This window comes from Arvicanthis niloticus, chromosome 6 (genome assembly GCF_011762505.2).
Source record: "Arvicanthis niloticus isolate mArvNil1 chromosome 6, mArvNil1.pat.X, whole genome shotgun sequence".
NCBI classification, from domain to species: Eukaryota; Metazoa; Chordata; class Mammalia; order Rodentia; family Muridae; genus Arvicanthis; species Arvicanthis niloticus.
In genome coordinates this window covers 17,762,443-17,833,296 of record NC_047663.1, presented here as the reverse complement: position 1 = coordinate 17,833,296, position 70,854 = coordinate 17,762,443, and the positions used below count along the sequence as shown (strand labels likewise).

The following is a 70,854-nucleotide window of genomic DNA, read 5'->3' as shown; positions in this document are numbered from 1 at the left end:
CCGACTTTAGCAGAAAGCGGCTAGATCAACTTTGCAGCCATCTGGAACCATATACCCTGACGAAAGATTTGGTTTTCAATAGCCTACAACAGCTGAAGCACACTCTGATATCCCACATATTTTGTGTTGCTGTTTACTGCCCCCAGCTGCAAGGTGCACGTGGTAGTCACGCCTGCAAGGCATTGCAGTTCACGTGTTGTCCACGTGCTATCTACACCATACATGCTTATAAGGCGCACGTGCTATCCACGCCTGCAAGGCATTGTGGTGCACATGCTGTCCACGCTATAGACGCCTGTAAGGCTTACGTCATATCAACACCTGCAAGGCACGTGGTATCCACGCGCCTACAAGGCACGTGGCAAAAGCCTATAAATAGCTCAGAATTCCCTTCAATAAACGAGACTTGATCAGAATCTCTGTCTTGTCTCCATTCTTCGCGTCTCTTCCCCTTTATCCCCACTCTCTCTCTCTCTCTCTCTCTCTCTCTCTCGCTAGACCCTGACCCTCGGACCGGAACGGGCAGTACGGGCTGCAACATTAGTCAAGGGAGAAAGAACAGAGCCTTTCATGGGACTGGCTCTCCAGGCGCTCATGGCTGCTGAAGAGGACTGAGCTAAGAGACCCAGAGAAAATTTTTGTTGTATTTGGTTAGAGGCATATTTCCTTCGACCTAGGAGTTTATCAAGTGTTTGGTGTTGCTGAATCATGGAGTTCAAGAAAGGATGCAAGGGAAATGGCCCAGAATAATGTTAAGGCACTTGCCACCAAATCTGATGACCTGAGTCCAATATCTGGGATCCACAGAGATGAGCCAGATGAGAAGATTCCCTCAAGTTGTCCTCTGACTTTCACATTTGTGCCATGACACATGTGCACCCACCCACCCACACTCCAGTGAATAAATGTTATTCAAAACCAAGAAAGGAACCAAGAGATTAATCTGGAATGGTGACCCTCATGATCTGGTACTCATGAAAGTAACTCCTGAATCCTGGGATTATAGGCAGTCCTGTTTTTGTAGTACTAGGGATTGTACCCACACCCACCATGGGAGCAAGCAAGGACTGTACAATTGAGCTACATTGCCAACCCTGAAAACCACTTTTAAACACGATCTCCTGAGCTACTACTGGAGATTCTGATCTGGTCCTCAGAGTGGAGCCTACCATCTAAGGCTCCAGTCACTGAGGGTCTGAGGGTCACATTCTAAGAACCTCTGTCTGGACGAGAAGTCTGGGTCAATTATCCGAGTACTTTTCATGGTTTGTGGAAGGTTTGTGCTTCACCTTGGTGGTTGGAGCATCTTTGAGGATATTTAAGCTCAAAAGAGATATGTAGAGAGAATATCTTATATTTGTATGGGTATGATACCTGTCAATAATAAGCCTGATAGCCTATGGCTTACAGGAAATAGGAGGCAGGACATCCCGGAGGCAGAAAGGATTCTGGGATAGAAGCAGGCGCGGAGTTGCGCCAGGGAAGATGTGACGTGACAGGTGCCTGGTACCTGAGCACTGGTAACCAGCCACGTGGCAGAGTGTAGATTAGAATAAATGGGTTAATTTAAGTCATGATTTAGAAAGAGATAAACCTGACTATATGGCCAAGTTATTTGTAAATATATTTTGAGCCTGAGTCTTATTTTTAGGAGCCTGGGGCTGGGAGGAAGAATGACCAAACTTATAAATAGCACCCGACATGGGGCATATAGAACCAAACTAACCTGAGATAACTTTCCAGATAGAGGCACCAATTCTCCCTGAAAACAAAACAGCTTTAAAGCTCTGTCTCTTTAAGAAAAAAATGCATTAAAACTTTTGCAGGGCAGTGGTGGCGCACGCCTTTAATCCCAGTACTTGGGAGGCAGAGGCAGGTGGATTTCTGAGTTCGGAGGCCAGCCTGGTCTACAGAGTGAGTTCCAGGACAGCCAGGACTATACAGAGAAACCCTGTCTCGAAAAAAAAAAAAAAAAAAAAAAAAAAAAAAAAAAAAAAAAAAAAAAAAAAAAAAAACCCAAAAAACAAACAAAAAAATTTTTTTAAAGAGAAGGCCCTGCTTTTAGAAAAGCTTCTTCTAAGGAGAGCCTAGCCCTGTAAAGAGCAGGTATCGATCAGGAACTCCTGCCAATCTGTCATGGGCCCAACAGCCCAATTCATGTCCACATAACTTAAGGTCTAAAGCTACGCACAAGCGGCATCCAGACTGCAGAGGTCCTGAATACTGCTGCGGAGAGAGGAGGTGGAAGCTGCGGAGCTCCAGGCACAGGGTCCGTGGAAAGGAGTATAAAAGCTCCAGCCCCATCCTGCTACCGGCCCACTACCTTCGTGGAGTGGACGGAGGCCAGAGGCTCCAGCCTAACCCAACATGGCAGAATACATGGGCTTGAGATTGTTGGTGGGCAGGAACCCCGAGATGGCAGGCCCCAGCTGCTCAGAGCAAAACTGCGCCCTGAGCTCCCACAACACATTTAAAGTCAGGGAGAAAGCCTCTGCTGATGGATAAAGCCCCTTGCAAAGAAATTGTCTGAAATTCAAAATGACATATTTTTTTAAAGGTATTATGTAGGTTTTGTCTTAATAATAATAATTAGGGATATCCTTAGTAATTTAAAAAATAAATACACAACAATCTTAAATTTATATAAAGAGAAAGGGGACTATAGATGTATTTATCCACATAAGGCATGTTTATAAATTCAATTTGAAAGATAATGCGTTTTCTGTTGCCAAAAAGCATTTTGCCCTAGGAAAGCTATATCCTGCTAGTCAATATGAGGGCCCAGAGCTAGGGTAGGACAGGGTTGTTTGTTTCTATTGCCCCAGGAGAAGAAAGACATCCAACTAAGGAATCCGGAGACCACTGGACAAGAGAAACATCTAAAGAATAATACTGTTACGCTTACTAACTGTATCACACATTAATTGTCAGCTTGGCAAGACAGAATGCAAATGCTTTCTCAGCACACAGAGACTGGACAATAAATGCTACAGCTAGCTTTCTGAAGACTAACCAATTTCCCAGTTTCCTTGGGTCCCCAAAAAGAAATTCTACATGCAAAATCAGCAGGAAGCAATTATAAGAAGACTACCATCCCAATCCCTTAAGTTGTGTTGGATGGTTTTGGTCATTTTATGAATTATAGATATATTGTCATTTAAAGGATGGTTACAAATCCTGATGGCCTTGGACAGGAAAGAACCAGAACAAGGAGCTCACACCAGGGATTTCTATCTTTCTTTTCCTTTTCTCTATTCTTCATTCTTAGATAAGGGAAGGGGGTTGAGAAGAAAAAGAAGGGAATATAGAATTATATAGAAATAATAAAATAGAAGGGAAGATTATTGACTCTATTCTCCAACTAAGAGCTATGCTATTCTCAAATAAGGTTATTTTTGTTTACAATGATATGGATTATTGCATATTGATCCAGATTTAAGGTTTCCATTGGTAGGATTCCTTGTATATTGATACAAAATAATTTAAGGTTAATTTTGTTACAACATAATGTACATATGATTCAACTCTTGTATAGGTATTATGCCTCTGTGACTCACTTGATTTTTTTTTTTTTTTTTTTTTTTTGGTTTTTCTTTTCGAGACAGGGTTTCTCTGTGTAGTCCTGGCTGTCCTGGAACTCACTCTGTAGACCAGGCTGGCCTCGAACTCAGAAATTCGCCTGCCTCTGCCTCCCAAGTGCTGGGATTAAAGGCATGCGCCACCACCGCCTGGCTTGTTTGTTTGTTTGTTTTGGTTTTGGTTTTGGTTTTTGTGACTCACTTGAAAATGCAAGATTTAGTCCCAGTCCTTTTAATAGCTGCTATTGCAAACTATTAGGGATGGTTAAGAAATACAAGTTAATGGTCAGATGATCAAACACAGGGTCATGTCAAATACTAATATAGATTTTCACAGGGCCTTTTGTTTTTTTTAAGATAGGACCTTTTGTATTTTTTAAGATAGTATCCTTGTGTTGGCACTGATCTTACTGTGCAAAAAATAATAACAACATCAAAGAAGAACTCACTGATTATGGTGCCAAGGATGACCTTGAACTTCCATTCTCCTGTGCATCTACCTCCTGAGTGGTGGGATTACAGGCATGCCCCACCAGACTCAGTTCAAACATACAGTGTGGGAGACCAAGCCCAGGACTTGGTATGGGCCAGGCAACCGCTCTACTACCTGCCTCTGCATCCCAAGTGCTGGGATTAAATTTGTGTGCTAACACTCCTGGCTCCCCCTCCCCTCTGTGTGTGTGTTGGGGTGTGTGTGTTTTTTTTCAGACAGGGTTTCTCTATGTAACTTCCCTGGCTGCCCTGGACTCGGTTTGTAGACCAGGCTGGCCTCAAAACTCACAGAGATCCTCCTGCCTCTACCTCCTGAGTGCTGGGATTAAAGGTGTGCACCACCATAACTAGCTCCTTTTGCCCAGTTTTAAGAGATGGCTTCTGGTTTGCAAAGATGGTTTAGTTCTGCACAAGTGTGAAAAGTGAAGTTTAAATCCCCAGCGCCCATGGTAGAGACAAGGCATGTCCAGAGTAGGCTAGCTAGCCTGTGACATTGGGTTCAAGTGACAGGCTAGCTCTGTAGAATAAAGTGGAGAGCAACTGAGGAAGACATCCAACATCAAATTTTGGTCTCTACATGCAGACAGACAGACAGACAGACAGACAGGCACACACACACACACACACACACACACACACACACACACACAATATATATTTGAACACTCAAGTACAAATACCACACATATATAATGTATGCAAAGTAAAATCGGCTGAAGTGGAAACTTGAGAGGTTTTTTTTTTTTTTTTTTTTTTTTTTTTTTGGTTTTTTTGAGACAGGGTTTCTCTGTGTAGCCCTGGCTGTCCTGGAACTCACCTGCCTCTGCCTCCCAAGTGCTGGGATTAAAGGCGTGTGCCACCACCGCCCGGTTTGAGAGATCTTTGGAAAGTCGGTTGGATGGTGTTTTGCTGGGGCAAATACGTGAAGGAACATTCAGCTAAAGTTGGATGCACCTGTGAAAGGCTACGGCAGCCTCATGAAGAAACGTTTTGATGAAGCAGACAGAGGAGAATGTTCTGCTATAGCAAACACGTAAAAGGACACATGATGGATTCTTTGCTAATGACATGCATGTGTTGGGCTACTTTACGTTGCATAGTTGAGCTACATTTATTAGGAAGCCATAGAGAGAAATGCATCAAAAAACTTCTGGTCATGTGTTGCAGTTTCTTGCTGCTTCTGCAGACTCCGAGCTGATGGGCTGATTGGATGCACGTGCTGAGGCAAAACCTGTGCTGAGGCAAGGCACGTGGAGGACACGTGATGTTTGGAGGGTATAAACAGGACTCCACGGCGTGACAGAGACACAGCTTGGCTTGCTGGTACAAACGCTTGTGTGGGTCTTGAATCTTTGCAGATCTTTGTTTCCCTGAGAGAGGCCCAGGCGAGAACTTCTGGTGTTCCTGTTGGTCCCTCCTGATGATTCTAGCTGAGGCTGAGGCCTGGCTGTCTCTTGCTAGGTCATGTCACCTCTGTTGCTAACCTGACTCTACCAAACTGGACCGTTGGTGTATCTGTGAGGTGTTTGCAAGTGGATTGAGCTGCCGCTGCCTGCTAACCTATGAACTGAACTGAACTGCCAGTTTCCAGACAACACAGATGGGAGTTGCTCCAAAGAATCTTTCTGAACAGATCCATTCCCCCCACCCCCACATCCTTTCTTTTCCACTAGCTCTAGTGGGTGGTGGGCTACAGGGAAGGTTAAAGCATTTAAGAACCATCACTAAAAATAGGATTTGAAAAAACTAGCCGGGCAGTAGTGGCGCATGCCTTTAATCCCAGCACTTGGGAGGCAGAGGCAGGCGGATTTCTGAGTTCGAGGCCAGCCTGGTCTACAGAGTGAGTTCCAGGACAGTCAGGACTACACAGAGAAACCGTGTCTCAAAAAACCAAAAAAAAAAAAAAAATTAAAGTTACAGCCTGGTGAGTGGTTGAGTGTACTTGCTGCTCTTTCTGTGTCAGGCAGCCTACAACCACCTGTAATTCCACCTCCAGGGACTCTGTCATTCTCATCTGGCCTCTGAAGGTGCCCACAGGTTTGTGGCATATGTAACAGACACAAAAATAATCTTGGTTTATTTTGTTAAAGATTTTTTCTTTCCTCCTTTCTTCAAAATTTAAATTATTTTTTACATGATATGAGTATTGGCCTTATTTGTAGAAAATTTGATATATTGATATTTATTAGAACATGCATCCCATTAATTGTATTTTATCTCCAGAATATTGATTCTTAAATATTTTTAAAATTTATTTTTATGATATATACACTAATGAATTGATTGCATGTATGTCTGTGTGAGGGTGTTGGATCCCTTGGAACAGGGATTACAGAGAGTTGTGAACTGCCATATGGGTGCTGGGAATTGAACTCATGTCTTCTGAAAGAGCAGCCAATGCTCTTAACTGCTGAGCCATCTCTCTAGCCCCTTTATTAAAGAGTTATTTTTATGTGTATATGTGCATGCTTGCACATGCAAGCATGTGTGTGTGTGTGTGTGCACGCACGTGCGCATGCTTGTACCTCATTAACGGCCATTAAGGCAAGAGAGGGCATCAGATTCCCTGGTACTGGAGTTACAGACAATTGTAGGCTGACACAGGGTGTTGGGTATAGAACCTGGGTCCTCTGCAAGAGCAGCAAGTGCTCTTCAACTGCCAAACCATCTGTCTGTCTGTCTGTCTGTCTGTCTGTCTATCTATCTATCTATCTATCTATCTGTCTATCTATCTATCTATCCATTCATCTATCCCAGGGTCTCACTATGTAGTTCTGGCTGGGCTAAAAACCACTATGTAGACCAAGCTGGCCTCAAACTCACAAAAATCTGTTAGTTTTTACCTCCGAAGTGCTGGGGTTGAAGGCATGCACCACCATAGCCTAGAATATTAATCTTTTATCTGTAATACACTGGTAAATATTTTCTTCCCAATTAGTCACTGTTTTTTTTTTTCCCCCCCATAAAATAACTGAAGGGTTGAGCACAGGGCTTACACAGGTCTGGACCAGGTCCTCTGAATATATAACTTTCAGTTTAGTATTTTTTAAGATTTATTTATTTTATGTATATGAATACACTGCTTTGTCTTCCGACACATCAGAAGAGGGCATTGAATCCCGTTACAGATGGTTGCGAGCCACCATGTGGTTGCTGGGGATTGAAGTCAGAACCTCTGCAAGAGCAGTCTCTCCAACCCCTAAATTTAGTATTTTCTTTGTTTGTTTGTTTTTGAGACAGGGTTTCTCTGTATAACCCTGACTGTCCTGGAACTCACTCTGTAGACCAGGCTGGCCTCGAACTCAGACATCTGCCTGCCTCTGCCTCCCAAGTGCTGGGATTAAAGGAGTGTGCCACCACTGCCCGGCTTTAATCTGGATCTTAAAGTGATAAAACACACCTTTAATCCAGACTTTTGAGCTGGAAAAACCCACCTCTAATTTGGGCTAAGGATTCTGCTGGAAGCCTATCTACAGACATGGGAGAAGGAATCTTTTGATCTTTGTCTGTTTGGTCTCACTAGCAAGTTCATTCTTTCACTAGCATTAGAGCCTACTTCTTCAGGATTCCAATATACTAAATTATATATGTAATATATACTATATAATATAGTATATTGAAATCCTGAAGTAGGCTCTATATTATAAATTACATCATATGGCATATATATATATATATATATTCATTCTGTAAGCTTTGTTACTCTTGATAATCCTAATACATAGTCTCTCCCAATTTAGGGAGTTTATGAGTGTGGTAGGAGAAGGTGACATGCCTGCTTTTTTCTTCTGGAGTCTTCCCTTTTTTCCCCTTCTTGGGATTGCTTCTGCTCCAGACACCACTTCCAATCACACATTTCTTGGTCCTTTCCCTGGAGCCCAGGCTTAAGGGAAATGATGGACAGTCTGTGCTCTGGTTTCTACCTTTGGGGTTTCCACTTTTTTTTTCCTGGAGACTCTGTTCTTTCTACAGGTTGTTTACTCCCTTCTGCTGTGTTCCATGGAACATCTGGTCCCTTGCCCCCCCACCCCCAACGGGTTATGGTGACATCATTATGCTGCTGAAAATGTTTTTCTTTACTGACAGGTGACTGAAGTCTCAGTGACTACTGTAATGTATAAGCCCTGTGTTGTGTTCATTATATTTGATTCTGGCTTTATTATGCATTGGCAATTTCATGCACATTATGTTCCAGTCACTTTGCCACCACACTTTCACTGAGCCCCCCTCTCAGTTCAGGTGAATGCTTTGTTTTGTCCTAGACTATGATTTATTTTAGAGTGTGAGATTCATAATCAAGCTACTATTATTCTCCACCCCTGGGTCTCAACATACTCTTCTTTCTTTTATAAAATATATATCTTTTAAAAACTATAGTGAGCTGGGTGGTAGCACTCACTCACCTTTAATCCCAGCAGAGGTAAGTAGATCTCTGTGAGTCTGAGGACATCCAAAGCTGTATGGAAAAACCCTGTCTCCAAAAATCAAAACCTCGTGTGTGCACGAGGACAAATTCCAGACACATTTCTCTCCTTTCACCATGAGGTCCTGGGGATTGAACTCAGGTTGTTAGTCTTGGGAACCGGTGATTTTAACCATTGAGACATCTCTCTGGCTCCTAACATGCTTTATTCTTTTCCTTCTTTCCTTCCTTCATTCCTTTCTTTTTTAAAAGACTGTAATTGGCTGTAGAGATGGCTTAGTGGTTAATTCTCAGAACCCACATGGCATCTCACAATTGTTCTCCAGATGCAGATTTGGTGTCCTGTATTGGCATACAAGGGCATCAAGAATGCATGTGGTGCCCATACATACATGTAAGCAAAGTACCCACTCACATAAAAATAAAAATTTAAGAATTACAGTTATTAGCTTATTATTTATTGTCTGTGTATATGTGTATGGGCTCACACATGGCTTAAGTGGGAATTTCTGGTTTCCTTGGAGACTAAGTTGTATCATGTGATGTTTTCCTGGAAGCTGTCTGGTGAAAGGGCATATGATGTTTTTCTGGAGTGGATGCTTGAGATGACACGTGATGTTTGGAAAGAGTGTCAAGTATAACTCAACAGACAGTGAGCGATATTCTGGCGTTGGTTTGCCTTGCTGGTCTTCACTGATGATGCTATTGCATTGGTTCACCTTGCCTTTTTCTGCTGTTCACTTGTCATGACTTTGTAGAGAGAAGTACACCAAAGAAACTCTGGTGGTGTTCTGGTTGCTTCTTGTAGCTTCAGTGGACTTCAGATCAGCGGAGCCTCGTGGTTTCTTCTGGATCAAGTCAGTGCTGCAGATCCGAGTAGACTGGATTCCAGACAATGAAGACTGGAATCACCCCAAGGAACTACTTCTAAACAGGTTTTTCGAGACAGGGTTTTTCTGTATAGCCTTGGCTATCCTGGAACTCACTCTGTAGACCAGGCTGGCCTCAAACTTAGAAATCCACCTGCATCTGCCTCCCAAGTGCTGGGATTAAAGGCATGTGCCATCACTGCCCGGCTTAAGAAGCCTTATTAAAGTAGGTTTTGAAAAATATAAGCCTACAGGAGAAAAACATCACATGACACAACTGAGTCTCCAAGGAAACCAGAAATTGCTGCCACTTCACATGGCAAAGAATTGCAGAATCTTGTCAGCCTTGATGGAAGGCTCTTTTTAACTGCCGAGCCATCTTTCTGGCATTCAATATGCTTCCTTTTTCCTTAATACAGATGCATTTCATGACTGAGTCATGATAAAAACTATCAAAATTTTCCAAGAGAAAGGCCAATAGTTATGACAGGCAATTGACGTAGAACTGACTGTTATGAACAGGCATTAGCCAAGAAAATACACTGTAATGTTAGTGGCTTTACAGGGCATCCAGTACAAAGAAAAATTAGGATAGGGTTCTGGAGAGAGGGCTCAGAAGTAAGAGCTCTTTCTGTTCTTGCAGAGGATCTGAGTCCACTTCCCAGTATCCATGTCAAGTGACTCACAACTGCCTGAATTCCAGCTCCAGGAGATCCAACATGCTCTTGAGTCTCCTGTGAGTACTGCACTCACATGGCATATACACACAGGCACATTAAAACACAAAAGGAAACTAAGAACTACTATCAAGTGTTGCTTCCTGTGTCAGAGATGTCCCAACTGACCACGTACTGAAAAACATTTAGCACATTATATTTGTTCTTTGCGTGGGGTGTCTTTAAGGTTAAAAAAAAATCCAGCTCTAAGTTCTAGATTGGGGGGGGGGGGTGTCACAAAACTATTTCTATAAAAGTGCCACTATAAATATCAGGCACGGAAGAGGATGGTCCAGATGGAGGTGACGGCAGAGGGATCTACAGTAACTCAAGGTAACCCGGCCTCCATTAGACCTTGTCTTAAAATAATAGCAAAAGCAAAATACAACTCTCACCACCAAAGCAAAAACAACTAAACCAAGCAGGGGCTAGAAAGAGCTCAGAGGTTAGGAGCACTGGCTGCTCTTGAGAAAAATGGGGTTGGGTTTCTAAGCGTTCACATGGCAGCTCACGACCATTTGTAATTCCAGTTCCAGGGGATCTGATTCCCTTTTTCTGAACTCTGATTCCCTTTTTCTGAACTCCAGAGGAACCAAGCATGCACCGGCTGCACAGACATACATGCAAGCAAAACACTCATACACATAAACTAATAAGAAAAAAAAATGTTGGGTGTGGAGAGAACGCCTTTAATCTCAGCACTTGGGAGGCAGAGGCAGGGAGATCCCTGAGTTCAAAGCCAGCCTGGTCTACAGAATGAGCTCTAAGACAACCAGTGCTACATAAAGAAACCCTGTCTCGGAAAAACATAAAAATTAAATTAAAAAATTTGAAATAAAAAAAAAAACGCTCAGACAACAAACACAGAAACTCACAATTCTCACAATAACCATTAAACTTAGTAGGCATACAGGTTGTGTGAAACCTTCACTACAGATGAAAACAGCCATTGGAAATGGGTAAACAAAATAATAAAACTGGTACAGTTGACAACTGCTCCAGATTGAATCCAGATCTAGGACAGTGTTTTAGGGGAATGTCTCATCAGTTGTCTGTATAATCTCCACTTGAATAATGCCAAGGGTATTTGCAATGCACTGTACTCTTACCAAGCACTACTGAAATGAATGAACATCTAAGATTGTCAGAAAAGTCCTGCCAAGTTGCTAACGACAGATTTTATCTTTTGCACCAATGAGAAAAAGGTTTGTAATTCATTAAAGTTAACTGCTCTAGATCACTCAGCCAGTGAAGGGTAAGACCTGCATTCTTATGCCTTCAGAAAATATGGGGTTTCAGGGCTAAGGCTGGAGATGGCTCAGCAGAGAGAAAGGCACTTGCTGCTGAGCCTGATGATCTGAATTCCGTCCATGGGACGTTCAAGGCTGAAGGGGATGACTCTTAAGACGCTGTTCTCTGGCCTCCATGTGTGCTGTGTGATGTACTTGTACAGGGGATGTACACCTGCAAAATAAATAAAAAATATGCTTCTAGATTAGGTAGTGTATCATTCCAGCCTCTGGGAGGCTGAAGTAAGAGAGAGAGTGAGTTTGAGGCCAGCCTGGGCTACACAGCAGATGCTATTTCAAAAAATCCCAAACAGAAAAAACAAAAATAGCAAACCAAAGAAAACACAGGGTTGTGCAGTCCTATAATCTAAGCTACTTGGGAGGCTGAGGAAGGAGGATCACAAGTTCAAGGCCAGTGGGCCACAAAAGCCCAAGGTCAACCTGGATAACTTAGAGAAAGCTGGTCTCAAACTCAAATTCAAAATACAGGGTTCTAACTTAGTAAAGAGAAGCAGGCAGATCTCTGCAAGTTAAAGGCTAGCCTGGGCTACACACAACAGCCAGGGCTATAAAATAGAAACCTTGTCTCAAAACCAGAGAAACCAACCAACCAACCAACCAACCAACCAACCAACCAACCAACCAACCAAAAGAAACCCCAAACCCTCACCAGCCCACAAACAAAACCAAACCAAGAATCATGGTTCCAGATGGTAGAGCACTTCTTTAACACACACAATGTCTATTCAATCCCCAGTATATGAGAACAACCACATCACAGGGCTGGGACTCAGTGGGGAAAAGGCTTCCTGCACAACAAGCTTGAGGACCTAAGTCTGAATCCCCAGCATCCAGGTAAGCACCTGTGATCCCAGCACTCCTACAGGCAGGCAGGAGGCTGAGACAAAAGTCCCAGCACCTCAGCCACCCTGGTGCATGAACCTGGATTTGGTTCCCAGAATCCATACCAGACAGCTCACAACTGCCTGGAAATGGGTGTCTAGGGTACCCAACACTCTCTGGCTTCTGAGGGCACATAAAATCATCTAGGTGCACGTGCAAACACACACTTTTTTTTTTTCTTGAGACAGAGCCTATGTAGCCCTGTATATTATGAAACTCTTGGCTGGCCTTGAACTCACAGACCTTACCTGTCTATTTCCAGAGTACTGGGCTAAAAGAGCTATGCCCTGCACAAATAAGTTTTAGGCTGTTGGGACAACATGGTGAGACCTGTCTTCAAGACAATAACTGATTCTTTTGAACAAGAGATTGTTCTTCACCAAACCATGTTTAGATGACAAGAAGTGACATGTTCCGGGGAAATCAACTCCCTTGGATCAGCTCAGTTCATGCTTCATCTACTTTCTGTGTTGTTCTCAAAGTCCTAAACGATCCCGATCCTTCCATTTCTCTTTCTCCAAGACAACCTGAATAAACAAGGTCTGCAAACTACTATAAAACTTAATTTTGTGTATTTTACTTTCTCCAGATCTTAATGTTCATGTATGTTTACAGACAGGTGTAGGAATGTTTTTGTTACCCTTGTTATTCAAATGCTGATTTCTCTGCACTCATGCTGTCTCAAGCCCACACAGCATTGTAATACTTATACAAAGAATCTCCTGCCTCAAGTCTGTGCAATCAATTCTTACCCTTTATTTTCTGCCTTGTCAATAAATGTTGATCACCCAATGGTTAGGCAGATTAGAGAATAGGGGTAGATGTCCGCCAGCCAGAGGAAGGAGAGGGGAAGACTCATATAGCAAAGAGGATGGAGGATTTGGAGCCGTGTGGAAGGGATTCAGAGAGAGAAATCATGGAAACACTCCAGAAGCCCAAAGAACCAGACCGATAGTAATGTGCAAGTGTCCTGGGATGGGGCTGGGAGGGAGCTAGATTAGTTTAGAAAGTAAAGGTAGATTATTGAACTGCTCAGCTATTGAGGTGCAGTTTTAAATAAATCTTGGTTTATCTGTGTGATTATTGGGGACTAACATAAGGCAAAGAAATACAACCGCCAGATTAATTCACTGTTTACCCTCACACTAGGAATAATTCACTTATAGACAGGGTACTCACTGTGTAGTTAAGGATGATCTCGGATTCTGATCTTCACGCCTCTAGTTCCTGAGTGCTGAGCTTCTAGGTATGTGCCATCATGACCAATTTGCTAAGGGACGCAGCCCAGCTCTTTGTATTATAGCCAGATGCCACAGCCTCTTTATCTATCTTTAGTAGTACTGAGATTGAACCACTCTATCCCTGAGCTTTATCTTCAACCTATATCGATCGATCTGTTTCCTTCTTCTCTTTCCTTCCATCTTTTTTTTTTTTTGGGTGTATGTGCATATGGACCTGTGTACTTGACTGTGGAGTCTAGAAGTCAACATAAGAATATATCTTTTTCAAGTACTTATCTTCTTTTTTGAGGTAGTATCTCTGAAACTGGAGCTCACTAACAGGATGGCCAGGAAACTTCAAGGACCCTCTCACCCCTGCTTCCCCATCCCCGCTTCCCAGCATTTTACATAATAACGCAGATCTAAGCTCAGCTCCAGCTTTACCAAGTAACCATCTCAACAATGTCCACCCCTCCCAAGTTTGAGACAAGTCTAATATGTACCCCAGGCTGCCTCTGAGCCACCACGACTAGCTTCAAAGGCTGAATTGTAACACAAGGCTGTGTCCCCTGAGGGAACCTCACAAATGACATCATTAAAGGATGAGCTGTTAACTAGTTGACCTTTGAAGTTACAGCTGCTGATAAGAGAGGTTCTGCAGTTTCAAAATAATATATTCTAAAAATTACCATTGTTTTTTGTCATAATATTTATTTTGAAATTCCAAATAATACTAAAAAGGGTATGAACTTTAATATATATTAAAAAGTGTAAGTAAAAATTAGAGAAACATTGCCCTAGGCTCTTGTAGAACATAAAATGTGATCTTTCATCACTATGCTGCTGTGACTCAGTATAAAAATGCAGATGACACAGCTTTTACAGACCCTTAACACCTTGATTATAAACTGCTTTCAAAAGTAATTTATTTGGATTTTCCATATCCTTTAATGAACTGTAAATATATTAACAGAAAAGACTTTCCCCCCAAAGACTATACAATTTCTGAAATAAGTCAGGAAAAAGCAAAAAGACGACACAAAAGTACATTGTTTCAATGCAAATAGAACACACATGGCACACTCACACTTGCATTTTCCCAGGTTTTCCCAAAGAAAATGGGCCATCATTGTTCTCAGTGAAGACCCATACTGTACTCTGGCTAATCAGAGACTTCGAAGCTGTTTTCTTCGAAAGAGTGTTTTTAATGAACTAAACACTGGTTATCACTGAGTTTTTAAGGTACAACAGCAGCATGGTTCAACTGTTACTTGCAGTTCTTGGATAAAATAAAAAATTGTAAGTAATGAAATACAGAAAAAGTTAAGAGACCCACCTTTCCTTATTTTGAGTACCATCTGTTCTCCTGAAAAAGTATTCATCTTGGTGCAGTAATAGCCATTTCCATGACGAAAAAATTTCCAATGCTCTAATATACTTTTGTGTGAATGTGTGTATTTGTATCCGTATACTTATGTATAGGTGTGAAAAAGACAACGAAGAACTTAGTATTCTTAAGTTCCTTCAAAGCAAGCTCTGAAATTTGAAACAAACAAGTTGCTTACCAAAATGTGTTTGTTTATTTGATCCCTATTCTGTGAAAAATTAAAAAAAAAAAAAAAAAAAAAAAAAAAAAAAAAAAAAAAAAAAAAAAGCAAAGACACAAAGGAAAAGAAAAAGAAACCCAAGAAACAGTTACTCTGTGGAAATAAGGCTTTTGTATCTAAATGCTGTTCAAAGCAGGTGTGAGGAAAACATGAAAGCAGGCCAAGTCTCTGAGTGCCTTCCAGCCACCGCCAAGAACACCCCCTATCCTTTGTCTCAAAATCAGCACCACAAAGTCCCTCTGGCACAGGACATAAATTCCCACTAAAACAAGATAATTACACTTCAGCAAATTATGCTCTGAGCTTAGCATTCTCTAGGTCTGCAACAGAACTCAGGGTAAAGCTTTCTAAGAAATGCTAGATCTGATAATGTAATGTATATATATGTATATAGCTGGCTTACAATTTGCCAATTAAAAAATAAAAGAAATAAAAATTAAACTTCACATAACTAATGAATAACAAAATGGAATATCTGTTAGAATTGAAGTGCTAGCCTATGGGAATTTTTTATGATAGTCCTTTATTCCCAACTTTCCTTTTCCACATAAATAATTCTTTTAAACGGCACACACACATAAATTTAGGCAGGAAATTATCTTAGATGTTTCCCTGGCACCTAATCCCTAATCCAAGACTTTGACTTTATAATGGTATCTAATTCACATCTGGATGAGAAGTAACTGACAGGAAACGACTGAGTCTACAGGATAAAACACATCTTTTGTAGTCCACCTTATTTTCACAGCTTGACTTACATATACAAGTAACCAGTGGGTGAGTTTTTCCTTCATCAAATATTCCAAAATAATAACTGTAGGCCTGTCACTCATAAGAAACTATAATTTGTTATATTCTGACATTGGCACTTAATAAAATGTTAACTAAAGTTTCTCTAAAATTTTCAATACATTACAATAAAGGAGATACACAATTTAAGACTGTTTAAATCTATTACTGTGAAATTCCAATAATTCCCATTTTATACGCATAATTAGATCTTTAAAATTGTGGCCAGTCCCCAAACACATGTAAACCCACATTATGATGAACTCAGGAGAAAAACTGTCTCTTTTATAGGAAACTTTTCCCTAGGTTAAAAATGTTCAGTATTTTAAACCCAATTAATTCCTCTCATGACAAGCTGTGGTGACTCACAGTACTGACAGCACGAGGCAGAGAGCTGAAAGGAACGGCACTTGACAGAGGTCACCACTCGTGCTCGCACTCCTGGGAAAGAGGCAGACTCACGGTCAGGTCCAGCTCCAACTGTACTAAGGCTTCTCTAGCATGATGTCGAAGGTCTCTCTTTAGTGTTCTCTCATACTGGTTCTTCTGGTAAACAGTGGTGAGTAAGGGCCTGGTGGGCTTCTCATCAGGGAACCACGCTACCATCTCTGAGTGTTGAGGGCGATCCCACAGAGCTCAAAGAGTAAAGCCAGCATCGTCAAGACCAATTGTAAAGTTTGCAATACCAAGACAACAATGATCAACACTTTGAAGCAAGATGAATAAATTAAAATTCTTGGTTAGACATTAAAGCATTCTTGCCAAGAATAAGTGTACACTGTATGGAGGGATATTTGACTCCTACATGAGTCCGAACAGGCCCACTGCATTTGCTTATAGGAGACACTCCAAGCTTAAGGTAAGCTATGTTCCTTGGCAATGAACTTTACTCTGTTATAGGCAATGTCTTTTATTGTTCCATCTGGCACTTGCTAACACCATTCTTGAAGAACCTAGAAATGAAGGTCAGTCATTCTGTTTATCAGGAATAGAACCAAATAAAAAACAATTTTGGAAAAATGACCAAGAAATTCTGGTTCATCACCATTTCCATATCTAACGGTTCCTTCAAGATAAAACATAACTCTTCCTTCCATGATAGATTTCCAACTGAGGAGATTAAAGAAAAAAAGAAAAGTTCCTCACCCCTCCCCCAAATTGTCATTCATACTGGTAAAAGAGCCAGTCTTGTTAGCAGCTAAGTATTGCACTGCCTTTCATTCTGTGTACAGTCAGGGTCCAATGAAAGTGGCACACTCGTGGTCTAGGTGATGAATGACGGCAATGGCGGCTCAAGAGTTGAGACTCAGTGTATGGAGGGACAGGAACATGTCAGCACTAGCCAGTCAGAGTCTGACTTCCACAAGTTAAAACTCATCACTTTCTGCCGCATGAAGTTGTGTGTCATCTGCATCTGTCATGCTGCTCTCCTGGGATTCATCTGTCCCCACTGTACAGATGGAACAAAAACATACGGTATAGGACAAATACAACTTTTTGGTTCACAAAAATAAGGAGAATTTCATTACATTCAGAGACCCCACAGACCATAAAATTCCAAATGTTATCTTAAAGAAGCATTTCAAGTCAGTCTCTCTCTCTCTCTCTCTCTCTCTCTCTCTCTCTCTCTCTCTCTCTCTCTCTCTCTCTCCTCCCTCCTTTCCTCTCTCTGTCTGGTTTTTAAAAATGGGGCTTTCTTATGTAGCCTGTCCTGGAACTCACTATGTAGACCACTGCTCTCTTGAACTCAGAGATCCATCTGCTTCTGCTCCCCAGTGCTGAAATTATGGGCATGCAATATTAATTCTAATGTCTCGCAGCATGCCTGGAAGTTAACTTGCTGTATTTTGAGGACAGCATCCCATGTAGCCCAAGCTGAAAATGAACTTCCTATGTAGCTGAGCGTGTCTTTCCACTGTTCCTCCCTGCACTCACCTCCCATGCTAGGATTACAGGCACAAGCAGCACTACATCTGGCCTATAAAGTCTGGGATCAGACCCAGGCCTTGTCCGTGCTCTATAGAGCTTTACTTACCACACAGCATTTCTAGCCTCCTGCTTTGTTTCCTATTAACTCTGTATTCCTACTCTAGGAGCTAGAAATAGCTCTCTGAGACATAAAAATAGATATAACAACAACATCAAAAAAGGCTAACATTTCTGCCAACTCCTAACCACTGACTTAACTTTGTGGACAGTCCCTGACAGTATAAAGAAATGTGAAATATAACCTTCAGTTTAAAAGAGCAGTACTGGTATTGAAAATTTTACTTATAAGATGTTCACTAAATTTTATGAACAAAAGCTAATCAGAATTTACCTCAGAAAATTTCCAATTCTCTTAGTATTAATCTATATAAATAGTAATAAGTATGCACTAATCACACATACAGATTTTTGGATTTGTCCAGGACTAAATAAAATGTAAGCAACTGCTACTACCGAGCTGAGGTTCAAAGTCACAGAGCACACCAAATTTATAAGTAATTACATTTAGAAGTAAGTAAAGAAAATGCCAGTTTGGCAAGTACAACAGCACTCACAGATCCTACACATGGTAGCTTTCTGAATGCTATATATCTTCTGTATGATACTCACTGATCTGTTCCTCTTGGGTTATTGGCTCCTCATCATCTGGAAGATAGCGCTTGTCAATTGCCTCTTTAATCTGATTATTGGCTCCTTTAGGATCTAAATCCATAGCCCAAGAGAAATTCATCAAGGCGAGATGAGTTTGACCCAACTTCTTGTAAACCTAAAAAACAGGAGCACTCAATTCTTCAACTGTAAAAATCTTAAAACATAAATTAGGCTTCTGATCCTTGAACCACAAGTCCATTCAGGTGGGAGGTTGTTTTTACCCAACACATGACTTCACATCTAAGTGTTCTTTATATAATCAGGTGTTGGAATCAGAATCCCTTGCCTTTATTCTTCAGGTAGGAGTTTCCAATAAACCTCACCAACTGGAGCACTGACAGTGGAAGGAAGGACTACAGAAGCTGCTTGAGTAACTTTCATTATACAGCCTTATGCATGCCTGGTTCATGATCTACTAATGAACTGCACAGGGTCTCATTATGTACCTCAGGCTGACCTTAAACTGAGAACTTATACAAGACATAGAGCCTGGATCCATGTCAAGGACAGCTGAAAACACAGGCATTTGAGACTGCCCTTAGATCCACAATTGGTCTTTTAAGACAAGATGTCCATGAATATACAGTCCAGGCTGGCCTTGATCTCAGACAGCCTGAGCTACATAGTGTACAGTTCATTAGTAGATCTGCCTTAGCATTTCAAGTGCTGGGATCACATGCATACACTACCACGCCCAGCTAGAACATCACCTTTTTAATTGCTACTGCTAAATCCATTTTTTTTTCCTCCCCAGGGCTCTTAGTTCAGTAATTTAGTTAAATTTGCTACATAGATGACTTTAATCCCATCACTAGGGAGACAGAGGCAGGTGGATTTCAGGGTTCCAGAACAGCTTAGTCTATAGAGCAAGTATTGTATATACAATACATATAAGTATTTTTCAAAATGTAATAGTTGTTGAGGTTGGAGAGACAGTCCAACAGTTAAACTGCTTGTTGCTCTTCCAGAAAATCTAAGTTTAATTCTTGGAACCTTTCTCTGTGCAGCCCTGTCTGTCCTGGAACTTGCTCTGTAGACCAGGCTATCCTAGAACCTGCTTCTGCCTCCCCAGTGCTAGGATTAAAGGCATGCACCACTGCTGCCTGGAAAAAGAAACAAACAAATCTTTAAAAAAAGGAAAGAAAAAGACTTTAGTATTTGTTACAAAGTTTTAGCATAACACCAAGGCCCCGATTTTTACCTTTCCTATTAAGAAGTAAACCAGGGATTCTTTGGGGACAATCTGTTTCAGTTCTTCAAGTTCTTGTAAAGCAGACTGAAAAAACAAAGAGAAAACTTAGAGGAGCAAAATCTTAAAAAATTCTGACTCAACAAATGCAGGCAGGTACCACACAAAGACATACAAAGTTAAAAACAAACATTAAATATACAGATTTAAAAAATCAATGTTGGGGGTGGAGAGATGGCTCAGTGGATAAGAACAGATTGGTATTTCAGAGGTCCTGAGTTCAATTCCCAGCAACCACACAGTGGCTCACAACCATCTGAAATGGGATCTGATGCCGTCTTCTGGTTTGTCTGAAGAGAGTGACAGTGTACTCACATACATTAAAAAATAAACAAAAAAGTATAAGAAAATTTTTTAAAAAAATCAATAATTAAAAAAGTATCTATGAACAAGGAAAAGTATGTTCTGAATTATTAATAAAAATAGTAACTATTAGTTGAAAAGTAAGTAAGCTTGAGACATATTCAACTTTAACAGTGATATATTTTAAAAAGATGACAAACATGTTGACTTCTATATAAAGAAAAAGCTCAAAGATACAGTGTGAAGCAGGGATCCAAGATAATGTGCTAAGAAAGGTATCAGGAAATTATGGAATTCAGATAATATAAGCAAATTTATTTATACAAAACTTCGGTACAAAGAAAACTATGAAGGGTATAGAGACTAGGAAGGTGGCTCAGCTTGTAGGGTGCTTCCATAGCATGCAAGAAGCCCTGGGTTTGATCCTAACACCACATAAATGGGGCACGATGGCCTCAGTAATGTTAGCACTTGGAAGGCAGAGAAAAGGTTCAAAGTCATCTTTGGCTTTATGAGTTCCAAGCCAGCTTGGGATACATGGCTATTGTTGAAAATAAAGTGTACAACAGGAAGAATAGCAGTCCTATTCTACATTTCCCAAAGAGCTTTTAATCTCTGTCCCTTGGTCATAACATCTAATGCCAAATGAGATTTCTTAACTTATTTATTTTTTTTTGGTTTTACTTCCCCAGTGCTGAGACTGCAGGTATAAACTACACATGACTTAGGTGGTGTTGGGCACTGAGCCCAGTTAGGCCTCTGAGACTGTTCGGTAGGTACTCTACCACCTGACCTCCCTCCCCCACTGTTTTCCTAGGTCTCATTTCATCTAGCCCATTCCTGAATTTGTGATCCTCTTGCTTTCCTCTCCCCTGCCCTGGGATTAGGTGTGTACTAATATATCCAGCTTAGCTTTTACTCTTTTTTAATTTAGTAAGAACCTAAATTTATTCAAACAGGAAACAGAAATTCAAATAAATAAATGTATATGTTCATCATTTATGATTATCAAAAAGTCTCATATCACTTCATATCACTTCCTTTCCTTTGTATTTATTTCCACAGTTAAGGGGTACTATATTAAAATTCTTCAAGGCAGGAAATGTGATTGCATTATTTACCACTATTTTCCTAGTGACAGATAGTAGGTACTCAGTATCTTTTCTTCCCTCTTTTTGGAAGTGGTGGCTTACAGCCAGGGCCTTGTGCATTCTGTAAGCACCCATCACTGAGCTGACACGTTCCAGAGTGACAGCAAGCACGCAGCTGCTCACTGTCACTTCCTTTACTTTAGTCCCAGGAGGATACGTCGTGCATAAAAGAGCCTTTCTAGATGTGGAGTCTGTACACATTTCTGAATGCCCCACACCAATCCTTCCTAGGGGGCTCTGCTCCTTTGTTTGTTTTTCTGAGACAATATCACTCTGTAGCTTAAAAGTATCCAGACCACTCTGTAGCTAAAATGAACTTAGTGACAATCCTCCTGCCTGAGCCTCCCATTTCATAGAAGCATTTTGTAAAATAAAATGAAATTACATCCTAACCCCTGGCCTTTAAGAACAGAGAAAGGTTTCTAAAAGAAAACAAAACCAAAAAAAAAAAAAAAAAAAAAAAAAAAAAAAAAATCCCCCACATTAATAACATGTAGCTTTTTATTTTTATTTGAGACAAGATCTCTCTATGTAGCCCCAGCTATCCAGGAGCTCACTATGTAGGCCAAGTTGGCCTTGAAATTTTTTAAAAAAAGAGACATAATACAGTGTGGAAGAAACTCATATATAAATCTCACCTTGTATTTTTCATTTGCAAATAAAACTGAGGCTCTGTGAAATTTGCATAGAGGGTTCTTGGGATCAATAACAATGGCTTTGTTTAGGGTATCCAAAGCCTTCTCAGACTTCTTTAGTGCATGCTGAACCTGTAAGAAATAAAGATCCATCTTGATATTAATGAAGAAAGGTAAGAAGCAAATAATATAGCTCAAAACTGTGGCAGAGAATTGGTTAACTGGCTTTGGCTCCCAGCAGGTTGATCTTCTAGTCACCAGCCATAGCCCTCTAGATTCTCCAATGAAAGGCACACACACAAGTTAATTTTGATATGCCTTGACTAGCTCAATGGCTAGGCACTTCTAAATTTCCCTGAGGCTAGCAAATACCATTCCCTCCCCCCCCCCCCCCCCCGGTATTCCTGAGTTAATATCTTTTAAAATTTATATTTCACCTCTGCTATCCCAGACCCAACTGGGGAAGTAGCCTCTAGGGCTGCTTTCCTGGATTCTTACATGCCAGCAGGCCTGTAAGTTTCATCTTTCTTCTTCCCTGTCATGGTGATTCTCTCCTCTCTCTCCCAGGCCCTTGCCTGTGCAATCTAAAAGTCCTGCGTTTGTCTTTCTGCCTAGTCAGTGGCTGTATGGCAATGCTTTATTATCAATTGAAGCCAGCTGGGGGCAGGGACCCTCAGGTCTGGAAGTGCAGCTTTTTGGGAGCAGAACCAATCTCCAACATCTCACCTTCTCTGTCCAAATTAAAACAAAAACAAAAGACTCTTCTCTTAGATATGAATTGAGCGTAACCTAACAATTATGTAAATTACAAACTATAATATATAATTAACATCCAGTCCATCACAATTGTCAATTAGATAAAGCACTCTACCATCTATCCTAACTTAAAGAGCTTACAATTCTATGAGTTATTAAGATAAAACTTTTGGAGATGGGACTGTGTAATCTAACTGCATTGTCTACAGGGGTTTAAGTGTACTAAGTAATTCATTACTATGAGTGTTGTTTAGAACAAGAATGATTCATGTTTGAATATTTGGTTGAGAGTTGGTAGGACTGTTTGAATAGGATCAGAAGACTTGGTCTTGTTGGAGGGGGTGTCACTGAGGGTAGGTTTGGAGGTTTCAAAAGATCACTTCATCCCCAGTTTCTCTTGTTCCTTTGCTCTACCATACTGAACTTTAATTCCCTGAAACTGTAAGCCAAATTAAACACTTTCCAAGTTGCCTTGGTCTTGGTGTTTTATCACAGCAATAGAAAAATAACTGAGACACTAAGTGATTAACAGATTAGCTCTAGGGGTTGGGGATTTAGCTCAGTGGTAGAGTGCTTGCCTAGCGGTCCTCAGCTCTGGAAAAAAAAAAGACAAAACAACAAAACAGATTATCTCTAATTCTCTTCTAAGTCTAGCAAGTGTTCCATTTCAAAGCTAGCACTGAGAGCCAGAAAACCTGAGCTGTTGGTGAAGAGCTCAATCTTAGTTCAATCCCTAGAACCCATGTACCCATGTAAAGTAGAAGACAGAACCAAGTCGACTGTCCCCTGCCCCTCCCCAATAATTGTTTAAAAAGCATCCTGAACTTCAGAGCTGTTAAATAATTTCTTTTAAGATTAAAACCTAGGTCCTCAGACTTCTAATCAACCACCGGAAGCCAATGATGATACTCATAATTCAATATTTTTAAAAAGATTGATTTTGAATTATGTGTACGTGTGTGTGTGTGTGTGTGTGTGTGTTTGTGTGTGTGTACACACATACATATGAATGTAGTTGCCTGTGGTGGCTTGGAGCCTCAGATCCTATGGAGCTTGAATTACAGGTGGTTGTGAGCTGCCTGAAGTAGATGCTAGGTACCAAACTCCTCTGCTTAACCACTGAGCCACTTCTCCAGCCCCATGATTTGATCTTTATAGTAGATACTTTCCACGAAGTCTAAAAGTAAAGTTTGACTCTACCCTTCACAAAAGCATTTATCATTTATGCAAATAAAGCATTTCTAAAGGATTGTTATGACCCTCCAAATATTAACCTCTGTTCAAAGAACTTGTTCATGAATCCCGTGTCACTCAATTACACATTACAGCCTGGGCTTTGCAAAACTGTCTCAAAAGAAACAAAATGAGTCACTGGAGAGATGGTCTTGTCTAGGTGCAGTTTGTGTGGTTCCCAGCACCCACGCCAGATGGCTCACAGTGCCTGTAACTCCAACTTCAGGAAAGTGATGCCTTTGGCTTCTCTGGGCATCTGTAGTTAACACATTCATACACATAATAAAAAATAAAACAAATCTTAAGCAATGAAACATCATTTGAGACAGACATACACACACCCCCCAAAACAAAACAACAAACAAATAGAGTATACCAACACACAGGGATTTCCTTAGTTCCTCCTCTCTGGATCTGGAGACAGGTCTTAGAGTAGCCCCAAGCTGGCCTTAAACTTACTTTGTTTAATGAGAATGACCTTCAACTTGGGACTCATCTGCTTCTACCTCCAAGGAGTGTGAGGATTCTAAGTGTGAGGATGCTCAGTCTCGTGCTAAAGACTAACTCTGTGGCTCCTCAGCCCCGTCCTCAGCCCCACAAGACAATTTCCTCATGAGAAGTCAGAAAGGTGCTGGCTAAGCTGGAAAATACTCTGAGACAAAGTTCAATTTTCACAGTAACCATGAAGCCACCTAAACTCTTAACAGGGAGGTAAGAGAGCAATGTTTACAAAGTTACTTACTACTCCAATGTGGCAAAGTAAAACTGAGCTCTGAGGGTTGATATCAAGTGCTTTCTGGAAATGCATTTCTGCGAGGCTGAACTTCTCTTGTTTGTAATAAATCATTCCTAAACCATACCTGAAATTGTAAGAAAGTATGATTTTTAAGGACACAAGTTTTGGCTGCTAGTTTAGTTCATCTACTAATAAGACAGTTAAGGTACCTGGCATTTCAATACACAATGGGAAAAAATGTCTTATGGGGAGACACAAAGTATTAGTCATAATAAATATCACTGAAACATTTTAGAAGACATATTTTTATAAGTGAAAACAATAAACTACCCAAACAGGCAAAACTATGATAGAGAAGCCACACCTTTAAACTCACCACTCTAATGTTGAAGGAATAGCTAATTCCTGTAGTGATTATGTATGTAGCATTTTGCTAAATTACTCCTTGTTTGTTTGTTTGTTTTAAGACAGGGTTCTTCTATGTAGCTCTGGCTATCCTGCCTCACAGAGATCTGCCTGCCTCTGGTTCCCCAGTGCTGGGGTTAAAGGTGTGCAGCACCACTGCCCAGCCTAAATTATTATTATTTTTTTAATGTGCCTAAACTGGCCTTGAATTCCTGGCTCAAGCAATCTTCCATTCTCCTCCCAAATAGCTGGGAAATAATTGCATGTTCCACTATGGCTGTCAGGTTCTGGTAAACTCAATCTTCTTCTTTCTTTACACCACACTTTATTGTATGTAGACCAATTGTTTATATAGCAATATAATTTACATATTAAATAAAAATATTATAATAGAGTGGTTTAAACAAAAGAAAAAAGGGGGATGGAGATTGCGGGTTAGAAAAACTCTTCTTCCAGAACATTTTTGTTTTGTTTTTTAAGACAGGGTTTCTCTGTGTAGCGCTGGCTGTCCCGTGAACCAGGCTGGCCTCAAATTTAGAGAATCGCCTGGTTAGCCTCTACGTCCCCAGGCCGGGACTAAAGGTATGTTGCAGCATCACCTGGCTTTTTTCTACACGGTGAATCTATTCTACACGGTAACAAACCTATTCACCATGTTTAGCTTCTATTGGACTAATGGTTCATTAAAAAAAAAAAAAAAAAAAAAAGACCATCTTTTCATAACCATCATCTCAAAGGAACAACATAATACATGGATTCATTTGGAAAGTAAAAATGGTTCTTGGTATATCAGTACAAAGGAAGTGGAGTCCACATGTCCAGCACAAAAACCAAACAGAACAACAACTTACAATAGAGTTGAAATGGAAAAATATGTCTTTTTTTTTTAAAGATTTATTTATGTTATGTATGTGAGTACACTGTCAGCTGTCTTCAGACACACCAGAAGAGGGCATCAGATGCCATTACAGATGGTTGTGAGCCACCATGTGGGTGCTGGGAATTGAACTCAGGACCTCAGGAAGAAGAGTCAGTGCTCTTAACTGCTGAGCCATCTCTCTAGCGCAATATATCTCCTTCCTTAACTCATGAATCTCTTTGCCCAAACTTTGTTCTTTCTTATTACCTAATTGTACTTTTACTTGGTCTCTGTTCTAAATTTTAAGTCTTTACTTACATTTAGACATGTTCACACTACAGACTTTGATCTTTCCTATGATTTCTTTATACTTTATTATTCATAAATGTTTGGTCTGTGCTTTTCTCTCTCTCTCTCTCTCTTTCTCTCTTTCTTTCTTTCTGAGAGTATGTCTCATGCAGCCTAGAGTGGCTGGCCTCCAACTCACTATGTTGCTAAAGATAACCCTGAACTTCTGATTCCCATTTCTCCCTCACCAGTACTGACTGGGTTTGCAGCATGAGCCACTAAGCCCAGTCAGTATATGTGGTTCAGGGGCTAGAAGAGAATCCAAGGTTTTACGTATGTAAGAGGCAAGCATCAGCTTCTACCTCCAGGTTCCTACTGTTTGAGTTCTTGTCCTGACTTCCTCTGATGATTAATAGTAATATGGAAGTTAAGTCAAATAAACACTTTCTTCCCTACTTGTTTCTTGGTAATGATATTTGTTGCAGCAATGGTAACCCTAAGACACCAGGCACGCTTGTGATGCATCATGTGATATATGTATAATACATACATACAACACACACACACACACACCAGGCATACCTATAAAAAAAAATCTTAAAAAAGGCACTCAGTGGCTAAAGGTGCCTGTTGCCAGCCTGGCAAGCCCAGTTCATTCCTAGGAGAAAACCAACCCTTAATGTTATAGTCTAACCTCCACTATTTGCTGTGGCCCACACAGTCCATACATATACAACACATACATGCAAACAAATTAAATTAAATAAATAAAACCGTCTTTATTAAGACACTGTCTCTTTACTTACCATGCATTATAATGTCTGGGATTTACTCTTATAGCATTTCGAAAACATGCTAATGCTTTGTCTAGTTCTTCAGTTAACACAAACTCGTGTCCTAATAAAGTATAGGCGTAAGCATAATTTGGATCGACCTGGATAGCTCTTTGGAAGAATTTAATTGCTATATCATGCTCCCGTTGTAGACTGAAACAATTCCCTGCAGCACACCAGGCCTGACAAAACAGAAACAAAAACCAATCAGTTAAAAGTTTTTATGCTCTATAAAGAAAATTATCGTCAAAAGTAAAAACATACAATTTTAATTTTTTGTATTTGAATTTAATTTTGGCCTGTGAAACTATGTGTAGTTTGAGTGTGGATCCTTGCTTTCCTTGTTTGAGACAGGGTCTGTGTTGTTTGTTCTGTGCTGCCAGCAAGCTTTCAGGGACTTGCCTGTTTCTGCTCCTATCTCCCCGCTGTGGAGGTGCTGGCATTACAGCAGTTTATTTACACTATGCCTGGCATTATGAGGGTTCTGGAGATTCACATTCAGGATCTCACACTGGCACAACCATTTTTACCCATCTTACTGACCAAACTTCTATTTTCCTTTTTAACAAAACCAACCCTGTGACTAAAGTCAGGCCTCGGATTTTATTTAGAAGACAAAAAACCTGAAGAAATTTAAATTCCTGACTATCATTTTCTCTTTTTAAAAACTTTTACTCACACACAAACTCCACGTGTGCAGGTCAGAGCAGAGTATTTTTCTTTGATAGAGTTTCTCTGTATAGTCTTGTCTGTCCTAGAACTCACTCAGTAGACACCAGGCTGGCTTTGAACTTGGAGATCTGCCTGCCTCTGCCTCCCTGAGTGTGGGATTAAAGGTATGTGGCATCACAGTTGGCTCAAGAGAACAGTTTCAGTTTCAGGGAGCTATTTTTTTCCTTCCACTATGGGTTCTGGAAACCCAACTCAGAGGACAGACATGCATGGCAAACTGTCACCTGCTGAGCCATCATCTCACCAGCTCCACAAGTACATTCTTAAGTCATCTTAATAGCCCCGTGTTTTTGATTTTTTAAAAGATTATATATATAATTAGTATTAGTATTAATATCTGTGTCTTCCTGTGAGTTTGTGCACTTGTGGAGTCTGCGGAAACCAGGTGAGAACAGCAATTTGAATCCAGGTTTATGTGCATTTCACAAAAGTATCACTAAAAGCCAGGTGAATGCCTACAATTCCATCTGTGGGAGATCTACATGGGAGGCTCAGGAGTTAAAGAACAGCATAGTCAAAACAGCCAAGTCCTGAAAAAAGTAAAGACCTTCAAATAAACCCTCACTAAATATGTTTGAGATGCCCTGATATACTTACTATTAGTATATATGAATCAACTCTATGTCTTAAAACAGCAATTAAGGGCCAGCAAGATGACTTAGTGGGTAAGAGGGCTTGCTGCCAAGCCTGATGACCTAGAGTTAAATCCTTGGAGTCCCCATAATTTAAGGAAAAATAAATGGACTCCCAAATGTTGTCCCTTAAAATCCAAATATACTCACTATGGCATAAATGTGCCCCCCCCACACACACACACACTAAATCTGGTAGGTTTTTTTTTTTGTTGTTGTTGTTTTTGTTTTTTGATTAGAGTCCTGTTTTGTTGTCTGGACAGGCCTTCTAAGAACTGAGGTTACAATCACGAGGCGCCAAGCATGACGTTTTTGCATGTGTAAGAAAAGTCTTCTCTGAGACAATCTCATAAAGTTCAGAGTTAGTATCAAACTTGCTGTGTAGTGAAGAATAATGTAACTCTTGTGTAATTATATCCTGTGACGCTTTGCAAAAATGACAAAATTACCTAACAATGCACTTGTCAGAATATATCATTAAGTGATACAGGACTATATTTGTTCTGATGATCAAAGCCATTGGGGTCAAGGATGTTAACTCAGAGTTGAGGATTATGTGCCAAGCATACCCTTGGTGCTGGGTTCCAGACTAGCACTGCACCCAAAAATTAAGTTAAAAAAAAAAAAAAAAAAAAGTGACTATGTGAACAAACTGCTGGTAGCATACCTCTGGAGAATTCTTATCCATGTCTGTTAAATCCTTTGAAAGAACTGAAAGAGCAACGTCTTTCTGAAGATGCCAGAGTGTTGTAGAGTAGATCTCCATGCCTTCAACTCTGAAACTCTCAAGTCTTCTAACTTCTGAGAATATTCTTTCAGCCTGAAATGAAAGAACTAGTAAGTGAAACTGTACATATAGGCTAGTGTGGGTCACTGTCTTCACAGGACTGAATTTTCTGCAAGGACTATGCTTTACGTGAATTAGTAACAAGAGAAATCATTGTGAGATGTCAAATTCTGAGGCAATCATACTCCAGTTAGCCTAGTTCCTGCATTTTAACTAGGGATAAAGACATGAAGCCTGAAAAGAAATTTCTATAAAAAGACAAAGATGGGGCTGGAGTGACCGGCTGAGGGATAAGGAACACCGGCTGCCCTGAAGAGGACCTGACTTTGGTTGGCAGCTTATAAGTATCTGGAACTGTAGTTCTAGAGGATCCAACATCTTCTTCTGGTACCAGGCACATGAAAGGTACACATATATACATGCAAACACTCACATAAGACATAATTTTAAAGAGGGAGGGAGGGGGAGAGAGAGAGAGAGAATAAACTTACTGAAAAGCTGAGCTGAAAGCTTTAGAGGCTGATAAGGTGAGTAGCTGCCAAGTCTACGGCAGACTGAGTGATGAGCACCGAGTGCCTGTCTGATGGAGGTACAGTACCCACTAACCAACAGCACCTTTCTAAGGCCTCTCCATAGCTAACAGGTCACTTTTTTCTCTCTCAAAATATTTAGTTTCTAGAACTGTACTTCTTATATAAACTTTATAACAACTTCACATTTATGTGTCATCTAGTTTTGACACCTTAGTAAGTTCAAAGTGTTTAAAGTTGTAGTTTAGAATAAGGAATATTTGGGTCGTATTTAATGAAGACAGAAACTAAGGGAAGAACTGTTATTTGCTTTTATGTACATAGGTACTTGAGAAGCCAGAAGAGCCCATCAAAGCCCTGGAGATGGAGTTACAGACTACTGTGAGCCACTGTGGGGTCGGGAACTAGGCCTCTGCAAGTACAAGGGCTGCTAGCTGCCGTGTCATCCTCCAGCCCTGGGGAAGGACATTTACAAAACTGGGAACTTTTGCCCCAAACACAATGATCTGTCATGTACAATCAGTTTGCTGGTTTGTAAGTCCCCTCAAATCTCTTTAAAAGTTGTGAGTGCTTCTAAGAGACATAGGTTATATAACAAAGAAATTAGCCACACAGATACTTTTTGGCTTCAAAATTTTCAGAAGCTATTGTCACCTTTTAAAATCAATTATCAGCTAGGACTGAATATAAAGCAGCAAGACTAACAAGCTGAGGCCAGCCTGGGCTATATAGTGAATCAAGGTGGACCTGGACTGCATAGCAAGACCTTGTTTCAAAAATAAAATAAAAAGCCTGGTGGTGGCATCGCATGCCTTTAGTACTAGCACTTGGGAGGAAGAGGCAGGTGGATCTCTGTTTTTGAGGGCAGCCAAGGTTAAACAGAAAAACCTTTCTCAAAAAACAAACAAACAAAAACAGCCCCCCAAACCCAACAAACAAATAAACCAAGCTCCACAAGTGATTATGACCTATGAGAACAAAAGAGAAACTAACGAATTAAATTGAAGGACTGATGAAGGAGCTCCCTCTCAGTTGGTAAGGTTGGCTTAGAATGTATGGAGCCCTGGATTCAACTCCTACATGGGTTCATAAATCAGGGATGGCAGGAAATATCTATAACCCCCACAATTTACGAGGGAAGGGAAGAGAATCAGGAGTTTGAATAATCATGGCTTATAGAGTTCAAGGACAGCCTGGCCTACCTGAGACCCTATCTCAAAAACAAAACCAGCCAGGTATGGGGGTGTATGGCTTTAAACCGAGCATTTGGGGGATGAACGTGGTCTATATAGCAAGTTCCAGGCCAGCCAGAGCTACAAGGGGAAAAGATGCTGCCTCAAAAGAAAAAAACCTGTTATTAGGACATCATATCTTCAACTAAATATAATATTCTTCATGGCATTAAGTTTATAAAATATACTAAATGCCAAACATTCAGATCAGTATATAATTCTGTACCCACTATAGAATTTACATTAACTTGATTGTTTTTTAAAATCCTTTTCAAGAAAGCCCACTAAGTTTAAATTATCTCAATATAAGAAATAATTTTATTTATAAATTATTGTCTTTTAGTTTTATATCAATTTGATATAAGCTAAAGTTACTCTGAAAATAATAGAACCTCAACTGAGGAAACACCTCCATAAGAATCTCTGGCATTTTTTTTTTTTTTTGAGACAGGGTTTCTCTGTGTAGCCCTGGCTGTCCTGGAACTCACTCTGTAGACCAGACTGGCCTCGAACTCAGAAATCTGCCTGCCTCTGCCTCCCAAGCGCTGGGATTAAAGGCGTGCGCCACCACCGCCTGGCTGAATGGCATTTTCTTAATTAGTGATTGATGAGGGAGGGCCTAGCCCATTGTGGGCAGTGCCATCCATGGGCTGGTGGTCCTGGGTGTAAGAAAACAGGCTGAGCATGAGGAGCAAGCCAGTAAGCAGCACCCTCCATGGCCTGTGCATCAGCCCCTTCCTCCAGATCCCTGCCCTCACTGCTTTTTTTTTTTTTTTTAAAGATTTATTTTATGTATATAAGTACACTTGCTGTCTTCAGACACACCAGAAGAGGGCATCAGACCCCATTACAGATGTCTATGAGCCACCATGTGGTTGCTGGGAATTGAACTCAGGACCTCTGGAAGAGCAGTCAGTGATCTTAACCACTGAGCCAAGCCATCTTTCTAGCCTCCTCACTGCTTTTGATGATGAACTTCTAGCAAAATAAACCCTTTCCTCCCCAAGTTGCTTCTGGTCATGGTGTTTCACCACAGCAATAGTAATCCTAACTAAGACAATTTTACATACTAGAAAAATAATTATATACATATCACATAATAAATTGGTAAATATTAGCCTTAAAAAACTAGCCTTAAACATGAAACTTAAATTAATCCTAGAAAGATATATGCATCTTTGTATACTTACCTGCATGTATTCTGAAAGTTCAAAATAAGCCCGTCCAATCTGGCACAGGACCCAACCAGTACTATAGTGGTGAGAAGGTAGGTGGCTCAAAATATTTATAGCTTCTTTGCAGTTGTATGAACACAAAGCTAAATAACCTTTTCCCATTTCACGAAGAAGGCTCATCAAACCTTCTAGGAGAAAACAATATGATAAACAAAGGAGAAATACATACAACTTTGGTTTTCTAAAACTGCTAACTACAAATTATTCCTTTAAAAAAAATTCCAGTATTTGGGCTGACAAGATTGCTTTGTAGTTAGAGGTTCTTGTCTGATGACCTGAGTTTGATCCCTGGGACCCCACATAGTGTACACACACACACTCACTCTAAATAAAATAAAATAAAATGTAATTAAGTTAAAAAATTTTTTTAAGGGGGCTCAGTTATTAAAAGCATTCTTTGTCCAGTTCCCAGTGTTTACATGATAGCTCACAACCATCTACAATTCCTGTTCCATGGGATTCATGTCCTATTTGGGCTTCTTTGGGGATAAACATATCCATAGAAATAAGAGACACAAATTTTAAAACATAAAAATATCCATTAAAACAATTTTTAATGGCAGTATTAATCTAAAAACAATAAAGGCATGAAGAAACTTAGTCAAAATAAGTATAAAATAAAGTAGAATCACAGGAAGTACTGTAAGCTTTTACAAACAGACCTGCTGCTGCCTTCTGTAGGTTAAATGCCTGGATCTGAGGTGTGATTGTGGTTATTTTCCCTTCTGAAATGATAGAAGAGTCCAATTTTGTAATTTCCAGACTATCGTTTATGTTGGGTTGAGTTATTCCTCCTTTATTAGTTTTACTTTTTGTTTTTCTGTTTGGGATTTTAGGTGGAAACTTCATTTTTAACTTTTTGCTATTCTCCTGTAAAAAGGAATAAAATTCCACGCTTATCATACTCGTTTTTCTAGACGTCTCCATTAACATTTCCTACCAGTACTACACAGAAAAGAAATGCAGAATCCTCATTAGTCTTCTTGTTTTTCTCATCAAAAATTTTATAAAAACAAGTCTTTAAGACCAATTTTTTTGTTTGTTTTTGTTTTGAGACAGGGCCTTACTTTTTGGCCTACATTGACCTGGAACTTGAAGCAATCTTGCGTTACCCTCCCAAATCTTGGAATTACAGGGATGAACCAGCATGCCAAGAGTCATTTCATTTTCAATGTAACAGTACATTGCCCAACTAACAGAAACTGAGGTCAGGCTTCACTAAAGGCAGATCTTTTCTGAAAGTGGATCACATTCTCATTTATTATTTAAAGATAAGAAAATACAGCACTAATTATATCAAAGCACAAAATCATTCACTGCGATGTGTCAGCAGACCAAGAAAAATTCTACAAAGATAGTAGCAAGACCAAATTCCCACTCATTCTCTTCTCAGTGATAAGATATGAACTACAAACCCCATTGACATTTTCCAGTTTTTATATGAATTCTTTTGCAAGTATATATATAGATATATATAATTTATCAAAGCCATTTGTGCAACCAACCATAACAGTTATGATATAGAATTATTTTTCCAGAACAAAGAAACCCATTTGTACTACATTTAAATTGCTGCATCTTTCATCCAGTCTATTTCCTGAAAAAAGCCACTAACGTTTTTATTATGATTTGGTCATTTCAAGACTGACATATTTACCAATGACCAAGCAGATTCACAAAAATTATAGCTAAGTTCTTCAAATAAGAAATGATTTAGTTCAGCATGGTGGTGCATCCCATAATCCCAGCACCCTAGAAGGCAGGAGGAGGGCAACTTCCATGATCTACATAATGAGCCCTCTAAAAAAATTAAAACAAAACCCTTTATTTATTTAAGATAAAGCTAGGAGTCAATAGAAATTTCAGCTTAGGAAGTTTTAAATAAACACGACAGGCAGAAATCTTTACCTTGGTTGTAGAACTGTCACTAGTGAAAAGGCGAGAACTTCTTCGAGGCAATGCGTTTGGGGGAGATGTAATAGTGGGGCTCAATACCTGAGGTGTTGTACTAAAAAAAAAAAAGGTATTTTCTTAACATTTAATGTTTGGTTTATGACGACCATTATCTATTTTCTTAATTCTGCTTTATTGAAATATAAATTATTCTAAAACTGGTCTTTTGGTTAGTTTCTTTTAGATCTCTAAGAAGACTAAGGATTTAAAAACTTCCCAGGCTAGAAGGGATGGTTCCCTGGTTAAGAGTACTTGATGCAGCCGGGCAGTGGTGGCGCACGCCTTTAATCCCAGCACTTGGGAGGCAGAGGCAAGTGGATTTCTGAGGCCAGCCTGGTCTACAGAGTGAGTTCCAGGACAGCCAGGACTACACAGAGAAACCCTGTCTCGGAAAAAAAAAAAAAAGTACTTGATGCTCTTCCAGAGGACTCAAGCTTTATTCCTAGTGTCCATGTTAGGTGGTTCACAATGGCCAGTAAGTCTAGTTCCAGGTGATGCTGCTATCTCTTTTGGCCTGAGTGCACTTGCAAATACTAGCATGCACATCACACACACACACACACACACACACACACAAAAAAAAACAATAACAATATATACGGACAACTGTCTAGAGCACATGTTGGCAACTACAAAATGTTAAATAAAAAAGTTGGACACGAATTACTTAAATGTGGTATCTGTCAATAAACAATAAATATTAGAAAAAATTTAAAAAAATTACTAGAATAAACAAATTCACAAGCTGAAGCAAAGTTTTTTTCTTATTAAAAACTATGATCATTACTTATGTACAGATTTACTTGAAATGCAAACCATAAAGAATTCTACTTTAAAATTTTATTTTCATGTCTATTAGTGTTTTGCCTACATGTATGAGTGTGCCACAAGCAAGCCTAGTACTTGTAGAAGCCAGAGAAGAGTGCTGTATCCCCTGGAATTATAGATACAGAGTTACAGGCTATTGTGAACCACCATGTGGGTGCTGGAAACTGAATGGCAGTCCTCTTAACTGCTAAGGCATTGGTCTGTCCCAAATGTAACTTTAAAAAAAAAAATTAAATAAATAAATGGTCTTACTATGTATCCCTGGTTGGCCTAAAGTTCTCTATGTAGACTAATATGACCTTGAACCCAGAAATCTGCCTGACTCTGCCTCCTGAATCCTGGAATTAAAGGTGGTTGCCACCATGCTTAGCTAAGAGTTAATTCCATTTTTAAGATTTGGTTTATTTATTTATTTTTGTGGCAGGGTCTAACTATGTAACTCTGGCTGTCCCTGGAACTCATTATGTAGTGCAAGCTGTCCTTGAACTCAGAGATCTGCCTGTCACTGCCTCCCAAGTGCTGGTATTAAAGGTGTGTGCTTCTACACCTAGGTTTTTTATGAATATGTACCAGTGCCTGCGTGTATACATGTGCACCACAGATTGCTAGAAGAGGGCATCAGATTCTGTAAAATTGCAGTTAACAGGCAGTTGTAAGCCACCCAAAGTGGGTGCTGGGAAGTGAAGCCAGATAATCTGCAAGAACAGCAAGTGTTAACAGCTAGGCCATATCTTCAGCACCAAGAATTCTATTCTTAGAATGCAATTCAACTTAGTTGGGCGTGGTAGTAATAATGCCTGCAATCCCTATACTAAGGGAAGTCGAGATAGACAGAAGGTTCTCAATTCAAGGACAATCTAAAATATACATCTGGTCTCAAAAAAAAAACCAAAAAAAACCAAACAAACAAAAAAAAAACCAATGGAACAAACAGAAAACATAATAAACTTAAAACTTAAAATGATTTAATTAAGACTGGGTAAGGGGTATAACGAGACACGGTTTCAAACAGACAACAAGAAGAGTAGACAATGAATGCGTCTGAGGATACAGCTGAGATGGCAGGGTGCCTCCTCAGCATGCACAAAGTCCTAGGTTTGAACTCTAGGTTTGAACTTGGTACATTGCACTGATTGTAATCCCAGCACTTTAGAGGTGGAGGCAGGTGGATTAGTAGTTTAAGGTTATTCTTAAGATACATAGCAAGTTTGTAGCCATCCTAGGATATATGAGCCTCTATATAAAATGGGGAAGGCAGAAAGCTCACGGACTAAATCCTTCATAAAGCATGGGTAATTCTACTAGTTATCTTTCTTGGTTTCTGAATACTTAGCAAAGCAACTGTAGAAAGAATTTTATTTTAAGTCACAAGTAGATTATGGTGGGGTTGGGAGATGTCATAGCAGCAGAAGCTCTAGAAAGCAGGCCACTTTGCATTCACAGTTAAGAAGCAAAGAGCTGTGTTCAATTCCTTCTCTCTAGTTAAGTCCAAAGCCTAGTTCACAAAACGTAGGTACTATCCATAATCAGCGTGGGTCTTCCTACCTCAACTATCCCTATTAGGAAAACCTTTCACAGACATGCGCACAGGGCAACCTACTCTAGACAACCCTTCATTAGTTGATTCCAGACCCTGCCACAACTTGACAAGTGAAATCAACCTTTGTATCACCTATCTATTTTGGTCAAAAAATTTCTAAAACTAAGATACCGACCAGTGAGTAAGACATGCTCAGAGATAGCTTTAGAGAGATCTCTCAGTAGAGCAAGCAGAGGGAATGTTTTGGAGTAATCAATTTATTCCTAAAAGCTTTTAATTATTTACTTTTAATTTAATGTGCATTTATGTTTGCCTGTGAGTTATATGTATCACACACGTGCAGAAGCCTGCAAAGGCCAGAAGAAAGCATCAGATTCACTCAAGCTGGAGTTACACAACTGTAACCCACCATATAGAAACCAAACCCCAGTCCTTTGCAAGAGCAGTTAACATTCTTAACCACTGAGCCAGGAAACAAAATATCTTTGTTTTATTCCTTTCTACCCCAGTTTTAAGGTGTGTGCTCATACACATCCACACTTCTAAGTATATAAGCAGAGGTTAGAAGAGGGTTTCAGGGAGCTTCCTCTATGGTTCTTCATCATATTCTCATAAATCAGGTTTCTCATTGAACCCAAAGTTCACTCTCACTAGGCTAGCTGGTAGTAAGTTCTCTGCATCCTCCTGCCTACACCTCTTAGTGCTGGGGTTACAGATGAGTACCTGCCATGTCCAGGTACTCACTCTTTCACAAGCAAGCAGTAATAACTGCCTGCCCTGCAAAACAAAAAACATCAAGTCAACCATTCAGTCAAGTAATTCTTATTAAAAGGACCCTATTTAACCACAGTCTGCAAGCTGTATTCCTGACTAGAACCCTAACATTCAGGTATACTGGTTCCTTTAAAATAGTTAAGACTATAACTGTAACTGTGACAGTATCTGAAGCTCAATTTTACGACTGGTGTGCAGAAATCATATTAGGGTGAAGACAGAGTGAAATCTGTATTTGCTGTGTGTGCTGGCAGACACCTTTAATCTCAGCACTTGGAAGGCAGAGGTAGCCAGACCTCAGCTTGGTCTATATAGTGAGTTCCAGGACAGCCAAGGACTACATAATATAGACTCTGCCTCAGAAACAAAACACACAGTGGTGGTGGTGCATGTCTTTATTTCTAGCACTAGGGAGGCAAAGACAGGCCTGAGTTTGAGGCCAGCCTGGTCTACAGGATGAGTTCCTGGACAGCCAAGGCTAACACAGAGAAACCTTATCCCCACACCCCCCCAAAAACCTCCATAAATAAATACAAACAAATAAACACTACAAAAAGAAAGAAATCTATGTATACTTGCTCTAAAGGTCAAGTGTCTATGAACAAAATAATTTTGAAGGAGCATATACGTTACTTTGGCGAAACAGACACCATAATAAATACCTTGTTTGTGGGCCAGAACTTTGTGTTTGTGCAACAAGTACTGGTGTGACTTCTCGACTATTTCCACTCTGTGAGAAGACAGACTTTGTTCCAGTTTGGCCCATTCTTGCAACAGACTGTAAAACACGGAAAGTCTAAGGTTGGTGATTATAGATTGTACTGCAAATGATAAAAAGACACTATGGTGCTCCTCTCTACACTGTCTCCATGGAAATAGCTCAGGATAGATAATGCCACCCTCAAGCAATCATTATCATCGCTATATTGTGTTAAAAAGTTTAAGACAGCTATTACTTTCAACATTTATGAATTAATTTGCTAAATACAAAGAAAACGAAACAGCAAGATTTTATACTATTCCTTTTGCACTTAGTAGAACAGTTAACTAAAAGTCTGAGGAGACTAAATTATAAAGATACTGCTCCTTTGCTTCCTACTTTTTCTAATTTTTTTAATTTATTTATTTCTGCATGCCTGGAAGGGGAAGAGAAAAAAGCAAAACTCTGATTGCTTCTTTTGACATAATTGTCTAATGCGACAGAAACAATCTTAATTTAGCTTATGGACATTCAAATAGCTAGATATTGAAAAGAACTAGAAGTGTAAGTTGAAAAAGCCAACATCCATGAGTCTGATACAGGAGACAGACTAAGTACAACAAAGGACACTCTTCTGTGGTCTGGTCAGTAACTCTAACAAAGTAGTAATTATATAAAGTTGGATTCTCTTGAAATTACCTTAATAGATTGTAGTTTTAAATAAGTTTCTTTAATCAATACCCAAACTACATTTTGCATAGAGAATACCTTTTTTGTAGGTGCTCCGGTGGACGGCACGTCAATTACAGAAGGTGTATTAGTGTAGTTTTGTAAATAGGATCCATCTCCAGGACTTGGGGTTTCTAATGGCAAAATCCCAAAACTGAGAAGAGGTTGAAATCAAGGTGTCAAAAAGTCATCAAGGCATATATAAAGCAGCAGTATACTTAAATTAGAAGGTCTAAAAGGAAGAGAATGGCAAGTCAGTCTTCAGGGCAAAGAGGACCTGGGGGGCAGATTTAACATGAGCTATGAATGTAGAGGACTCCACCCCCCCAAGAACCACAGAGACAGGACAAGGACCTGAAGAGAGCAGTGGCTACTGATCTTAGAAATGGACTGGCTATTTAAAAGCTAAGATCCAAATGATGAAAATAAACTCCAATTTTTGGAACAATGGAGACAATGTCCTAGAGAATACTGGTAATTACTAAATAATTATCGATACAGTTACCCATTGGTCTCTGCAGATGCCCTAATCAATCTCCTGGTCATGCTATTATTTTAATAGCTTTCTGGCCTTGAGACTCCATTGTCTAGTCTTTCATGAGTTTTGTTTGATAGTTCTGACATGTTTGATATATGTATCCTTTGTGATGTGCTATTATATACACATATACTTTTAATAATTTTGACAACATATTTTCCAATGATAAGTGTCAATTCCTCCTCCATGTTTTAGAAAAGAGAACTGGAAATTCTGCATTCATTTGGAGGGATTTACTGCTTTGTGCATAGCCATAAAGATTGTATCTTTTAATACATATACTAATTGATGCATACTTAAGAAGCTTTAATATTTTTTCTCTGCTTAATTTTATTTTGAGAAAGATCATCACATATCATAGGCTTTGATTTTCTAACTCATAGCTGGGGATGACCTGGAACTTCTGACCTTCCTGGTTCCCGCCTCCCAAGTACTAAAATTACATGCATTTAAAACCTTGCCCAGTTTACAGAGTGCTAAGAATCAAGCCTGAACTATGTGAATGCTATACAAACATTCTTCCAACTGAGCTACCTTCTCACCCTTTTAATATTTAACTCAAAAATTTTATAGATGTATTGTGTATAGATGTATTGTATTTTACTCCATTTTCTGAAAATAGAATGCCACTCTGTCATACTGTTTTGAGAAGATGCTGCTTAAATTAATTTACATTATTAATAATAGGATCTACTAAAGATCATTTATATATTAGAATACATTTGAAAATATCTTGTGTGACTTACCTTGGGGTTAATGGGCTAAGAGCAGTTGGTCCTCCTAATAAACTTCGACCAGTTTTTGGTTTATTTTGAACCTGTTTAGATAATATGGAAGTACCAGTTCCAAGGGGGACGCTATCTGGTGAAATTACAGCTGAATCAATGTAAGACACGGAGGAATCTGTATTCAAGGAGTGCTTTGAATTGGAAGATTCTAAGTTCAGTCTGTTTAATTCCTGAAACAGAAATTTTCTACCATGTCACTTATGATACACTGTTTAGTTCCAATCATTCTCGTGGGCTTTCAGAATACTCTGAACACTAGAAGAAATGCACTTACAATTGTGTCTTGGGGTGTTTCTGTAAGGACTGTCTCAGGCTGTCTGTGAGATAAACTGTGATTAGATATTAGAGTTGTACAAGTGTTGGGAAGACAACTGCTAAAATTCTGTAGAGATGTTAATTTAAATGTTTGGTCAGGATCCGGCTTCTCACCTGTGAAGACCAAAAGACAAAAACAAAACAAAAACTTGCTTCTGAGGGATAATCTCTTTTCAAGTACACATAAGTCAAATAAAGCCTTGGAGTTTCAAAATTCTTCCACCCACTTATATAATCAATCTTACCTTGCAAAAGCCCAATCATTAATTTATTAATAAAAGTTAACCCTTAAATTAAAGATGTACATTTGCAAAATAAACTAAATTATAAATTTTGAGTATCATAAGTCAGGGCCAGCAAGAACGTTTAGTGGGTAAAGGTATCTGCTGTCCAACCTGAAAACCTCTGAGTGAATTAAGATTTGTTTTGATATAGGGTCACCTGTAAGCTCGCCTAGTCTTGAAGCCGAATGAAGCGTAAACTGGCAGTAAACCTAAGATCCTTCTGCCAGGATGCAGTGGCAAACGCCTTTAGTGCCGGCAAAGGGAGGTGATCTCTGTGAGTTCAAGGTCAGCCTGGTCTACAAGAGTGAGTTTCAGGACAGCCACAGCTACACAGAAAAAAAACCTAGACTCAAAAAATACAAAACAAGCCGGACAGTGGTGGCACACGACTTTAATCCCAGTGGATTTTGAGTTTGAGACCAGCCTGGTCTACAGAATGAGTTCCAGGACAGCTAGGGCTACACAGAGAAACCCTGTCTCGAAAAACCAAACCAAATCAAACAAAAAGAAAAAAAAAAAAAAATAGAAAAGAGAAGGAAAGAGGAAGAATCCTCCTACCACCTCCATGAGCTTACCTATTTCACATAACGATTCAAAGGGAGACCAGAGGAAAGGATTTAAACTAAGGCTCTTTTGGTAACATTCTGATCCTTTGGCAAGCCGATCTGTCTTGCTGTGGAGAGAAACGATGGATTATACAAACTATAAGCCCCAAAGCTTTTCTTATAATTTTTGATATAAAAACTAGGTAAATTTTATATAAATTTTTACAGCACTATTTTTGATGCTTCCCTAAATTCTAATTTTCTAAAAGCAATAAAAGTCATAAGTAGCAAAGGAATCCATGGGACTTTTATTTTTTCAGCCCCCCATTACTCCCCGTAAATCACTTATTGTCCTCAAACACCTACTTTCTTTGAGGAGTCACCTTATAGAAATGACTCTTTTTGCTATCTATCAGCTATCTTCTAGGGACCTTCTATTACTCCCCTCCCTACTCAGCACTGAGGATGGAAGGCAAGGCCTGTTGCAATACACTGGGCAAGAGCCTGCCACTGAGTCTTTTATTGTTTTTTGGGGTTTTTTGTTTATACAGAGACAGGGTTTCTCTGTATAGCCCTGGCTGTCCTGGAACTCACTCTGGAGACCAGGCTGGCCTTGAACTCAGAAATCTGTCTGCCTCTGCTTCCGAACCTTTTATTCTTAACCAATTAAAACGAGCATTCTCTCACCTGATCAAAATATTGCCCAAACCTATTACAATACTTTTTCATAATAATAAAAGTTTTCATCCACTGTTTCTTCCTTCTCTATCACAAAATGTGAGTTACTTCCTTTAATATTCCCAGGACCAAGTACTTACTGTGTTCAGCTACAATGAGAGAACCTCAAATGTCCCTTGAATGAATGACAAAATAATCATAGTTGGATGAAAGCATCCAACTTCATGTGTGTTTTTTTTTTTTTTTTTTTTTTTCCTTCTTCATTTTTGAGACATGGTTTCTCTGTGTAGCCTTGGCTGTCTTGGAACTCAGAGATTCATCTGCCTCCACCTCCCAAGTGCTGGGACTAAAGGCATGCACCACTACTACCTGGCTTCAACTCCATTTTTAAGTAAGTAAGATACTATCTTTCTTTATTCTAGTTCACAAATGTGGTATGAACGATCTGACATCATCTAAAATAACCCCCTATTTAACCAGATAATTTATTCTCCACAAAAAGTAATTTTAAGTTTATTTATTGTTTGAGACAGAATCTCACTTTGTACCCCTGAATGTCCCAGAACCCACCACATAGACCACACTGGCCTTAAACTCTGCTTCCTAAGTGCTAAGATTAAAGGCATATACTACCATACCTGGCTACTTTTTCTTTAAAAGCAGTTTCATTCTTTTTTTATTTTTCTATTTTGTTTTTTGGAGGAAAGTAGGCTTTAATCATTTCTCTCATAATGCATAACAGACAGCATGTATTACATGAAAAAAAATCTCCATGGGCATTGAATATTTTCTATTTTTCTACTTCAAAAGTATTTTTTAAAACAAGAGTGAGATTCATGTTTCTATTATATAGTAATTCTGAGTTCATGCATGTTAAAAATTTTTGAAGGTTACTATATATTGGAAGAAAATAATACTTAATTCGCATTATTGAAACCTGCCTTCAAGATTCTATGGAGAAGCAATGATATTTAATATTAAGGAAAACAAATCACTCAACTTCCAAGTGGTAAGCACTTGCTCCAGCTGCTGCAGCTATTCTCACTAACTAGGCTAAGTCAGTGTAAAATGAGATCAGCATCCTTACTATTTAACAGATGTAATGACGCCATGGTGGGAAAGGTTAGAAACAAAGCCAACTTGTGTTTGTAAACATCAATATAAACTATATCATAATGGGCACAGTCCAGAGCACTTCTATACAGAAGACTCTTCCTGGTAGTCTTGAGTCACTTGCACTTACCAATATATATGTCCCAACAAGGAAAGAGTGAAGCAAGCTGAATCACCAAACTCGGTGACAAGGTCGTCATGGCTTTTTTGCTTATTAAACACTCCACCAGATAAGATCTGTTCCCCTTCTGCAAGCCTTTAAAATATAAATTTATTTTAATGTCAACATAAAAAGCACTTCATGAAGCTACCTTTCATTGTCATTCTGAGTCCAATGACAGACACAGTGAAAAGTTAATGGTATTTTTAGAATAGTGGCAATTATGTACTTAGAATCATTAAGAAGCTAGAGATTTATGATCTTAAATTTTCAATCCCAGCACTTGGGAGGCAGAGGCAGGCAGATGTCTGAGTTTGAAGCCAGCCTGGTCTACAGAGTGAGTTCCAGGACAGCCAGGGCTACACAGAGAAACCCTGTCTCAAAAAACAACCTCAACCTCAAGAAAACCAAGACAAAACAAAAAGCAAACAAACAAACAAACAAACAAAAAACCAACACATATATGGGACTAAATATCTACTTAGACACTTTTGCCAGTATTTCATCTGTAGATGAATACATTTGCCAGAATTTAATTTGCAGTTCCACCTGCCACCAGATCTGGAATATGGTCAGAAAGATTAATGGTAGTTAAACTTTGGTATGTCCCTTACTTCGAGTGGCAGAGATAGGCAGTAATTCTCCAATGATTTCAAAAGAACACCATATATCACCTATCCTTGAACTGTGAACTGTCATGTTTCTAGGCTTATTTAAATTGCTTAACCATGAAAGCCAGGCCAGAGGAAATGAGACTAAGAATCACTTTGGAAGCTGGAAAGAGTTAGTTATAACTTTACTTCTCTTAAATTGCATTATTTTGGGACTTACAATGTAGCTCAGTTAGTTTTGTTTGACAGTCCCAGGAACTGAACCCAAAGCCACACACACGCTGGGCAAGTGCTTTACCACTGTGCCCCAGCCCTGTGTAAAAGTAATTGTCTAGCTTATATGAGGCCCAGGGTTAAAGAGCTCCAGCACCAAAAATGAATTGTATTTATCACCATTATAATGAAATCTCTCCATGACCACATTAACGCCCTCTACATGACCACATTAACATCACTGGTGCAAACATCTCAACTGTTACTCAAAAGAGAGGAAACAAAGTCAAGAGTTTAATGTTACAAGAATTTTATCCAAAATTCAATCAAAGTCTAACCAAATTAGATAAAAGAGATTTTAACACTTACTTGCTGAGGTCAACACAACACTTTGCAAGCAGGTATTTACACTGTGGGGTTGTACAACTGTGTCCTTTCAAGAGTCTATATGCTTTATAAGCCTTTCCTGAGCGGTAGTAACAAGTTGCCAGTAAAAACAAGGCTTCTTCTGAATGTACTAAGACATTACAAAGAAAAAAGAAAAGATAAATTACCTATTATTTATTCAGTTTGCCAATAAACAAGCAACAAAAAATTTAGCATGTCATTGCCATTTAGTTCAAAACATTTATTAATGCAAATTTGAATTATGGAGCAATCAGTTGTTGACAGAACAGGTAAAGTTAGAACAGGTAAGGTTGGTGGTCCACATCTGTAATCTCAGCATTCAGTGGGCTGAAGCAAATAAATCACTTCAAGTTCCAGACCAGTCAGGATATACAAAAAAAAGAAGATAAAAGTCAGTTTGCCAGTTCCTGATCATCTCTCTCTAAGAACTAAGGTAGTAGTAAGATGAAGACAACTACATTCTCTCTATGAAGAATTCTCTGTATGTAAGAAATGCAAACACAAATACACACACCTCTACCCTTAACACACTACTAGGAAAGCATCTTATTTTAGATAATTTTTTTAACAGACCTCTTAGGAAGACAGAAGTTAAATTTTACTATGAAGGGAAAATAAACCTCATTTCTGTGGTGAAAAATGTTTCTACATTAAAATGGACAGATTAAAAAAACATTGTTCCTCTCTAATACCAAATACTAAGACAAAACAAAAGTTTAGGGTCTGGGAAGGCTCAGTTGGCAGCGATGGTTGCTGCCAAGCCTGAGGACCTGAAGGAAAACCCCTGGACCTTTCTGACATCCACATAGGCCAGAGCACATGTCCAGCCCATTAAAAACAAAACAAAAAACAGTAAAAATATTTTCTGAAAAACAAAACAAAACATGCATGGTGGCTCTTGTCCCTAATTCCAGAATTTGGGAGACTGCGGAAGGATAGTTGAGAGTTTAAGGCCAGCGTGAGATACAGAAAACTTGTCTCAAAACAAAAATGAAACAGTTGGGCAATAAGTCAGTAAAGTACTTGCCCTGCTTCTTAGGACCCTATGAAAAAGCTGGCACAGGCTTCTAATTCCAGTACTGAGGAGGTGGAGGGAGGAGAATTCTGGGGCTCAATAGCTAGACAACTTCACCTACTTGACAGGTTTCAGGATGCTGACATTCATCTCAAAAAGAAAAGTAAAAGGTGCCAGAGGAAAAAACACCCAAGGTTGCCCTGTTTTCAGCCATACTCAAATTGTACGCTCACACACAGAAAGGAGTTAGAGAGATAGCTGAGCAATTAAGAACATATGGTGATCTTAAGGAAGATTGGAGTTCAGATTTCAAACACATTTGAGGAGGCTCATAACTCTAACTCTAGGGGAATTGATGCCTTTGGTCTTTGAGGACACTATTTTCAAGAAGTACCCACACACATATATACACATAACTAAAAATAAAAAAAGAGCTAAGGACAAAGAATGGAAAAAGAGCCTTGTTAGTCACAAAAAGTGATGAATTCCATCTATTTTATTCATTTATGGTTCTATACAAATGAACAGATCACAAACCTTCTGCATATAGTCTTTCTGCGAGGAAAACTGCATCTCGGTAAGCATAGTGGTTTAGTGCTTGCCATATAGCAGCCTGTAGATAGAGAAGGCACATAAATATACACAGAGTAACTTCTGGCACTGTCTTGAACATAATACTCAAGTTATTATGCATAATTTATTTATTTGTATTATTTTTTCATTTATTTATTTACTTTTCTATGTGCATGTGTGTGTAGCAGGTGGGCATGTGTGTGCGGGAAGGAGGTCAAAGATAACTTGCCTCCTACCACGTGGGTCCAAGGGAACTTACTCGGGTCACTGGGCTCAGCAGCGACTTTGTTAACTTGCTGAGACATCTCACCTGCTGTGGTTACTCTTACCTATCTATCTCTTTCTGTATCTTACATGTGTGTAGACAGCTGCAGAGGCTGGGGCAGGACAGATCCCTTAGAGATGGTTATGAGAGTCCTGGTGCAAGTGCTGGGAACCAAGCCTAGGTCCTCTATGACAGAAGCAAGTGTTCTTACCAAGTGAGCCATTTTTCCAGCCCAATTTCACTAACTTAAGTCATAAAACAGCAATGATCAGAGTAAATCCATTGTGCTACATCAGGTCTTTCACCAAAGGCTTCCAATATATCTATATTTACTCTTAATCCCTGCATGACTCCAATCTTCTACACGTTTATATACCATTTTTCTTCACCAAAACTAACTTACTTACTTACTTACTTTTTAGTAAGGGGACTGGGAAGATAGTGAGTCCATGCCAGGGAGAGTTAGCCTCTTCTCTCCCCACCCCCCGACCCACGTCTCTATTATGTGTATGTGTACATGTTTGGATATGTTATATTTCTCTGCCAGCAGTTAAACATGATTATTTTAAAACACTTTCATACAGATCAATTCAATAATGTTCAACCTCATGGAAAGGAATATTTATATTATTGATTATTACACCACACTAATGGGACATGTTAGGGCTAGAGGGTCTCTTCTTTTTTGGGAAATAAAGATGAGTTGAGGAAAAAGATTCATAAGGCCACTAAATGAAAATAGGACCTGTTAGAAAGGTTTGTTGGATTACTCTAGGATTCTGCCACATTTAAAACATACAGAACATATAGGAACATATAGGAACATATAGAACCCTTGTAAAATGTTCCACCATATTTGCTGCTAATTTATCCATACACTATTAGCCACAGACTATTCCTTCTTACAGAATTTGCCTGTAAGAGACAGCAACATACTTATCTACTCGGAGCACAGCAGTGATGCTCTGTGTGAATATTTTTTTTTCTGTCCCCCCCCCCCCCCCCCCCGATTCCGGCAAACTCACTATTGCTCATCTCTAGCCACTCTTCCTTCCACTCCTTTTTGTGAGACAGGGTCTCACTATGTAGTCCTGGCTGGTCTTGAACTCACTATATAGACCAGGCTAGCCTCAAACTCAGAGCGCCTCTGCCTAAAATTAAAGATGTACATTTACCAAGTGAGCCATCTTTCCATCCCAGAATTACTAATTTAAGTGATAAAACCACAACACTGTGTGTAAATTCCACAGTGTAATAAATACTAAAGTAAAACTCTTGCTTCTTATATATACTCTTTTTGTTGTTACTTTTTTGGTTTTGTTTTTCAAGATAGGGTTTCTCTGTGTAGCCCTGTCTGTCCTGGAACCTGTTCTGTAGACTAGGCTAGCCTCAACTCAGAGATCTGCCTGCCTTTACTTCCAGAGTGCTGGTGTTAAAGGCATGAACCATCATCACCCAACCTACCTACACTCTTCTGGAAATCTTGTGAAAACTACAGACCTCCTCAGAAAAGGCATATATAGTAAAAATATGATTAAAAACCTGGTATATATTTGAGGTTTGGTATACATTTAAATATATACTGCAATGTATACAACCTGAGATTTATAAGATGTACTGATATAGTTCACAGAAACCTACTGTGTGTGCGTATGCATGTGTATAATAGACTCTTATTAATAAATATTTGCAGAATTGGTTTAAATGATTAAAAGGGCAAAGTTACCAACCAAGGGAGTTCCTTTTTTTAAAAAAATGTTGTTTCTTAGATTTATGTGCTGGGTGCTTTACTTGCATGCATGTCTGTATACCATAGGCATGCCTGGTGTTCAAGCTGGTCAGTGTAGAGTTTTGGATCACTTGGAAATGGAATTTCAGATGATTATGATCTGCCGTGTGGGTGTTGGGAACAGAACCTAGTCCTCTGAAAGAACAAGAGTTCCTCTCCAGTCCTGGAAATTCCTTTCTCTTTTGTATTTTGAAGAAAACTGTATTAACAGTGTCTTCAAATCATACAATTGCTAAGAACAGAGAAGAAATGGCTTTTAATCACACGAAATCACAGGTGCTGGCTGAGTACACAAGTTAACAGCTGCACTAGTGATTCCAAGGCCGTCCATACTGGGGAGGTCTTAAGTGCCTGGGCGGTGAATCTAAACATAATTTACAGAACAGCTCATAAACACAGAGATTAAGGACAGAGAACATGCCTTTGATTCCAGCACTTGGGAAACAGAGGCAGGAAGATCTCTGAGAGTTCCAAGCCAGTCTGGTCTACAGAGTAAATTCTAGACCAGCCAGGAATAGAAAGACCCTGACTCAAAACAAAACACAAGCTTTAGTCCATAACAGAATTTTCATTCCTTAAAAAAAATTTCCCTTAAAGTTTCCACATAACTGTTTCTGAGCCAATCTACTAGTTCAGAGCATAAAAGAAAAAAAGAGATCCTCCCCACAAGACACCTCATTGTACAGACCAGAGCGGGATTTTCAGCTTGACAACAGTAAGGTGATACGACACAACAGCATTATAATGTATATATGTATACATTTCTCATGCAATTTATTATTATTCTTAAAAAAGCTTCCTCTTGGAATTTTACCTGGTTTTATTACCAGTTTCAGCTAAAATCCATTGCAGAACAGGATGGATTTGCTTTCCAGCTTGTGCTTGTTTTTGAGACAGAGTCTCTCTCATCTCAAGCTTACATCTACGCAGCTGAGAAAGAGCTTTAGATCTTTCTGTCTGCACCCTAAGTACAAGATTATAGACATGTACCGTCACTGTGGTACACAGTGTAGAACTGAACCAAGGACTCTGTGCATGCTAGGCAAGCACTCTACCAACTAAGCAATATTCTTAGCCCTCAAAGTTCACTTCTGCTTGTGTGCTTATACACAGAGGCCAGAGATTGATGTAGGGTATCTTTCTCAATCACTCTCCACCTTAGTTTTTGAGACCGGATTATCTCAGTCTGGAACTCACTGATCCAGCTAGGGGAACCACAGGGATCAATCATATTTTCTTTCCCAGCACTGGGGTTACAGGTGTGTGCGGCCACACTCAACTCTTTACATGGATGCCAGGATCACACTCGCTCAAGTTCTCAGGCTTGTGTGGGAAGAACCTTAGCAAGTCATTTCTCCAATGCCTTAAAGTTCACTTAAAAGAAAAAAAAATTAGATTAACTTCATGTGTATGAGTGTTTTGCTTAAACTTATGTATGTGCACCACGTACGTGCCTAGTACCCAGGGAAGTCCAAAGAAGGCACTGGGTCCCCAGAACTGGACGTTACAGAAGGTTTTGAGTCATCATATGGTGCTGGGAATCAAACCCAGGTTCTCTATAAAAGCAACAAGTGTTCTTAACCCCAAACCATCTCTCCAACCCCTCAAAGTTCATTTTCTTTTTTTTTTCAAAGTTCATTTTCTAATGATACAGAATAATAGCTTTCATTATGTCATTTTTGTATATGTATATAATGTATTTTGGACATATTCTTGCCCATAATTTTTACTTTTGTTTCTTGTCCAGGAACCAGTCATTTCTGAGAAGACATGAGAGATGAATCAAGCACACAAGACTATGGAGGAGGAGGAGAATCCTTTAAACTTATAAACAGTGTCCTCAGGAGTCTTGCAATGGTCCTACCTGAAAGCTGTGCTGTAATCATCCTGTTTCAGCATTACCTTCTTTAAACACACTATAACCCCTGGGAACACAAGACAAGAGCCAAGGACTTGGGTTCAAATCCCTGAACCAGCTGTGTCTTAGACAAGTAACTTAACGACTCTTACAGGAAGACTTAATCTATTTATTTATATTTTGTACAGTGCTCAGTGTGTTTCTTCATTTAAAAGAAGAGTCAAGGACTGGAGATATGGCTCAGCAATTAAGGGCTTGGACTGCTCTTACAAAGGAATGGAGTTAAATTCCCAACACCCATATCAAGAGGCTCTTGTAACATCTGTTTGGGAGGCTATAGCACCTCTGCCATCCATAGGCACCTGCACTCGCGTACACATACCATCCCCTAATTAAAAACAGATTCTAAGCCGGGCAGTGGTGGTGCATGCCTTTTATCCCAGCACTTGGGAGGCAGAGGCAGGTGGATTTCTGAGTTCTAGGCCAGCCTGGTCTACAGAGTGAGTTCCAGGACAGCCAAGGCTATACAGAAAAACCCTGTCTCGAAAAACAAAAACAACAACCAAAAAAAAAAACAAAACAAAACAAAACAAAACAAAAAAAACCAAAAAAACAGATTCTATAAAACATAAAGCTACAGTGAAGACCAGGAGCTCCTAGCACATATCTGTAAGTATACAATGTGCTTTAGCCACTGTCACTGCTGTCTTTCTGATATCATCACACTTCTCTCCTTCCTCATCAAATTAGTTATTCTCCTTGTAAAGACAGTTTACAACATACCTATCTACAGAATAAAGTATAAACTCTTTTTAGATATTCAAATCAATTTCATTTTAATTTTTCTTCAACAAGATTTCAAATATATTGTCTAAAACTAGAAAAATTCCTCATTATTCACTTAAAATTCATTATATTTTCAGTCTTCAAATGTTTTGTAGCCAGATATGGTAGCTTATGTTTGTAACTCAGAACTTAGCAGGAGGAGGCAGGAGGACTGAGCTCAAGACTAGCCTAGGCTACATGAAACCTGTCTCAAACAAAAATAAGAAACCTTTTTGCAGGGATAGGGAGGTGGGTTAGCTGGTAAAGCACTTGCCTGGTAAACACCAGGACTTGAGTTTAATCCCCAGAATCCATGAGAGATGAATCAAGCACACAAGACTATGGAGGAGGAGGAGAATCCTTTAAACTTATAAACAGTGTCCTCAGGAGTCTTGCAATGGTCCTACCTGAAAGCTGTGCTGTAATCATCCTGTTTCAGCATTACCTTCTTTAAACACACTATAACCCCTGGGAACACAAGACAAGAGCCAAGGACTTGGGTTCAAATCCCTGAACCAGCTGTGTCTTAGACAAGTAACTTAACGACTCTTACAGGAAGACTTAATCTATTTATTTATATTTTGTACAGTGCTCAGTGTGTTTCTTCATTTAAAAGAAGAGTCAAGGTGTTTATTGTTGTTTTATTTGATATAAAAAGATTACTGGAACCAACCTAGTTTTCCACCAACAGATGAACAGATGGTGAAAATTTGGTATATATGGACTTTTATATATTTGGTATATATAAAAATAGAATACTACTTTGCTCTAAAAAATAAAGTTTAAAAAACTGCAGAAAAATGGATGGACCTAAGTAATTATACTAAAATATTATTATTTATTTACCTAATATTGTAATATATATGTTGAATTCATACAATCTCAGAAAAAACATGTCTTCTCATATATGAAATCTAACCAATAATAAATGTATGCATATAAACAAATGTCCATGTACATACAGTATTACATGAAGAAATGAACAAAAAGGCAAAATAGAAGGAGAGGAGGAAGGACTGAATACAGGCATCATTATGAAATAGAAAGCTAATTGCTTTTCTATTTTCTATCATGAAGGTTCAGGTTTTGGTGACAGGTAATGTATAAAATATATCATGTGATAGGAGTAAAACATGATGTGATCATTGCAGACGCTCTCCTTAGAGAACTTCACTGTTTGGATTATATAACAATCTGCTGCCAAAATGTTACTCAGAAAACAACAGGATGAGGGCAGTTCATTCTAACTTGACTAAGCAACTATTTCTTGAATGTTCTCTATAGAGAATAATTTCTATATCTAACTCTAGGCAGATAAAGATGATGCTTCTGATATTAATCAGATGACCAAGTCATGTCTGAGCCTTAATCACATGAATTAAAATAAAATAGGACCAGGCTGGCTTGGGGCAAATAATAAGATTTTGTCCCAAAATAAAGAAATTAAGAAGGAAGAGAAGGAAGAGGAAGAGGAAAAGAAGAAAAATATGTATCAAGCTTTGCTCAGAACACCAATTCCTCATAAGCACCAGCAATGAGGAATGTTGTCTCTCAATGCCTGAGTGACAGGCAACTCACTGGGGCGATGGGACGCGAAATGGGCTGTTCTCATCACTACAGATTAGTAGCTGATGATGAACACAGCTAAACTCAGCAACCTGTCCAACAGATAGTGCTGGACACAGCACCCAGGGCACCACAGCACCTGGGGCACCACAGCACCTGGGGCACCACAGCACCCAGGGCACCACAGCACCCAGGGCACCAGATTAAAGCCAGATGGGTGACAAGTTGCTAAAACAAAGTTAGAAAGCCAAACGGCAGCATTCTTTCCTTCTTCCTACTCAACAAAATGTTTAGGAGACATTCCACTGAGGAAACTAATGATTCAGTCCTGGGCTGGATTCACTGAAAAGACAAACCAACAGCATAAAGCTGCAAATTCTTAACTTGCTATGTATTCTTTGTGTGCACTGAATAATGTATTCATGTGTGTAAGGAGGCCAGAGGTTGACGTCGGGTGTTCTCCTCAGTTGCAGCTTTATTTTTTTTTAGCTGTACACTACTGTATTCATATGTGTTTGAATATGTGTGCAGATGTGCACTGCTGTGCAGAGGCCAGAGAAGGATATCTGGTGTCTTTCCCTATCATGTTCTGCCTTATCTCCTGAGACAGGGTCTCTCTGATTAAACTGAACTCTGCCCCCCGCCCCCCTTTTTTTCATCTAGGCAGCTCAGCCATACCTGGCTTTTTGATTGTTTGCTAGCAATCCAATCTCAGGACCTCACGATTATGTAGCAATTCATTTCCTGACTGAGTCATCTCCCTGGTCCCACCGTCTATTCTGATTACTAAAGTTTTTTGGGGGTGGAGATGGGGAACTGGCCTTGTATTTCAAGCCCAAGGTTAACTTTATTAAGTAGAGTTTATGGAGGAAAAATAAGTATAGGTTAGGTGAAAATCCTCACAGCTACCGTGCAAAGAGGTGGAGGAAAGGCTGTCTTTTATGTTAAGCATGGACTAGGAAGAGGTAACTTACTTAAAAAAGGGTGGGGTTGGGGGAGCTGAAGAGATGGCTCAGTAGCTAAAAGTGCTTGCTGCTCTTTCTTCCTGAGAACTAAGTTTAGTTAGAGCACCCACATGGAGCAGCTCACAATTCCCTGTCACTCCAGTTCCAGGTGTCCCAATACCTTCTTCTGGCCTCCAAGGACACCTGCAAACATGTGGGGGCATGTGCACATGTAAACACACAAACAGATCTTAACAAAAGGCATTCCCAAGAATAAAAGTGGGCTAGTAAACCAGGAGACCTGAAGGTGAGGCTTTGGTTGTTTTTTTTAAAGAGTCCTGTAGCACAAACGTGCTCACAGTTGTTATGCAGTATTGGAGAATGCCTTTCAACTCCTTTTCTTGCCTCTGTCTCTCAAGCACCAGGATTACAGGCTTACATCATCACAACTTGCTGAAATATAATTTTATTTGTATATTTTAAGACAGGGTCTCTCTAAGTAGCTTAGGCTAGCCTTAAACTCAAGGTCCTGTTTCTATTTTCCAAGTCCTGGGATTCCAAGCATCATCACCAGACCCAGTTCAAGTATTATTTTAATGTAAACTGTACTCAGATTTAAATTGGACTACTATAATTGTTTGGTTTTGTATTAGACAAAAAAAAAAAAAAAAAAAGATTCATACAACAAAAGGTATGAGAAAGGAAGGAAAGGAGGGAGGGAGAAAAGAACCATAACAAAAAATGTCATTGTAGAATTTTCATTTTACGGGCGGTGGTGGTGTACGCCTTTAATCCCAGCACTTGGGAGGCAGAGGCAGGCGGATTTCTGAGTTTGAGGCTAGCCTGGTCTACAGAGTGAGTTACAGGACAGCCAGGGCTACACAGAGAAACCCTGTCTTGAAAAAAAAAAAAATAAAGAAAAAAAAGAATTTTCATTTTATACAATAGAATCTAATTTCTACTTCTGCAACTCTAGCTTTTACTTATTGAATTTTTTTTTTTTAAATTTCTGCTTTTGAGGCAGGGTCTCATTTTGCCAGTCTGGTCTCAAACTTAGAATATAGCTGAGGCAGGCCTCTACCTCCCAGGTGACAATATTACCGGCATGCTGTGGCCATACCTAGCTGTTTGAGTCTACCAGTTCTTTATCTAGGTGGTTCCCTGACTCCACATTCAGCCATGACTGGTGGGAGGCATTTCTGGCTATCACAAATGGTAGAGATCTGGTAAATAAACACTCCTTCAGACATACATAACCCATCCCACTTTCTCTAAAAAGTCAATCCTGCCAAACTTAAAAAACAAAACAAAACAAACAAACAAAACGGGCCCAGCAGTGCTGGTGCACACCTTTAATCCCAGCACCTGGGAGGCAGAGGCAGGCGGATTTCTGAGTTCGAAGCCAGCCTGGTCTACAGAGTGAGTTCCAGGACAGCCAGGGCTACACAGAGAAACCCTGTCTCAAACAAACAAACAAACCAAAACAAAAGGTCCACATCACCACTGGCTGGGTCACCCTACTTGTCTATGTATCTAACTCTTGTTTTTTCCTCCTTACCAATTAAATCAGATCAATATTCCCAACACATAGCTTTCATTACATAGTCTATTAAAATTCTCTTGTAGACAAGGGTAGTGGCACTCCAGAGGCCGAGACAAGATAGTAAGTTAGAAGCCAGTCTGGGCTACAAAGAAGGCACAAAGCCAGGCCAAGATTCATTATTAATCTACTAAATCTAAGCCCAATCCTATCAGGCAGAAAAGCAGCTTTCATTTTTCTGAGGGGTTAGTTTTGGTTTTGTTGTTGTGTTTTGTTGGTTTGTTTGTTTTGAGTCAGGGTCTTAAGATGCAGCTCTGGCTAGCCTGAACTCATTAAGTAAGACTAGGCTGCCCTTAAACTAACAGAGATCTACCTGCTTGGACCTCCCAAGTACTAAGATCAAAGACGTGTGCCACCATACCCAGCCAGTCATTTCTGATACCACTCTAAGAACCCAACCTCACTCCTTGCCAGTGTTTGAACACTTCTACTTTCCAAGTTATTTCTTGAATTCCTACCTCTAAAACCTTTATCTCCTTCCTTCCCATCCCACTTAGATGCCTTCAGCCCAAGGTAGTGGCTTTGGTCCATCTCATTATACCTCTCACATACACTCTTTGAATCAATCTTAGATGCATCTTGGGGACACATAAGCTCAAGCCAAAAGCACCTTTTCACTATTTTATCAAACCCTAAAATAATGATATGTATATAGTAACCAAATTACTGCATGATTTTGTTTTGTCTTTTGAGCTAGGATCTTATGCATTTATGTTCAAGGCTGACCTTGAACTCCTTATTTTCCTGCCTCTACTTTCCAAGTGTAGGGGTTTCTGTTTCAGGTTACCATGCCAAAATTTGGCATCCAGTTATGCTATTGCATATTAAAATCAAAAAGTCTTGTTTTCATCCAATACTTATATAAAGCTTTACTTGAAAAAATAATTGATATAGTTTTATCAGTTGATGCATCTATATAAAAAGCCTCTTAAAGCAACATCAGGGTTGGTGAAATGGCTCAGGTGGTAGATGTTTGCTGCCAAGATTCACAGAAACCCATATGCATACACAATAAGTGTTAGACAAAACATCGTACAAACAAAAATGCCACCTATTTTATTAAGTAAACTTTTACAGGCAAATTAGTAATGTGGTACCTGCCTTTAATCCCAGCCAGGCCTACACAGTGAGTGCAAGCCACAAAATAAAGGTTTGCCTTGTAATATGAAAGATTTTTTTGTAAAGAGTCAAATACAAAGTAATAGTTTTTCTATAAGAGCTGACTTGAGAAGGGCCTTATATTTAAATCTGTTTGGCACATTCCACTGGTTATTCCATGTAAAAACTTTAAAGGGGGAAGAAAAGTAGAAACAAACAGTTGACCATTATTTATTTCTGCCCACTTTTTCCTATACCTAGAAACACCAGGAACAAAGCAAAGTTTCAACACTATTTTTTCCCCAATACATGGAACAAGTACTGTTTTAAAAAACAACTAACTTAATATCTCTTATTTCTTGGCCATTTTCAACAGCAGTCCTGATCAAGGCTGGCTGCTTATTTGTTGTTTTGGGTTTTGGGACAGGGTCTCCAGCACTCCACGTCGGCCTTGAACTTGCTACATAGCTAAGCATGACCTTGAACTCCGGATCCTCTTGCCTCCTTGCTATACTATAAATTATAACCCCAATTCTTACCTTCCCAGACCCTAAAACTTCACCATTACCCTAAAATCTAGTGGACCTATTACAGAGGAAAGGGAGGTAAATTTTACTTTTTAGTCTTAATGATATTAAACGTGTTATTGCTAACAATAAAGAAACAGGAAACATGCTGGGTCCTAACTAGCATAAACAACATCCTGATTCTCTCGTGCTTTTATATAGATTAAAATTATTAAATAGTGGTTTACATGCTATCATTACAGCGACCATAACATTCTAGAAGTCTTTTTTTGGTCACGAAATGCAAAAGAATCAATCATTAGGATCAAACTACAATATGAAATAAAAAGAAACATCTGAAAACCTTGTTGGTTATTTTATTTCATGATAGGCCTCAAAGGGACCTTACAAGGGTCTCTACACTAAGAAATACAGTTTTGGGAGAACTGATACAACAGAGAGACATGAACAGTTCAGAAGTTATAATCCTGAGTTATAGTAATTCAAATACTAATAGCTGTCACCATGTAAACAGCTGGAAACAAGGCCAAACTAGGGAAAACAGTATTTTATGCTGTGACGAGAAATTAAGGAAATGCTGTACTGACACATTAGAAGCATTTACTGTTTGTTGTCACAGACTTACCTAAGGGAATTCACAAAATTCTAAAATCGGTTTGCTTTACAACTTCAAAATAAAGTTCATGGCCTAATGACAGTAATTAACGGAGGCCAATTCTTTCGATCATGTCAAGATCATACAGTAGGATGAAAATCTCCCAAACCTGGTCCATCACCAACCACCAACGGGCAAAAGGTTCAGTTTCTTCAGATCTGGCAGAGGGGAAAATGACTTGGCACTGCATCACACACTTAAAAACCCAATAGGGTTTCTTCAATGACAACAGCACCGTGTACACCAACGCATACCCTGGTGTGGCTTCAAGAATGGACAGATATTGAAATGGATGGGAAAGCAATTATTATCTCTAATTTCCTAAGCACCTTCTAAACCTGCAAGATAAAAATGCCTCCTGACGCCCAACCGAGGTCATGAAAATCCAGACCTGCCCTTTCGCCCACTCCCCTGCTTGGGTGTTTGCACCGCAGCACTGGGCCTGAGAAGGGGAGTTCCCTTCCCAGATCGTCATTGTCCGGTGGGAAATCCACTGAACGAGAACTACCGTGGACAAGAAAAGTGCTACCGAAACAAAAACTAGTATCAAAAATTAGGTTTATAAGGGTTTTATCTCCTTCCCTAGATCATCTCACGTAAAACAAAACCAAGAAAATGCCAACAAACTTGCCCCACTAGTGTGGAATCCCACTAGCTCGGTTCAAAAGCGCTTCTGTGCCAGTACCCGGGGCTCCATCCGAGCCTCTGGTCTCCCACCGCAGGCAGGGCCCGAGACTAACAGGAGGATGGCCGGACGCCAGTACCAAAGGAAAACGAGTGATTCCCGCCGAGCCCTGCTCGCACAGGGGGCGAGAAGTAAAGCGGGAACCCGGCTAACCTCGGCTGAGGCCGCGGATAAGGCCTCGGGACGGACGAGAGACAGGCAGGGCTCGCCGAAAGGGAGGCGGGAGAAGCCGGGCCTAGGCCGCAGCAGGCCGCGAAGTCCCTGTTCGCTTTGCGACCTAGGCATGGTGCCAGGCCTGGGAGCAGGGGCTAGATTACCTGGACAGGTTCCTGCAGCACCGTCATCCTTGAGGCTCAGACCCACTTTCTGCAGTGCCTCAGGCCCCCCCCGTAGCGGCTCCAGCCCGGCCAGCCCCGGCTCATTTAAACTCACCAGCGACCGTTACCGGGGGATGGGGGAGGCCGAGTGGTTGCCGAGTTTCTCCGAGCGAGACACGGAAATAGCCGAAGTGGAGAAAGCGAAACGAGAGCAAGACGAAAAAGCCCGAAAGATGTCGGAAACAGCCGAGGTGAGTCGGCAGAGGAGGAGCCTGTGGCCGGAAATTATCGAGTGCTACCGGAAACTGTTTGGTTGGACCCAATAGGAAGTGTCTCTTCTCAGCCACTCCTTCGTCCAATCAGCCACCCTAACTGGGCCACGCCCAAAGAGCAACCGGTATGGTGGGCATGGAGGGAGGGATCCCGCAGACCCGCGTTACATGGCGGAGCCTAGGTCTGGCTTTGCGCCTCCTCCGTTTTGTTTTGTAGTGCACGATAGATTCAGCGAAGGCTAAAATACTAGTTTGGGGCTGAATTTAATAAAGTCTTTTGAGTTTAGATCATTATCTACTCTTGGACTTCCTACTCAGATCTCTAGGAACTTCTAGGAACATTTGGAACAGTGCCCTTCCCCAAATACACAGGATTCCTGTAGTCAAAGAGATTATGGTCTGTTTTCAAAGAAAAACGACTAGGCTGAGTGCTTGTCTAGGATGCATTAAGCTGCAAGGTGGATCGTCAGTGCCACCTAAATTTGGCATGTATTGACATTGCACGCTTGCCTTGGCTGGTGGACTCAGAAGGATCTGGACTACAAGATAATTAACAACTAGATAGCAAGTTTGAGGCAAGCCTAGGCTACATGACACCCTGGCTTATTTAAAAAAAAAAAAATCAGTGTAACTGAGAGTTATATTAAGTGCTGCTACCTGTTATAGGTGATGTAAATCTTCAACTTCAGAGAAGAAGGAAATAAATACGGATTAAAATGATGGCTGTAGCTGTTGACACAAACAGGGGGTTTGGCTTTCTGCTTTTTTGTCACATCCTCAGAATAAACCATGGAACTATTAAAAACTATTGCGTTTCATTAGACAAGGGAAACTCTTGAAAATTAAATTTCTGTTTGGACTGCCCTAAGCTAGTCATGAAACTGGAAATCTCCTTTTTCCCCCTTGACGCTGAGGATTGAACTTCTCAATTCTGTGCATGCTAAGCAAGTGATCTACCATGGAAATGTATCTCCTCTTGTTACTTTTTTTTTTTTTTTTTTTTTTTTTTTACAGTTTTGGAAACACAGTTTCACCTACCTTGCCGAGGCTGTCTTTGAGCTTTTAAATTCTGCCTTAGCTTCTCAGACTACTGCTGGTGCTAGGCTTAGGTCTGGAATCATTCAGTCTCAATTCCCCGCCCATTCCTCATTTCCACCAATTTAGCATGGGCCCCTCTCATCTTTTGGCTGATGCTGGAGGGAATTCACACAATGGTTGCTCATTAGGTAGTAGCCTATCCTAGCTTCACTTGGTGGCTGTCCAAGATCGTGACAATAGAAGCTGCGAGGCCCCTTCAAGCCTAGGTCTATAACTCAAACCCCTTGATTCTTAATGATCAGTTTAAGACACAGGACCAGCCTGGATTACCTAGGAGGAAAATAAGCTCCATCTCTTGATGAGGGAGTGGTGAGGTGACCCTGTAAATGATCTGTGCTATGAGAGAAGTTGCTGGGTCATCTTTGATTTCTTCCTCCAACACCCTTGAACTGGAGATCAGACCCCTTAGCTTTGCAAATACTAGGCAAGCACTACCACAGAGGTACACCCTCAGCTCTGGCCATCCTTGGAATTGATTTGCCATGTCAGGTATGAGAGAGCATGTTAGTAGGAATGGGAAGAAAAGGATGGACGAGAGGTGATATACTCAAAACTTGACCCTGTGAGCTAGGCAAAACTGTAGATATAGTTAGAATGCAGTGGGACGTTACATTAGTCATTTTCTATGTTGCTCTGACAGAGTAACCAATGAATCATCTTAATAAAAGGGGTTGCCATGGGTGGTGTCACACACCTTTAATCCCAGTACTTGGGAGACACAGGTGGATCTTTGTGATTTTGAAGCCAGCCTGGTCTACATAGTGAGACCCAGGCCAGCCAGGTACCCTGTCTCACAAAAGAGAGAGGGTTATTTTTGGCTCACATTTGGTGTGCAGTCTGTTCTAGTGGGGCAGGGGCATGCCAAAAAGAGCGTGAGGTGACTGGTGGCATTGCACCTGCAGTGAGGAGAGAGGGAGGCTGCTGCTTGGCTCTCTGGCTCATTCTTATTCAGTCTGGGACCCCATCCCACAGAGTCCTGCAACCCACATTTAGGATGGTCTTCTCACATCAATGAACCCAATCTGGAAACGCCCTCAAAGACATTCCCAGAGGCTCTTTCCTGTGGTTGGTCACTTAAATCCTGTCATCTTGACATCATTGATTATTATTATTCAGAAGCCTTTATTGAAACAATCCAAAGCTGTGTTTGCATTCTGCAGCAACCACAGAACATGATCAATGCTGAATGTGTGGTGATTGTATACGCTGTGCTCTTTGATTACTTTGGGTGTGTCAACTCAAGTCTCTTGCAATGGAGTTTTGTAAACCTAAAGTGGGTTTACCAGAGGGCAGTCTTTGACCTTTGATGTCACTGTGGATTTTGAGCTTAGACTCTAATTTTCCCAAAGCCCCTGCCCCATAGAAAAGGACATTTCAAGCTAGAGAGCTAGTTCAGTCTATAAGGGCTTGCCTTACAAGCAGGAGGGACTGCATTCAATCCGTAGAACTCACGGGGAAAAAGCCATATGAGGTGGCACACAACTGCATCTCAGAGCTGAGGTAGTAGAGATAGGCATATCCCTGGGACTCACTGGTCAGCCAGCTAAGTCTAGCCATCTCTTCAGCCTATCCACTTGATCTTAGCCAAAAGATGGAGAAGCAATTCTCTTCAGCCTATCCAATGAACTCTTTTAGAATGTTTTACTTATTTCTGTTCCTTGGTGTATAGTTTTTGTCAACTTGACACAAACTACAGCTACCTGGGAAGGGAGAACCTCAGTTTGGGAATTGCCTCCCTTAGACTGGTTTTCGGCAAGTCTGTAGGACATATTCTTGATTGCTGATTGATATGGGAGGCCCAGCCCACTGTGGGCGGTGCTAACCCTAGGCAAGTACACCTGGGTTGTGTAAGAAAAATAGCTGACTGAGCCCTGGGGGAGCAAACCAGTAACCAGTGTTCTCTGTGGTCTCTACTTCAGTTCTCTGCCTTGAGGTTTCTACTGTAATTTCCCTCAGTGATGGACAGTTACCTGAAAGTGTAAGATGAAATAAGACCTCTCCGCTCCAAGTAGTTGATTGTGGTGATGGTGTTTGTCACAGCAACAGAAACCAAACTAGAACACTGGTTGACCTATTCGCCATCTTGTAACTATTTTGGTACCCTGCTGTTTCCCATATGCGTATCTAGTAAGCAGAGTTACGTTACATTAAACATTAGCTCCCAAGTATAGATTATTTGTTTTCAAGTTTTTATTATCATTTTAAAAAGGTATATATATATATATATATATATGCATATTTTTGTATGAGTTTATGCTACATGTTTGTGTGCATGGGCGTGTGTATATGTGTGCCCGTGTGTGCCCGTGTACCCGAAGAGGCTAAATATGGGCATCATCAGATCTCCTGGAGCTGGAGTTACATGCAACTAATTGTGAGCTGCCTGCTGTTGGTGCTGAGAACTGAACTATGGAAGTCAAAGGACAGAGAGTCAGTTCCTATTTGCTTCTCATCTCCCACGATGGCTTCCAGCCATCACATCCAGCCTTTCACATGGCTTCCAGGGACCAAGCTAAGTTTTTCAGGCATGTACAGCAAGCTCTTACTTACTGAAGCATATCACCAGGCTCCCTAGGCACCGTTCTTAGAGACAGGGTCTCATGTAGCCCAGGTTAGGCCCACGCTCACTGTACAGCTGAGGCTGACTTTGAACTTTTGACCCTTCTGCTGCCACCTGGTTGATCGCTGGGATTATAAGGGTGTACCACACACCCAGTTTATCAAGTGCTGGAGATAGAACGCAGAGCATCCTGCATGCTAAGCAGATACTCTATCAACTGAGCTACACCCACAACCCAAGTTGTTTCTTTGTTTTGGCCTGAATCTTAATATACTTAACATTCAGTTAAATTTCAAGGTCTGAACTTTTGTCAAAAAGCCAGTTGTAGGAGCTGGGATATAGCTTAGTTGGTTAGTTAGCGATGCCCTACGGTCAATCCCTAGCACCACATAAACTGCGTGTGGCAGTACATCCCTGTAATCCCAACATTTGAGATCGGGAGAGAGGAGATCAAAAGTTCAAGGTTATCACTGGCTATGTAGCAAATTAGAGGTCAACCTGAGCTACCTGAGACCCTGCATCAAAAAAACAACACAATATTACTGCCAAAGGTCAAGATCCTCAGGAAACAGCTTAGAGCATACCCAGCAAGTGTGTTCTTTTTCTGACTCCCTCACTTCCTGTCTGTAGCTGACATCTTGTTCCTGTGGTGTAAGGTTTTACACCATCGTTATCTTACTTGACCTCGAGGCTTTTCCCACCCCACCACGTTCCTCCTTCGATGCAGTCACTTTGTACTCTGTGGCTTTGATAACACAGCCTCGCTGGCTCTCCCCTAACCCCCACAGCTCTGTTTGTTTATTTGTTTGTTTTAATCAACCCCCCTTGCAGTACTCTGCCAGCCCCTTTGACGTTTGAGGCCTGCCTTAGCTTTTTTCTCACCCTGTGTATTCTTCCTAGGCAAATTTGCCCATTCTTGTGGCTTCCGTTTCTTACCTACAAATCATTAAACGAAATGGTAGCTGTGGTCAACCACTCATTAGAACACCAGGCTCAAATAGATGGCCAGTCAGACATTTCTCTTAGAATGTTTCCCAGGCACTTTCTTCGGGATGGGACGTGCACACCATACTTGAAATGTTTCCTAACCCGACTCAAGACGTCACTGAACTTTACATTGTTCAGTCAAACTGCTGATATTGCTGTGGGCAAGCACAGCTCAACATTGCTGTCAATGCTCCCTAAGGAGTCCTCCTCAGTGGCTTGGGGGTCTCTACTCAGGGGAGGCCAGGATTCTTGATTAACTCTGCAGAAAAGAATTTCAGGGCAGGTCATAGTAATGTGAAGTCATGGAGTTTATTGACTGGAGGCAGCATATCTACATCGAGGGGAGCGGATCGTGGGCATTGGGAGAGCAGTACATCCAAGCATCTCAGCATCATCTATGTAAATGATCTGGGGCTTTGGAGCTGCCTCGTTTTAAGGAGGTAATCTATATCTGAAGGAGGAGGAAACCATGTTGATCTACTTATTTTCCTGGCAAAAGAATTGGGGGTTGAGTGTTCATTAATAGCTTGGCCTTGAATTCATGGCAATCCTGTTAAAACAGCAGAGTTAGACCCACTGATACTAGACTGGACAAAGAACACTACACTTTGAAAACATAGCAAGACAGTGTCCAGGGGAGTTAGTAATGCAAGATTGACAGGGAGGTAAGGGCTAGCTGGGTGATACGCTGGTTAGCTTTTGTGAACTTGACCCTGACTGGGGTCATTTGGGAAGAGGGAACCTCATAAAGAAAATGTCTCCATCACATTCATTGTCTTACAGACAAGTCATGGTGCATTCTCCTGATTCATGATTTATGTGAGAGGGCTCCACCCACTGTGATTAATGCTACCCTTGGGCAGGTCATCCTGCACTGTTTAAAAAGGCAAGTTGAGTGAGCTATGAGGAGAAAACCAGTAAGCAGCATTCCTCCTTGGTGTTTGATTCAATCCCTCCCTCCAAGTTTCTGCCCTGACTGGGGTCCTTTCTTGGCTTCCCTCAGTGATGGACTGTGATCTGTAAGCCAAGTAAACTCTCTCCTCCGTAAGTTGATTTTGGTCTTAGCCTTTAAAATATATATATATATGTATATATATGACTTGTCAAAAAAAATATATATATATATGACTTGTCATGCATCATATGTTTGCCTGGTACCCATGTAGGGCAGAAGGGGATGCTGGAGCCTCTGGGATTAGAGTTAAAGATGGTTGTGAGCCACAGTGTAGATTCGGGTGTTGAACCCAGATCCTCTGGAAGAACAGCCAGTGCTCTGAACCACCAAGCCATCTCTCCAAGAGCCTTGGTTATGACCTTTCTCAAGGCAACAGGAACTAAAGTAGAAAACAGATGGATAATCTTTCTCCTGGCATGGTGGGGTGGGGGTGGGGGGCTACTTTTTATGTGGGAGTTTCATCACCTGTTTCTAGGAGTGAAAAGGAAGGTCCAGGGCCCAAGAGTGAGGCTGAGGGTAGAGCACTTGAGCCCTGGGTTCCATCTCCAGTACCACAAAAAATCAAAAGGAAGGTCAGAGCGCCCTTCTTGCATCTGCTGTTTTTCAAGTGCCTTTCGTTAAAAATAACCAGTGTGTCAAGGCAGCATATTTGATTCTCTGCACCCCTCCGTCTAGTTACAAATATAACTTCTCATTTCCTTCTGCTTCTAGTCTTCCCTATATCCCGAAATAAGTCTGATCGTCTCTGAACCCCCCCCCCCCCATAAGGATTTCCTGTCTCCCCCACCAGGGAAGTATTTTCCAAATGCCTTAGCTTCCTTTCTAAGGCTCTCCCAGGTCTGCTCCCTGTTTACCTTTCTCACCTTTACAAGAAGCGTCTCTCCTGTGCAGGACATCTCCATCTGTCACCCTCAGTGGCTTTAAGTGTCTTTTCTTCTCTCCTAGGACCCTCCCTGTTTGTTTGAGATGGGGGTCTCAGGTAGCTCAGGCTGGCCTCCTCTCCTCTCCTCTCCTCTCCTCCCTTCCCCTCCCCTCCCCTCCCCTCCTCTTCTCTTTTCCCTGTGCACCAAGGAAAGGTCATACATGGGCACAGTAAGAAAGCTGCCAGAAAGACAGCTCTTGAGAGAAGCTGTTTGCTGGCACCTTGACCATGGATGCCTTACTTGTGAAACTGAGAGAACATAAATTTCTACAGCTCTTGCCACACAGTCTGTGGAATTTTATTATAGCAGTCAGATGCAACGACTATTCTATTTAAGTCTTGTGTCTCCCTGTATGAAGGGCCTAGGCATTCTCCATATTGCTCTTTGAAAAGCATCAACAGTATAGAAGAAGAAGATTGAAAATGTTGATTAAAACAGAATCCTTTCTTCCTAAAATGTTTTCCCTTTATTCTTTTAGCAGTGGGGTTCCATTTGTCTTCTCAGCCTCAATGTCTATGTGATCCTCAGAGTGCACCCTGTCCTACCGCATCTGAATGACTAGCCCTACCCCACCCCCACTCTCTAAAACTCCAGGTAAAACTGCCTCCTTTCTCTCTCTGCACTGCTCTCTTAAGTAGCTTCCCTTTCTCCTTTCTTCTTGCCAGACTTAGGCATGTCCTTATTCTGTCAAATCTTTCTCTGATTCGTCACTTTGTCTGCCACTCAGACATCACTTTCAAACATGGTGTTTCCTTCTACAAACTAACTTTACCTTTATTGTTTGAGTTTAAAGGTGTGTACTAAGAGCCTGTTTTATTCCAGCCAGAGGGATTAAAGGTATGTGCTAAGGATTGAGCCACACCACAGCTAGAATCAGGGCTTTTTTTCCCCCAGTAAATAACACAATCTCAGGGTTCATAGTGTGATCAAACATCCTGCAATAGTTTGTTTATTTGTTTGTTTTGAGTCAGAGTCTGTCTCTGTAGCTCTGGATGTCTTGCAACTCAATATGTAGACCAGGCTGGCCTTGAACTCAGGGAGATCCCTGTGTCTCTGCCTCCAGGTTCTGGGATTAAAGGTGTGTCCCACACTTCTCAGCTTCTCTTCTATTCTAGATGCTATTTTGTGTGGGGCAGTGGGCTATGAGAGGCAGTTGGGTACTTGATTGAGTGCAGGCCTCAAACTCGGATACCCTAAAGGGAAGGTAGGTGTTCGGCCTTGCTCCTGGGCCCTGATTCCTTTCACTTATCTACAGACCCTCCCAAAGAAAGGTTTGTGGCCTTAGGTCACATAGAACAGGTAGAGGGTATGACTACAGGCTGCAGAGCCTCAAGAGATCTCCATATTAATGAGATACTTCAAGAGATCTCCATATTAATGCCTAGACACCTAAAGGCCAGAGGGAGTAGCCAATTAAGCATTCCCTCCCAGACCCTTCTCCTTTCAAAAGATAGTTAACCTCAGGCCCTCCCTGAGAACATGGGGTACAGCTTCATTCACTTTCTGCCATGACAATAAACCTTTTAAAACCATAGACATTCTCTTGTACTTGGGGCCCTGCCATGGGGGGCCATGGAGCCATTGCCTAATCTCCCACCAGAGGACTTCTCTACATTCTAGCTAGCCATGGAGGCCTGCCAACTAAACAAGCTAGCAGAGGCAGCCATGACCCAGCCAAGCGAGTTGCCTCGACCAAGAGTCTCATCTATCCTGCAGGGCTCCACTAGAGCTTCTCTCCCTTGTCCCTCTCAGCTGTGGGCTGATCCAGCCTGTATGTCCCCCCACCCCTACCCCTCCACCCCCTCAGTCCTTCTGTGGTCTCCCAGCCAGCAGCACCTGGGTGCCCAAGGGCTGGGATCAGCTAGTCTCCAGCCAGCTGCCTCAGCTGGGAGACCACCAATCCAAGAGCTCTGCCCCCATGGGACCTCAGACTGGGATCTTCCCAAGCCTGGAGTGGAACTCAGTGGCTTCCCCTAGCCCAGCGTCCACCCCGAGCAGCGTGGAGTGAACTCAGTCAAAGTCCCATATTTCTGCTCCCTGAGCTGTGGTTCCAGCTGTCTGGGAGACAGACACACGAGATCCACAACTCAGCCCAACAGGACCTATGGCCACTCACAACTACAGCCCCACACCCCACAATTTTGAACATTTTTTCTTTCTTCCTTTTTTTTTTTTCCATATAAGATCTGAAGGGATTTAGAATGAAAGCAGTTTTCCTCTCCTTACTGCTTGAGAACCAGTTGCATAATGATTACATAGACCAGGAACTGTTATGACCAGCTACCTACATTAGAGGAATCAAGTGGTCATCAATATCTTTTATCCTATGGAGCCTGAGGGAGAGAGCTCAGTTGGTAAAGTGTTTGCTTCTTAAGCATCAGGACCTTAATTTGGTGTTGTGAGTATTTGGTTTTTTTTTTTTTTTTTTTTTTTTTTTTTTTTTTTTTGGGGGGGGGGGTGTTTCTCTGTATAGCCTTGGCTGTCCTGGAACTCACTCTATAGACCAGGCTGGCCTCGAACTAAGAAATCCGCCTACCTCTGCCTCCCAGGTGCTGGGATTAAAGGCATGCGCCACCACTGCTGGCGTTGTGAGTGTTTGTAATCCAAGTGCCAAGAAGGCAGAGACAGGCAGAACCTGGGTCTCACCAGCCAGCCAGTTGGGCTTATGCAGTCAGCTCTAGGCTACTGGAGGGTTCTTTTTTTTTTTGGGGGGGGGGGTGTTGTTGTTTTTATTTTTTTCCAGAAATCCAAAGTCTCTAATAGGGGGCTGGAGAAATGGTTCAGCCAATTCCCAGTACCCACATGGCAGTTCACAACTGTCTAATGCTGTCTTCTGGTGTGCAGATGTATATACAGACAAAATACCCATATACATAATAAAAAACATAAACAAACAAAAATCCAAAGTAGATAACTCCTGGGGAATGAAGATCAAGGTTGACCTGTGGCCTCTATACACATGCACATACATGCACACACACAAATTCACATTCTTAACACACAGTCTGCTCTTCACCCTAGAGGGAACCAAGACTAGACTTAACACAGAAATGAGCCAGAATTTATATGGCCATGCCAGATGTTGCCTTTGTATTTAAGTAGATTCAGAATCATATGATTCTCTGGATTATGGGGTGGGAAATGAGCCATACATAGGCTTGAAAGACACAGCCTCTCTTGGGAAGCCAAGGTCCTGAAGAAGAGTGGGAGGAACTTAAAACTCTGTGAAGGAGTTTGGGCTGTGGGGGCCAGGGTTGGTGCTAGAAACAGAGGAGTAGAACCTGGTGTGGTGATGCATGCCCAGCCCTGAGAGGCTGAGGCAGGAGGGAGGCTCAGGGCTTCCAGGCCATCCTCTGCTGGGCAGTTAGCTCAAGCCCAGCTGCATGACAGTGCCTTTAAAAGACAAACAAAAAACAAGGCAGAAGGAAAGATCTTGCAATGACATCATCTCCAGTGACTGTGATTTATTTTTCATAGGAGGATAAATAATACAAAAAGTTAAAAAAAAAAATCAAATCAAATCAAGGTAGTGCCTGGTATGGGGGATAGTCCAAAACTTCATCTTGAATGAAGTGAACTATGATGTGTGCTCCTTGACCCAAGGCTTGCGTGGCAAATGCACAGGTAAAGTATGAAATGAGGATGGCTGGACCATGGGCTGGACCATGGGCTGGACCAGCAGCTAACAGTACTTGCTGCTCTTACAGAGGACCCGGGTTCAATTCTCAGCACACACACATGGCCACTCACAACTGCCTCTAACTCCAATTCCAGTGTATTCAATGCCCTCCTTGAACACCAGGCATACAAATACACATAAGCAAAAGCCATCCGTACACATGAAATGAAAATCTTTAAGAATGGCAGGGATTCAATGTAAGCTAGTTTGCTTGCCTGAAGTGAAGCCTTGTAAGCTTGGTTAAAATTATGGTGTTGGGAACAGTTGTTGAAAGTTTAAGCTCCAGACTGATGACTCCAAAACAGACTCAGGGTGGTGGTGACTGACTTGGGAAGTGAGCTCAGGAGAAAGGAATTCAAGGGAGATTACTACGCCAGCAACTGTGGATTATGTGACTTGGAGGGGAGAAAGCCCAGTGGCTAGAAATGCCACAAAGAGATGACCAGGGAGTCTAGGCCATTCTGAATTCCCATTTTCCTAACATGCTAGCCAGTTTAATCTGGAAAAACAGATTGGGAATCAAAACAATTGTGCATTATAAATTTAAAGGGAATACATATTAGATATTCTATGTATATTTAAAAGGAATATATGTGTGTGTTAATGAAAAGTATTGAGAAAGATTCTGAAAGCATCCAAGATCTAACCAGAAGGCTGTTTGGTGTGTATAGACTTAGAAGCAAATATCTAAGTTGAATTATCTTACTGGCTAGCATCTTTTTTCTCTCCCTCAGACAGGGTCCATACACCTGCCTGGTGAGTAGATGAACACTGTATCATTTGCACATCCATGGTGAGGGCTGCTCTGTTTACAGCGGCTAGGAAACGGAGTCAGCCCAGATGTCCATCAACCGATGGACATGTGATACATTACACAATGGAATTTTGTTCAGCTGTAAAGAAAAATGAAATTGTGAACTTTGCAGGAAAATGGATAGACCTGTAAACATATATCGAATGAGGTAACCCAGGCTTAAAGACAGACGAGGCATCCTAGCTTCAAAATTCGGGATTTACATGTGTGAGTCGGAGTTTCTGTAGAGGCCAGGAAGCTAGAAAGGGGTCATGGGTGGGCCGTACAGGAGGGGAATACTAGAAAGTGTGTGATATAAAAGGAGAGAATGGAATATTGAAGGAAGAAGGATTAAGGGGAGATGGGAGTTGGAAAATAGCAGAGAAGATGGAGCAGAGGGAGGATTAAAACCTAAGAGTGTCTGAAAAAAAGTCACACGGAAACCTACTGTTGAAAAAGTATTTTTTTTATTCTCCTGTTTCAATGGTCATTTCAGAGGCTTCCCACCTCGGCCTGCTCCTAGTCTCCACGCAATCTAGGCCTAGAATGCTTTCAGCCTGAGACTGTGAGACTGACTGAGACTGTGAGACTGACTGAGATTGTGAGACTGACTGAGACTGTGAGACTGACTGAGACTGTGAGACTGACTGAGACTGTGAGACTGACTGAGACTGTGAGACTGTGAGACTGACTGAGACTGTGAGACTGACTGAGACTGTGAGACTGACTGCTGAAGGAATTCACCTTTGCTACCTTTTCCTGCTCTTGCTGGCTGACGCAACTCAGCTGTTCTGGCTCAAACTCCTCTCCAAATTGACTGATTCAATTTGATATCTCTCTCTCTCTCTCTCTCTCTCTCTCTCTCTCTCTCTCTCTCTCTCTCTCTCTCCCTCCCTCCCTCTTCCCCCTCCTGAATGGCTCTTCTTCCCAAACTAACTCTAGTAGTCTTTATCTTCTGCTCCTTCCCGTTCTCTTGCTCCTTCCGTCTTTCCCTGTGTCTAGCTCGTTCTCTTCAATCTGTCTCTGTAAAACTCTCCCAGTAACACTGCCTCCTCCTCCTCCCTCTCTGCTGCCCTACTCTCCCTCTCAACTCTCCTGTACTGCTCTCCATGAGCTCCACTGCATTCCTGTGCTGTCTGTCCCTCCCTTAGTAGCTTCCCTTCCCTGTCTCTGCTGGTGAGAGTTGGGCATATCCTATTCTGTCAGATCTTTCTCTAATTCATCATTTTGTCTGCCATTCAATTAGACAGCATTTTCAAACATGGGTGCTTCCTTCTACAAACTAACTTTACCTTCACTGTTTGGGGTTAAAGGGCATGTCTATGTTCCAGCCAGAGGGATTAAAGGTGTGTGCTAAGAGCCGACCATACCCTAACTAGACACAGGTTCCAATTTCCTGCTACATATTACCTTGTAAGATAATTTTAAAAAATTTAAAACATCTGAATCATCTAGGTGTTCTCAACTTCTTAATTTGGTGACCCTTTAATACAGCTGCTCCTGATGTGGTGACCTCAACCATAAAACTATTTTTGTTGCTACCTTATAACTATAATTTTGCTACTGTTGTG

The 70,854-nt window shown here is 40.7% G+C and overlaps 1 protein-coding gene across 6 annotated transcripts; it reads right to left on the bottom strand.

Moving 5' to 3' along the window:
• Positions 1-14,181: 14,181 nt before the first annotated feature.
• Positions 14,182-58,180, bottom strand: Cdc27 (cell division cycle 27). 6 transcript variants are annotated; one of them, XM_034507262.2, is made up of 19 exons: positions 58,017-58,180; positions 45,852-45,927; positions 44,261-44,408; positions 43,038-43,163; positions 41,147-41,244; positions 40,247-40,401; positions 39,931-40,142; positions 38,686-38,800; positions 37,880-37,995; positions 34,031-34,130; positions 32,785-32,992; positions 32,078-32,250; positions 29,006-29,158; positions 26,948-27,156; positions 24,596-24,713; positions 21,868-21,996; positions 19,728-19,802; positions 18,485-18,641; positions 14,182-17,336 (listed from the first exon to the last, which is right to left on the bottom strand). In XM_034507262.2, exons 1-19 carry the CDS (start codon positions 58,041-58,043, stop codon positions 17,254-17,256), a joined length of 2,478 nt encoding a protein of 825 aa, XP_034363153.1. In that variant the 5' UTR covers positions 58,044-58,180; the 3' UTR covers positions 14,182-17,253. The 6 variants fall into 6 exon arrangements, with proteins under 6 accessions (XP_034363153.1, XP_076791744.1, XP_076791745.1 ...); XM_076935629.1 differs by lacking the exon at positions 58,017-58,180 and adding an exon at positions 57,853-58,001; XM_076935630.1 differs by lacking the exon at positions 58,017-58,180 and adding an exon at positions 57,853-58,001 and having other exon boundaries at positions 32,078-32,247.
• Positions 58,181-70,854: the final 12,674 nt, after the last annotated feature.

Bases quoted from the DNA above. Each gene is read 5' to 3' on its own strand.
- Cdc27 (XM_076935629.1), bottom strand. From the start codon at position 57,984: ATGCCTAGGTCGCAAAGCGAACAGGGACTTCGCGGCCTGCTGCGGCCT. The intron at 43,164-44,260 runs GTAAGTGTTAAA...TATATTTTAAAG, and splicing joins TGTTGTGTTGACCTCAGCAA to GCTTGCAGAAGGGGAACAGA. The intron at 19,803-21,867 runs GTGAGATTTATA...TTGTTTTTTCAG, and splicing joins TTGCAAATGAAAAATACAAG to TCTGCTTTACAAGAACTTGA.